This window comes from Vipera berus (assembly GCF_964194415.1).
Source record: "Vipera berus genome assembly, chromosome: 3".
NCBI lineage: Eukaryota > Metazoa > Chordata > Lepidosauria > Squamata > Viperidae > Vipera > Vipera berus.
Window position 1 is genome coordinate 191919645 of NC_138204.1, and position 72089 is coordinate 191991733.

Consider the following 72089-nt stretch of genomic DNA (forward strand, 5'->3'; position numbering starts at 1 on the left):
CACCCCCAGACCCAGAATTCCAACCTTATATTGTAAGGCAAAAGGAATTATCCACCCATCAGGGGTGTCTATTATGGGGCAGCAGGGTAATCATACCCGACAAACACAGACTCAAGGTATTAGAGAGCCTCCACGAAGGTCACCCAGGGACCGTCAAAATGAAGGCTCTGGCCAGAAGCTATGTCTGGTGGCCAGGGTTAGACAAGCAAATTGAAACACATGTAGCCGGCTGCTACTCCTGCCAACTCGTTAGAGCCGCCCAGCCACAGGCTCCCATACACAGATGGGAAATTACAAAAACACCCTGGTCTTGAATCCACATAGATTATGCAGGTCCATTCCAGGGACAATCATTCTTAATAGTTGTGGATAGCTATTCGAAATGGTTAGAGGTGACACCAGTGACTAGCACAACTTCAACAGCCACAATACAAGTTTTAAGGGGGTTGTTCGCAACACACGGGCTTCCAGATGTTATAGTTTCCGATAACGGCCCCCAATTTACTTCCTACGAATTCCAGAGTTTCACAACGGCGAACTCTATTAGGCACACCACCATGGCTCCGTTTCACCCATCCTCGAACGGCTTGGCAGAGGTGATGGTAAAATCAACCAAAGAGGCACTGCGGAAAATCATCTCCGGAAACTGGCACCGCAGACTGGCCCAATTCCTGTTATCTCAACACACCACCCCATGCACAACTACGGGGAAGTCTCCAGCAGAGCTCCGCTGGGGCAAAAGATTAACTACCAGACTAGACCGTCTACATCCTGACAGATCCCTTCCAGAACCAGAACTACCCCTGCAACATAGAACTCTCAACACAGGGCAAGCTGTCTGGGCAAGGAACTACGGGGGGGGCAATAAATGGACACAAGGGGTGGTCATTGAACAAACAGGCCCCCTATCATACATCATAGACATTGGACATAATACCCATATCCGCAGACACATCGACCAACTTCGGCGTCGCAGTCCTCAAAACATAGGGGAAAGGGGGAACGACGAAATGCTGACTGAAGCACCGCCGCAAAGACTTGCCCGCCAAAATCCCCCCGATCTGAACGTACCATTTCGACACTCCGCTCCAAACGACGCGGAAACCTCAGAGCCATGCCCCCTGCCCCCCGAGCCAGACCTAGAATCACCTGGGGAAAGGGAACAACCAACCGAGACAACCCCCCGGCGCTCCGGAAGAATAAAAAGACCTCCCACCTACTTAAAAGATTTTGAATGGGGAAACCCAAAAAAGAAACAGTTGGGGAAACATCAACTCAATCAGAGGGAGGGGTAAGGGGTGTTGTGTATTTACTTATTACTATATGTTCACACATTGTGTTTAATAGAATAAACAGGGCTGAGGTAAAAAGCCGCGGCAGCTTTGACAGCTGTCAAAGCTGCCGGGCAGACTACGCAGGCGCCAACCGACTGACAGCTCAACACGCGCTACCAATGACAGCTCCGAGCTGTCAAAAACCTGCCGGCTCCGATTGGCGGAAACAAGCGGCGCGGGAACGAACTCACCCCTGATTGGTTAAACTATTGACAGCTGCCAGTATAAATAGATGTCGTGTTCTTATGTTGTTTGCCTGGTTCGGAATAAAGAGTTAAACTGTTAGCTCGCTGTCTCGCCTGCTTCTTAGCTAAAGCAAGTCTGACTGCTGTATATCTTTAGAAAGTGGCTTCTCATTGTCCCTGAACCTGAAGAAACTTGGAAATTTTGATTCTATAAGGCCACATCAAATCAGACATTCATTTGAAAGACAACTGCAGTTCAGTAAAGAGTCCAGACTGGGACAAGAGCTAGTTACCAACAGAGTTTTTCCTCCTAATTCTGAAGTTTTAGTGGATAATATTATACACATAACAAAATGTAAACATGTGGTAAAGTGCACTTTTAACTCAGTTTCCAAACACTCCAAGCACTGTGTTGTTTAATGGTGGGTCAACTCAGAATAATGTCCCGGAGGGGGGAAAATGCAGGGTCTACCATGACAGCTGTAATCATTCTATAGCAAGTAATTGTTTATAGATGACTTATTTGTCATGATTAATTGCTAAATGACATGGCAATCAGATGGCCTTCTGCACCAAATTTGTTTTCGGAGCAGGACATGCCACAGAACAAAGAGTTTAATGGAAAATTGTTGGGTTTTTAGTAAGCTCATTCTCTCCCTCTCCCTTTCCCTTCTTTTCTCCATTTCTCTCTCCTTCTCTTTTTCTCCAGTGTAACAACTGGTTTGGGACCCCTTAACTATTTCTATATTTAATAGAGAAATGTCCAGTGCTGTATATTGTCTTCAATTCTTCAAGTGGCCCTCAAACTGCTTTGATAAGACATGTGGACAGAACGTGACCTGACAAGAACTCTGACTTTCTTCCAACTCAAGAATCTGGATTGCCCATTACTGCCATTACAGTATCAATTGGTTCCAACTTTTACCATCCGGGGTCCAATTTGCTGTGAACTGAAATCACACTGACAATTCCCCTTTTATGGTAAAGATGTTCCAATGCTTGTAACATCTCTAAAGCAATCCATCCTGTACAAAAGACAAATTTTCTGGAAGCTGTTGGCCAATAATTTACCTAAAATGATAGTGACATCACTGGACCTTATTTTTTTCAGGGGTTCAAGAAATGCTTGTAATATGCTGTATTCATAAAGGACATAACATGGTTTATAACAAATATGACACACAACTTTCTTCTTTGCCAGCTACACTCTTGGATGATGTGAAGATTAGTTGTGCCTTGTAGACCTTTGTCTAACTTTTTGTAAGATTGGAGCCATTGGATGAAGAACGTATCTAGACTGATTGCTTAGTTGATTTGATATGTGCCATTAAGTCACTTTGACTTCTAAAAATTATGTAGATTTTCTCCATGACAGTCTATCCCTAACCTGTCCTTTCAGGTCTTCCAACTGTGCATTCAAGAATAGAATAGAATAGAATAGAATAGAATAGAATAGAATAGAATAGAATAGAATAGAATAGAATAGAATAGAATAGAATAGAATAGAATAGAATAGAGTAGAGTAGAGTAGAGTAGAGTAGAGTAGAGTAGAGTAGAGTAGAGTAGAGTAGAGTTGAAAGGGACCTTGGAGGCCTTTTAGTCCAGCCCCCTGCTCAAGCAGGAGAACCTATACCATCTCAGACAAGTCGCTGTTTAGCCTCTTCTTAAAAACCTCCAGTGATGGAGCGGCCACGATTTCTGGAGGCAAGCTGTTCCACTGGTTAATTGTCCTCACTGTCAGGAAGTTTCTCCTTAATTCCAGGTTGCTTCTCTCTTTGATCAGTTTCCAAATATTGTTTCTTGTCCTACCCTCTGGTGCTTTGGTGAATAAAGTGACCCCCCTCTTCTTTGTGGCAGCCCCTCAGATACTGGAATACTGCTATCACGTCTCCCCTAATTTTTATTTTCTTTAGACCAGCCAAACCCAAGTCCTGCAGCGTCCTTTGTATGTTTTAGTCTTCAGGCCTTTGATCATTTTAGTTGCTGTTCTGATTTTTTTCCAAACCCTCAACATTTCTTTTTTAATATGGTGACCAAAATTGGCTGGAGTATTCCAGATGTGGTCTTACTAGGGTTTTATAAAGCGGTACCAGCGGTGGGATTCAGCCAGTTCACACCACTTCGGCAGAACCAGTAGCTAGGTTTTTGTTGCCCAGGCCCAGAATGGACTTCCAGAAGTGGCATCCACACAGAGAACCAGTTGTTCACATATTTGAATCCCACCACTGAGTGATACTAATACCTTGTGTGATCTTGATTCTATTGCTCTGTTTATACAACCCAGGACTGTATTAGCTTTTTTTGCTGCTGATGCACACTGCTGGTTCATAGTTAAGTGATCGTCCACTAGGACTCTAAGGTCCCTCTGACAGTTACTATTTTTAAGCCAGGTCTCACTTGTACCTTTGATTTTTCCTGTCTAAATGTAAAACTTTACTTTTCTCCACATTGAAACTCATTTTGTTGGATATTGCCCATTGTTCAAGTTTGTCAAGATGTTTTTCGATCCTGAGTTTGTCTTCTGGGGTGTTGGCTACTCCTGCCAGTTTGGTGTCATCTGCAAATTTGATGAGTTTCCCTTCAATTCCCTCATCTAAGTCATTGATGAAGATTTGAAGAGTACTGGGCCTGAGATTCCTTTCCTTTCCTTTCCTTTCCTTTCCTTTCCTTTCCTTTCCTTTCCTTTCCTTTCCTTTCCTTTCCTTTCCTTTCCTTTCCTTTCCTTTCCTTTCCTTTCCTTTCCTTTCCTTTCCTTTCCCTTCCCTTCCCTTCCCTTCCCTTCCCTTCCCTTCCCTTCCCTTATCCAGACTCTGCATTTTAATGGAATGATGGTAAGAAACTCCTGAAATATACAAGCCACCACAAATAGAGCAAGATGAATAAATGTCAGCTCAAGACTGGGTACTCTAAGTGACAGTGATATGTCAGAGTTAATATCCTTGCAAAGAGCTTTTCAAAGATAAGTTTGAAATTCAACTCTGAACAGAGTGTCACAGGTATAGAACTAAAATGCATTTAATGCTCTTGGTGTGGCTGACTGACCAAATAAAGACCAAAAACAGCAGGGAGGTATCCAGTCCCTCCCTTCAGTCCATCCTTTGGAAAGGAATTAAAGATTACTTTTCAGAGACTGGTAGTGCAGTAAGTGAATTCTGATGCTATTATGTCACTGCCAGGGGATACACATCTCTTCGAAATTCAAGCACTCACCATTTTAGCATCCCTGCACCCCCATGTACAACTTATGTGAAATCCAGTATGTGATGATCCTGCCTGTCAACTGCTTCTGCAGCTGGTATTAGTCTCCTTTTGATGCTTCTTTCACAGGTCTTCTGATGTAACGAGCATCAGATTTAGGAGAATTGCTAGCTTTCACTGATAAAGGCAGTGAACCCCAAGCAGAAAGCTCTCTCCCAATCTTGGTTGTATTTAATTTTGAGGAGGATAAAGGGAGCTATACATAAGTGGAAGGTGGAAGTGAAGCTTAAGGAGATGAAGTCATTTGATGATTGGTTAGATAAACCTTCCAAATTCCATTCAGGGCTGCTACTTGCAGGATATGGAAATGAGAAAGCATAATCAGGTGTACAGATAGTTAGCAAAGATAAATTTTCTGGCAAGAAATGACTAAATGAAAATGCCAATAAGTGAACTGAAGTACAACCAGGAGCAGGGAAATTTATTCCATTAAGGTGTGTCCAGCTTTCCCTTCCACTACCTGGGATTCCTAATATTTGGCTCAATACTTCATTATTTCAGATAAATTTCTGGTCAAAGATCATGGACTAATCTTCCTATTGATCCCAGAACTGTTTGGAGTAGAGGCTAAAATATTTGAAAACAGTTGCAGGAATTAAGTATGTCTAAGTTTAATGAAAAGAAGGAGTAGAGGTGAAATGATAGCAATATTCCAATATCTAAGGGATTGTCACAAAGAAGAGGTGCTTCTTCAAAGCACCTGAAGGTAGGACAAGGAGCAATGGCTGGAAACTAATCAAGGAGAGGACCAACCTAGAAATAAAGAGAAATTCCCTGACAATTAGTACAACTAATCAGTGGAATGACATGCCTTCAAAAGTTGTGGGTGCCCCAACAGTGGAGGTTTTTAAGAAGAGATTGGACAACCATTTGTCTGAAATGGTATATGCTTGAGCAGGGGGTTGGACTAGAAGACCTCCAAAGTTCTTCTGTTATGGAAGAAGAGGGAGTTCAAAAGAGCTATGATCTTTTTATTGTTCCTGGGTTCTTTTATTTTGTGCTAAGATGTCTTTAGCTTCAAAGAGAGGGGTATATGAGTTCATGTTTGACTATACATACATATGTTTGTACAAGAATTGGCTGACTTTCTTTGCACCACCACTACAATGATTTTATTATCCAGCTGGAAGACAATTTGAAACAAAGGATTATAAGAACACTTTTATGTACCACTAAATTAGGGCCATCTTCTCTTTATATGAACAGCTGTCTACCAGAAGGTTTTAATTCACCTCCCTTTTTAGAGGTCCAGATTTCCAGGGTATGTGGAGTGCTCAAGGTAAGTTGTGTTACAAAGTATATTTGCCTAAGGCAGAAAATGCAAAGGTCATCCTTTCATTGCCACCATTCATAATGGTAAATCTCTGCCTGCCTGGCCAACCATCTATCACCTATCTATCATCTATCAATCTATCTAGATTTTAATTATTCCATTATGTTTCATTAGGTTTACATTTACTGTAAATGATAACAGAGAGAGCCAGTTTGGTGTACTGTTAAGGCACTAGACTAGAACCCAGGAGATTTGGAGTTTTAGTTCTGCCTTGGGCCTGAAGCCAGCTCAGTGACTTTCAGCCAGTCGCACCCTATTGGCCCTAGGAAGGAGGCAATGGCAAACCACTTCTGAACTTGCTGAAAAGGGGACTCAAAGGCACAATTTTATCATAATAATTGTAAACTTAATGGATACAGACTTCCTTAGATTCCACCATAAAAAAACAATTCAACTTTGAATAGGGAAGATCCTCAGATCACAAGACAATTCTTATCTTACCAGAATGCATGATAAAACAGGTAGTACAGTCACTACAAAATAAACTTCACAGAATAGAGAAGACAGACTTATCTGCAGGGTATGGTAATAATAATTAAGATGCTGGGTGGTCATAATGGTGCAACACACATAAAAATTGGTGGAGTTTCCATAACACCATCATGGCTATCAATTTGTCTTTTTAACCACATCCTGTAGACACCTCTGCTGGATAGAAATATTAGGCCCAATCCTTATTAGTATTTCAAGACTATTTTAAGACTCAACTATTGATAGGAAAGAACTTGCCTATGCCCCCCAGACACTTCCTAGAATGTTGATTAGACCTCTTTAGTTCTCATAGGTAAGGAATTATGACAAGTTTCACATTATTAGTCATTTAAAACAGGCAAGGCTAGTCATGAGTTGCGGTTTAAAAATATTTATTGCAAACAATGGGGAACACTTAAGAACCATTATTCTCAATCTAGATGACATTGTGTTTAGCATCCATTTCCGCCAACTACGAAAACATGCAGCTTGTGGAATCTGTCAGCTTTCTCAGCAACCCACATGGATTTGAAGTGACACCTCCCAGTAAGTAACTCAAAACACAAGGGGCTGGGAGTGTATGTGTGTGTGTGCGTGCGTGCGTGCGCGTGTGATCCTAGAAACACAGTACAGTATCCTGATGACCTGTTTTTCATTACAAGGATTTTCTGCAGAAATCTGACATCAGAATGACAGTGTGGCTGTGTGGAAAGAATATTAAGTTACACAGCACTAACTCCAGGCCTTGTTTATAAGCCTTGTCAAAACTATGCATTGTTTTGTTCCAAAGATTTGGAAGGGGGGATGGATACAGAATGAATCAAAGTGCTGCTGCTGCCACCAGTCTAACAAGAGAGAATTATAAGGAAAAAACCATTTTAACATCCTTGGTATGAGCTAGGGATCTAGGTGTATTTCTTTAATGCTGGAAAACTGTTGAAGGGATGCTTTTGATTTCATGTGGATACATGATTGGGACAGATTTCTAAGTCAGTGTTTCTCAATCTTGTGCAGACTTCAACTCCTAGAATTCCCTAAGTTAGTAGCATTGGATGGATCTGTCTTTGACTTTCACTGATGGACTGCATGGACGAAGTGCTTCCATACAGTTATTCAAGAAATCCTCTTTGCTGATGACTTTACATTCATGGTTCACAAAGACAGTGATTAATAGCTGATGCTGAACAAATTCTCAGACACTATGTTCTTCAGCCTATCAGCCTGAACAAGATTGAAGTACTTTACCAGATCACACCAAATTTCAAGTCCGTAGAACTAAAAATCATTGTTGATGTTATCTAACTGACAAATGTAAACAGCTTCAAATACTTGGGAAGCATCATCTCAAGGGATGGATCTTTGGACAAGGAAATTGAGTCCATAATCAGCAACATTATCCAGGCTCTGGGATAGCTATGAACTAGCGTGTTCAATCAATACAACATATATATCTCCACAAAAAGCTGGAAGTCTACAGAGCCGTGGTTATCTCCTATATGGCTGTGAGTCCTGGACTCTACTGATGGCACATCACACAACTGGAGAAATTTCTCATGCATGCTATCTGTTAAGTAGCAGGTTCTTTGGCGCAGGAATGAAGATGAGGTAACTGAGTACAGGGAAACTCATAGTTTATTTCGTGTAGAATCTGTACTGGCAAATGGATGCAACTAGCTGCAATATATAGTCTAGCCCCTAGGCGGCAGCCAATAGGTTTGAAGTAACCGTTGCCACCTAGGGATAGCCAATTATAGCGCAGGAGACTTGTAGTCTGGGTTGCTGGAGAGCTGTTAGCTGCTCCAGCAACCCACGTGGTATTACTAATGAGCCCAGTACATAACACCCCTCCCCTCTTAGATCAGACAATATTAACACAAATTAGTCTCAATGCAATTATCAAGACTCATTATCAAAACACACTAAAATAAAAGTAATAGAAAAAAACCCAACCCATATAGGTTACAACGTTATTAAACAACGTCTGAATGAATAGGCTTCAAGGATAGCACATTTAGACAGTTATAACATAGCACTAGTTTCTGTAGTATAGTGGCAAACAGCAATACAACAATATTATAGCTCTTTATTTTACAATGTAATGAGCGAGATATGAAGGAGGCTTGTGTGCCCTAGTGGAACGTCTCGGAGTTCCAATCACTTTGTGGTCTACCAGCTTACCCAGTGGGGTGGGTAGATTTGTGTCCCTTTGTGCTCCTGAGTCAAGGGGATTAGATGCTCTCTGGCTGGCCTCTCCAGGTTGGCCCACCCCAGAGTCAGACTGATCAGCAGAGTAGGCGTAGCGGTTGCTGAAGTTCAGATGGCTTGCTCCTTCAAGGGATCCATGTTGCATTCCAGGACTCCCCAGTTCTCCCTCTGGTTCCACCTCAGTTATGACGGAAAAGTCCAGAGAGTCCATGTGAGGGCTGGCTTGGCCGCAAGTTTGAGGACCTTGGGAGGGACTTATGATGCAGTCCTCACTTAGTGGCTGTTCTGGAAACTGTTTTCTGAGCTGATCAATGTGTCGTCTGACAACTCGCCTTCCCTCCAACCCCACTTCATAAGATAGGGGTCCGGATGCCTTGGTAATTTGATCAGGAACCCACAGATTCCCATGACCATAGTTCCTGGCCCAAACCCAATCACCCATGTGCAGCCCCCTAGGGGTTTTGGTCGAGAGGCTTCTGCTGCCACTCTATCTGGATGCAACCTATCCAGTTTAGTGATCAATCACCTCCCCCAACGTAGTTCTGCAGGACTTTTGCCTGTAGCAGTGCAGGGCATAGAATGCTGGTAGAGTAGAAAATCTGCCAATCTGTGATGCCAGTCACCTGTGACAATGCGCTTGAGTGATTCCTTCGTTGTCCTCACCATGCGTTCAGCTTGACCATTAGAAGACAGATGAAAGGGCGCAGACATTGGATGTCTGATGAGATTAGCTCTAAGGAAGGCCTGAAATTCAGCAGCAGTGAATTGAGCCCCATTATCTGAAACTAAGACATCTGTCAACCCATGCGTGGCAAAGAGTTTTCTCAGCACCTGGATGGTCCTAGCAGTAGTCATGTTAGGAACTGGAATTACTTCTAGCCATTTGGAGTGGCTATCCACTACTATAAGGAAGAGCTGTCCCTGAAAGGGCCCAGCGTAGTCTATGTGAACCCTAGACCAGGGAGTGTGCGTTTCCTCCCACCTGTGAATTGGAGCCTGTGGCATTTCAGGCCTAGATTTCTGGCATGTATAACAACCATGAACTTGTGCCTCAATGTCCTTATCAAGGCCAGGCCACCAAAGGTAGCTTCTAGCTAAAGCTTTCATTCTGACAATGCCTGGATGGCCTTCATGTAATGACTGTAAAACCCTGTCTCTTAGGGAAGTGGGGATTATGACTCTGTTCCCCCATAAAATGCACCCCTTGTGGGCAGATAACTCATGCTTTCTGACAAAATAGTTTTCAAATTCAGAACCTGGGCTTTTATCCAACCACCCCGTATATACCCATGACAATACTCTACTAAGTATTTTATCTGTGAAAGTTTCAGCAGCAATGTCCCCTGCATGGAGGGGAAATTCAGGTATGTCCTGTATGGACAGTATTCTAGCAGCTGGAGCCAGATCTGGTTCCATTAGAGGCAGTGGTAGTCTGCTGAGGCCATCAGCATGGCCCATTTCTTTGCCCGGTTTGTGAATCAATTTAAAAGTGTATGCAGATAGAAAAATAGACCATCTCAGCATTCTTGGAGAAAGTATGTGGGGGGGTTGTTTGTCTGTTGTGAAAAGTCCCAACAGAGGTTTGTGGTCTGTAAAGACCGTGAAGTCCCTGCCATATATAAATAGTCATGGAATTTTTAAATTCCAGCAATGATGGCTAGGGCCTCTTTGTCGATCTGAGCATAGTTGCGCTCAGCAGAGGACAATGTCCTTGAGTAAAATGCTATAGGAACCTGTGTTCCATTTTTTCCTATGTGGCTTAAAACTGCCCCCACCCCATATGGAGATGCATCACATGCAAGACATACTGGTTTAGACTCTTTGTAGTGAGTTACAGTGGACTTTTCTGACAATAGTGCTTTTAAGTCCTGGAAACTTTTTTCATGTAAGTTAGTCCATTTCCATGGAGCTTTCTTATCTAGAAGCCTGTGGAGGGGCTCTGCTAGTGCCTTATGAGGTAGAAATGTGTGGTAGAAGTTTAGGAGGGCCAAGAATGCTTGTAGCTCTCCTTTGGATTTGGGCCTAGGAGCCATTTTAATGGCCTTTACTTTAGCAGGGTGAATGCCGTTAGCATCAATTTGGAAACCAGGAATTCTGTTGAAGGAACCCCAATACTACACTTGCTTTTTTTAAATTTGAGGCCTGCTTCGTGAAGCCTCTGCAAAACAGCCCTGAGCCTACTGGCTAACACTTCTGGGGATTCCCCTGCAATGAGAACATCATCAAAATAAGGGCAGACGCCCTGAATACCCTTAAGTGTACGCTCCATGATTTCCTGGAAAATGCCCGGTGCAACACTGACTCCAAACTGTAAGCGTTTAACTTGGAAAGCTCCCCTGGGAGTCACGATCGTCTGAGCCGCAGCTGTGGCCTCATCAACCTGAAATTGCGGATAGGCCTGTGCTAAATCAAGTTTAGCAAAAATTGTATCCCCTTGCAAGGAGGCTAAAATGTGGTAGACCGCTGGGACCGGGTAAGCGTGTTGCTTGAGGGCTTTATTTAGTGTGCATTTATAGTCAGTGCAAATGTGAATTTCCGCATTGGCATTAAGTGGAGTGACTATAGGAGTTTCCCACTTACCACCATCAACGGGCTGTAACACGCCCTGTTCTACAAGCTTATCGATTTCTGAATCAATTTTATGTTTTAAGGCAAAGGGGACCCTGTGAGGCTTAACCCTGATTGGAACTACATTGGGATCTAGCTTAAATGAGATAGGTGGGCCTGTGTATGTTCCTAGGGCTGAATCAAAAACATCTGCATAGTCCTCACATACTGACGAGAGGTTTGCAGTTTGTGTCTGGTTTATGCCAGTAATCTGAATACCTAAGGCATCAATGAGTCCAATGAGACTCATTCTCTGGCCCCCAACTACCATGACATCCAGGTGCCAAAAAAAACCCTTAAATTTTACCATCAAAGTGGCTTCTCCCTTAACTTTAACTTGAGTATTTTGAAAGTCAGTTAGGATTATATTTGAGGGCCTTAGTTTGGCCCAAATGTTACTGCACCTACACACGAAGTTAAAAGTGTCTTGAGAAATAATTGAGACTGCAGAGCCAGAGTCCAATTCCATCTTACATGGAACTCCTTGTAGCTCTACCAAGAGCCTGAGTTTAGGTTTTAGGGGGCATTGAGCCCCGGTGTGGTAATTACTATATTTGTATGCTGCAAAGATTGGAAGCTGATTCTTTAAATATTTTTCTTTTTCTTGCTTTCTTGTTATTCTTCACTGTTTCTTTTACTCTTTTATAATTTATTCCTCTGTTTCTGTAGCTTTCTAAAAGCTTTCTAGAATCTTATTTTAATAAGAATTATTTTTAAAAAGAATAAATTGACAGTAGTTTGACAGCAGAAGAACTGATATTAAAAAGCTTAAAACATTTTTATAACATTCTATCGCATCAGAACATTTTATTACTGGCATATGGATGGTCATCCTTGAGCAAAGAAATAACAAAGACTAATTTCCTCCTGAAACAGCTGAGCCAGAATTCATTACAAAATTTAATACTAGAGCTGTGCAATGCTTTGGATGTGATTCCAAAAATTTGCTTTGAAGTGCATGGGAAAGTGGATGCAGCACTTGTTGGAGCCAATTAAAGCAGTTGAGTATTTCTAGGCATGATTCTAACAATCACATTATCCTGAAACAGAAATGGCTGCTTTAATGAGTTGCTAACAGATCCTGCATATACCTATGCAACTTTTCAGAACTGAATGCCAGGCATGGCATAACCCTTTTAAATACCTTGTGTTTTAAAATTACACAGCTGTGGTCCATAAGTCTCTGCTCATTAATCTCTAAATCCAGATGTCTTTCTTTCCAAAGTTGGCACATTCACTTTTGAAATCCACATTTTGATGGTTCTGATTGGTATTATAATAACATATTATAATATACTGCAGCTTAACTCACTGTTCACTCCAGGAGTTCAATTCTCACTGGCTAAAGGTTGATTCAGCCTGCCACCCTTCCAAGGTTGGTAAAATGAGGACCCAGATTGTTGGGGGCACTCCGCTGACATTTGTAAACTTGAAAGCCCTGTGAGGCAATATATAAGCACAAATGGTTTTGCTATTGCTATATTATAACTAAACTATAACTTTAGATAACTATAAGATATCTAAAGAACTGTACTGTAAATACACATCACACCTGAAAAATTGTTCATAAGACTTGAAGATAGAAATTGAATAATTGTGGCAAAAGAAAGCAAAGGTAAACTGTATGTATGTATATATGTATAGGCTGCTGTCCCACCAATTTTCTGTCCACAGATCTGAAAACCGTGAATATTTGTCACCTGAAAGTGCATACTGCTTGTAACATTACAAAGAATTGTGAGGCGAAAAGTACCCTTTAAAAATGTTTACATATTTTATGCATATACCCTTCCTGTGATTTGCTCAGTTAGTTCTACTATCCTTTCTACTATACTATTATATTGGATATTTACTATCTATTTCCATCCAAAAGTCTTCTGCTTATTAAACAGAAGATCCATCTTCTCCTGTTTTCCTTCAAGTTTCTAGTATATTTCCCAACAAACTCCCTAGTTGCCTTTTCTGAGAAATTCATGATGAAGGTCCTTGGTGCTGTCTGAGCTTGATTGTTTTCTTGGAGATGTTTCATTACCCAAACTACATAAACTAATGACCTAGTTTGCAAGAAAACAACCAAACTCAAAGAGTACCAAGGACTCCTCATTTCAACTCTGAGCTACAAATATTCTCCTCTATAAATACATGGGTCATCTCCCTCATGTTGAAGAGTGGACAGTCCTTTGGATGGTGCTGAATTATAACTCAATATATCTCCTTTGATTGGTAATGCCAGTTGATTACTAGGAGTTACCCAGAGTTCAGCAATGGGTGGAAGGCAACAGTCTTTATATTTATTTTCACTTTATTGTATCTTAGGGTTATATGTATAATTGAAATAATCACAAATTCTTTTCCTACTTCTTCTATCTTTGGGATATATAGATTTTTTTATGAAAAACAGTTTAATTCAAAAATCAGTTGTGTCATGATAAAAGATCTAATCCATCAAAAGGTTCTAGTTTATTTGAGCCAGTAATGAATGAGCTGCTTTTAATGATATGTAAATCTAACTATTCTTATACAGGTAATCTTCAATTTATGACTTATCATTTAATGACTGTATGAAGTTATGATGGACTTTTAAAAAGCTACTTATGATTTGCCCTCAAAGTTATGACTGCCACCACCATCACCCTATGGACATATAATCAATTATCTGCTTCTCAGCAAAATTCAAACCTGGGCATGGGATTAAAATGGCATTGGTCACTACTATGGATGATCTTCATCATCACTTAGATGCATGTAGCGTATGTCCCTTCTGGACTAGTAGCCTTCCATACCACTCAACATGATGTTCTTCTGATACTCCTAAAGTGGTTGGCACTGGGAGCTTCCAGTTAGTAAACATTTCCAAACAGTTGGGGAGAGGAGTAGAGATTGGCTTGGTGGCTATTTCCTTGTAAATGTGCTCCATGGTTCAATCCTTCCATCTTAAGTTATGGCATAGATCCAGTTGTATTCTTCCCACCACATAAAATTCATTCAAGTTTTAAAAACTTAGGTAGAAGAAACAATTATGTTTTAATTCCCCCATGTCAAATCTAGCTCGATCCTCCATTTCTTACCTCCTGTATCAACTTCAAGTACTAATTTTATCCTTGCACATGAAATGTCTGGGGCATGCTGATGCTTTAACATCTTAAATATGTTTATGTAGAAAAAGATGTGTTTTTTAAAAAAAATCAGTTGAATTATTTTTGTAGCAAATGAACTAAGCACCGGTATATTTATTTAAGCTTTTAGGGCTAGAATACTTCCAATGAGATATGCTGCCCTTCTATAACCATGTTCATCCAGTGAGCTAGATTGATCTGATTCTTTCACAGGAATATCCTTGAGAAACCAGATTCTTGCAGATTTATATAGCCCACTCATGTCCACTTTGACAGCTATCTGGGATTTCACATAATTATGCAGTAGAGTTTCCCCCATTGTTTACTACCTGATTCTTTTTACTGGAAATGGAAGGATTGAACCTGGCTTCTTCTGATTGCATGGCATAAATTCCATTGCTAATAACTGATAGCCCAGTGATGAATACTGTATCTTAGAGAATACTATACTGGTACATAGGACAGGAAAGCCTGGAGGAACGTTGTCCATAGGGTCGCGATGGGTCGGACACGACTTCGCAACTAACAACAACAACAACAACAATACTGGTACATCTCAACTTATGACCATAATTGAAAGTGGAATCACGGTTGTACATTGTAGCAGTTATAAAATAAGGCATCACACGGCCAGACCCAAATTTTCTACATTTTTTTGTGGCTGTTACTAAGGAAACACTGCAATCATTAAGCAAATAAGTTTTCTCCAATGGGCATTTCTGGCAGAAGTAAATGCCAGAAACAAGCAAAAAACATTGCAAATTGCAGTCACATGACCATGGGATGCTTTATGGCTGATGCTGTAAAGGAGAGCCAATTGTGCCAAGTACCCAAAATGCAATTATGTGACTGCAGGGGAAGAGGTACAGCTGTTGTAACTTTGAAAGCAGGTTCTAAGTAGCTTTGGGGAATCCATTATAATTTTGAATGGTTGCTAAGTGACCATTTGTAAGTTGAGAACTACTTGTAGCCAGTGATGGGATTCAGCCAGTTCGCACCAGTTCGGCAGAACCGGTAGCTAATTTTTTGTTGCCCAGGCCTAGAATGGACTTCCGGAAGCACCATCCACACAGAGAACTGGTTGTTCACATATTTGAATCCCACCACTACTTGTAGCTCTTCTGTAATCTTCCATTATCTTTATACCAGGAAAAAAAAGGAGAGTTAATTCCTATATTTCTTCCAAAAATTCTGAAGTAAAGTGATGTTTGTGAATGGCTTAGGCAGGCCATATGTTTCTTATTTTACAACAGGCAGCCCTATATTTGAAATATTCTGCAATGCAGGTCCAATTCAAAAACAAAGCACCATGAGGATGCCTATCAACAGTTAATGTAACGGTTAAAGGATTGGAATAGGAAGACCCACCTTGAAGTCTTCTGGTGACTTTCAGCCAGTCACTTCTAATCCAATCTACTTCACAGGCTTGTTATAATAAAAGAAAAAGAAGGATTGTTATGTAACCTTGTCATCTCCTGGATGAAAATTGGGATATGAAACGTATCAGTAACAATAGTACTATGGTCACATGTCAGTTAGAAAGTTCTGCACTCTTCATTTTAAAAAGGGTATTGATGAACTGAAACAAGTCCAGAGGACTATTGGATTAGTGAAAGAACTGGAAACCAAATGCTATGGTTAAAAAAATTATGTAACTTGCAGAAGAGAAACTGTCTTCAGATATCTGAAGGGCAGTCACATTGTAGAATGTTTGAACTTACTTGCTTCAGAAGGTAAGGCTGAAAGTTCAAAAGTGTAGATACAGATTAGACATTAGGAATTATTTATGAACAGTAAGCACTCTCAAATGCAATCGGTTACTGCATGGAATAGTTTCTGCCACTTCACTAGACGTTTTCATACAGAATCTGGATAGTCATCTGCTGGGGTTGTTGTCGGGATGGTAGCTGTGACTGTGATTAAAATTCCCAGCAATTGTCACGTGATACACATAAAATTGCAGACAGTGAAACTCCCTGACAGTTAGAACAATTAACCAGTGGAACAACCTGCCTACAGAAGCAGTGAATGCTTCAACACTTGAAGTTTTTAAGAAGAGACTGGACTGGACATTTGTCTGAAAAGGTATAGGGTTCCTGCCTGAGCATGGGGTTGGACTAGATGACCTCCAAGGTCCCTTCCAACTTTATTATTATTATATATAAGAACAGACTTTTTTCTCACATTATGGTCACTGTCATCCATTTTTTACCATACATTGTGAACAGGCCTGGTCACCAAACCAGAGGGCAAGAGCTTTCTTTCAGATCACTTCCTGGCAACCCATATAAAGCATTAGTAAGGAGGAATTACATCATGGAAATAAGAGAGATAAACTGGTTATCGAATAAATCCAGTACGTCTGTCTTGGTGGGACTCGGTATGTGTGTGTTTGCTTATCCATATTATGGATGTGCTTCACCTGGAACAGAACAATATGACACCATAAAAAATCAAGAAGAGAAAACCTTTGGCGGGATTAAATCATCTGAGCCCACAATTTTGCATACAGAATCCAAATCCTTATAGATGAGTTTCAGAACTCAAAGCTGCTGGTGAATTGTTATTTTGATTTACAGAAGGGGAAATGACTATTTTAAAGCCATGTAAAATTAAAATTAAATCAAATGATGTTTTGTCTGAACCAGTGGTATCTGCAAGGCAGATACCATCAAGATGGCAGCCATGTTGGCGTGATCAAATCTCTGTCTGTTTTTTAAAGTGTGTAGTGTGCATATCTTGGTCCATGCTCTGGCATGTAGCTTCTAGCATACTGTCAAAAAATAAGCGAAATGTGCAGTGTGGAAAAGGATGTGCACATCCTTTGTTTAAATCCAACAACATCTGAACACCCCTGAAGATCACACCCCATTTTTAACATTGCTGTAAAAAATAAAGGATTAATTTGATTGCAATGATATCTATAATCAGACCTTTTAAAAATGGCTTGCATTCCTGAATGAAATGTTCTATGCTAATAACTGATCTTGCTGTTCGGCAATTTCCTTTGAAGTACCCAATGCAGATACATGATCCCATTTGAGGACAGCCTTTAAATTACAGGCTGATTCAGTCCATGCAAATGCTTGTCATCCGTTCCATATTTCTGCCCCATTCCACTGTAAAACAAAGCCGCACCCAGTCCTGTCAGCAAAGACACAGTCCGGTCCAGCCATTTCTTCTAGGATCTGATAATAATGGCTAACGAGAGAGAGAGAGAGAGAGAGAGAGAGAGAGAGAGAGAGAGAGAGAGAGAGAGAGAGAGAGAGAGAGAGAGAGAACACTAACCTGTAGGGAAATATGTCACACAGGGCACAGCTTGACTAAGAACAGATCCATGCCACTGGTCATAAAGGATAAACACTTAAGACATTTAACCCAGCTGAGGGGTACTAAATGGAAGGCAATGGTCATCTGGCTTTTGAATCTCCTAATTGACATGCCAGAAAATAAGCACTTTATTGACAGGACATGATTGCAGAGAAAAGACATTTTTCATTTAGCGAACCAGATACCCCCCACCCTTCTTGCAGAGCTCAAAGCGATTAGCAAAAGCTTTATGGTAGGACTGAAAAGTGCTGTGTGCTCTGTGTGGACAAGTTCCTTGCCTAGTTACTTCTTCTTGTTTCCACTATTAAATTTCCAGCCAAGCTGCTATGAATCAAAAGATGCATCCAGCTGCCGACTTCTGATTTGCCTCTGCTGTAGGTGAAGAATTACAAATCTTTCTCTGCTAGCTGACGTGTGCTGTTGTTCCTACCAGGCTGCAGCTGATGACCCTTGTGTTATAGTGATGCTTATATTGCCTTCCTTTTATGTAGGCGTACATCTCATATGTCTGGTATGAGAGGAGTAAATTTGTTTAGAAATACTTTGGAGCCAAGTGTCAAGAGTCAAAGAATAACTTTCCAGGAAGCCAGTAGTTAAATTGCAAAAATAGAGATGAAACTGGTAGACCCTCCTGGAATTGCATGGGCAGATTCCAGTAAGGTTGTCTAGGGAGGAAAGAATGTACTTTGTACATGGTCAGAAGCACCCTCCTTTGTGTATATGTGGTGATTTACTTCATACATAATATCTAGATTACCACTAATGTTCTTACTCTTCTCTGAAGTTCTTGGGTGGCCTTCCATGCGAGGAATGGACTCAGTCCTTGCTGTTTTAGTTTCAGCAGGGCTTCAGTATTAGATATTCTGTTTCCCCGTCTCTTTTATGGATTTAAGGTAAGGTCAACAGTATTTTCAAACAGAGATGACAAAGCCTAAAGTCTCTTGAAATTGATATCAGAACACAGAGAGGTTGGGAGCCAGTAGACATTATCAAACATCACTGCATTATCAAACATCACTGCATTATCAAACATCACTGCAGATAGCATAGTGCATCTGGCTTAAGCAATCAGATTTGTTCTTACCAGTCCTAGTCTAAACTGAGTTGATGTGGTTTAATAAATAAAAATAAACATAAAAACAACTTAAACATAAGAACGACTTGTCTCCAGAAGTTGTGGGTGCTCCAGCATTGTAGGTCTTTAAGAAGAGATTGGACAACCATTTGTATGATATGGTATAGAGTTTCCTGCTTGAGCAGGGGGCTGGACTAGAAGACCCCCAAGTCCCTCCGAACTCTGTTATTCTGTTATGAATACAGCATATGAAGCTGGAATAATTTGAATTATATATTTTTTCAGTTAAATGAAAAGAGAAGGGGAAGTTCATATAATTGTCATAGAAGTCATTAATATAAAAATGACAATTTTTCATATTGGCAACTAGAATAAATCATACAAAGGCATAATTGAAGGAGAGTGGGGAAAAACACAAAGGTATGGATTTTCTCCTTGTAATGGATTGCCTAAGCTAAATCATTTTAACTGACTTGCAAGATAGTTTCTGCATTCAAGATACTAGGTTACATACAATGGCATGTTTGGGTTAACAATGGACTGGTTGCAAACATTGGCCAAAGTGTGTTTAACTGATTAGTATTATTATTAACATAGTGATGCTCCATGTGGCTTAAGGACAACTAAGGCTGAAACCTAAACATAATTTTGTCTATGTTACTTAGAAGTATTATGTGAAAACTTCAGAGTCACAACCAAAGGCATCTATGGATCAATCTGGGAATGAAAATGGTATAAATAAAACTGAGACTTAAAATATAATAAAATTAAAGGATAAAAAACAAGAATTAGCAAGGGAAAGGATATGTCAATATAGATGCACTGTGTGCCTATGAAATTAGGAGAAAGTGCATGATATGTATATAGAGAAAAATATAGTTTAAAAATAAAGTCAGAGTGCAAAGAAGAGTTAAGATGCAGCTGCTTTGATGGAAATAAAATGTGTTTTTTTATAGGAAAGCTAGGAGAATAATTTAGAGATTTGTATGGGATTGACAGTGACATGTGAAAGGGTAGAACTCAAACTAATGCTATAAATGTTAGTGGCTTTGGAAGGATTTAAGAGTTTGGCAAAATTTGGAGGGAAATGGAACTTTCTGGGGTCTGATACTCTGTCTCTCCACTAATAAATCCTCCTGTATTTTTCCCCTACCTGTTCCTTCTATTTCCCAGGACCATTTCTAATCTGTGAATCAGAGCCATAGGAAATTAGATCCAAATATGCAGGTTCCCACTAAGACAGATTGGGCAGCCATCTGCAGGTAATATTTGATTTGAATTTGTTCATGAAACAAAGGAATGGACTGGACCTAAGCTATTTGGTGGACAGCAGTTACCTTGCAAAGGTCCAGGCTGGGCATGCCTCATCAATAAGATGGTGAAGATCAGCTGGCATGGCACACTGTAGGGAAACAAGGGTGGCTGGGCTGGGGTAGCTAGGGCTTCCTGGGATGGCTGAGGCTGCTTTGTATTGTGTTGAGGTTTCCTGGATATGTGGCATTTCCCGAGGCACAGCACATTTTCTCCATGCTATTGAGGTTTCTTGGACATCAGGCACTTCCGGGGGAATGGAAGCATTGTGCTGTGCTGCTGGACCATGCAGGAGAGGCTGAGGCTTCCAGGATTCCCAGTCCCCAGGAGGAAAAGGTTACATGTCTACATTTACTTTAATGGAACAGGCAGTTATTCTAAGGAGAGCCACCAATTAATTCACAAAGATGTCTTTTCTTCCTGAGCAAGTCCTTATAAAGAGTGGAAGTGGTAATAGAAGGGAAACAGTCAATCCACTTATATATAATGTAAAGATTGATGTGGTCAACTTTCAGTTTATATAGTGGATTAGTGCAATTGCCTTGCTTGTTTGTTTCCACTAAACAAATATGCCTAAGCTACAAAACATTGCTGGTGTTTTCCCCAAAGACACTGATTTTAAAGAGTGTTCTCCATCTCTGAGAATGCTGGATTCCATTTAGTAAAGTCAGAATGTGTGGGGTTTTATTTTTTGATTTGTTCCAAATGTACACAAAAGATTAAATATGTATGAAATCAATAAAAGCTCCCATTTACAGGGGGAAAATATGGACATGTTTTCTCAATTTGTATCTGATTAGTGGGACATTCTTGTGCCAATCGGTGAATTAAAAATTAACTATTTTCTGAAGCAGCCACAGACAAAAGGTATTTGCTGCCAAAGCATTGGCCTCCAACTGTGTTTAAAGTAAAAGTTTGAGAATAAGTATGGAGTAGAGCCTAAAATATTGGAAATTCACAGAAATCTTGATTCTCACAGTGTATGCATTGTGCCTATCCCTTTATGATATAATAATAATAAAGTTGGAAGGGACCTTGGAGGTAATCTAGTCCAACCCCCTGCTCAGGTAGGAAACCCTATACCATTTCAGAAAATGGCTGTCCAGTCTCTTCTTTAAAACTTCCAGTGTTGGAGCATTCACCACCTCTGGAGGCAGGTTGTTCCACTGATTAATTGTTCTAACTGTCAGGAAGTTTCTCCTTAGTTCTAGGTTGCTTCTCTCGATTAGTTTCTATCTGTTGCTTCTTGTCTTGCCTTCAGGTGCTTTGGAGAATAGCTTGACTCCCTCTTCTTTGTGGCAACCCCTGAGATGTTGTGTGTTGCAGAAAAGCAGTTTATACATTTTCAGTTGCAGAAAAGATTGACAGTTAGTGCCAGAGACTTATATAGTAAATGAGTATAACACATTGGCTGAAGTTGAAACCAGCGTTAAAAATAGAAAAATGTGCTTCAATAACAATCCAGCTTTGCAGCTACTGCTCAGTACTACTATTCCCTTTCTACAACCTTGTAATCCCTTAATTTGGGATAGAGTCAGAGTGACTGGATGGAGCTGAGCGTTTACTAGTCAGATGCCCTTCCTGATATCATGTGGAATTTGCAGCAGTTATTTTTTTCTTTGCGCCTAGGAGAGAAATATCTGCTGCTATCTAGGACTGAACCTTCCAACTAGGAGGCGAGCCTCTTAACCATTAGGCCACCACATCACTCTTACTCACTACTACTATGATATGGAATACCAATTGATTTTTATACATACAGAATTAGCATGTGTGTGTTTTATTTTCTCTTCAATGATACATTTTTTTTCTTTTTTGGAAACATTATTGGGGATTTGTTAAACAGAAAACTTTCCAGAAAAATCTGCTCATGCGGACACCAAATTTGAAATTTAGGAGCTCAGAAGACCTCTGCTGACTTCAGACTTTCTACCAAATCACCGAGACAGAAAAGAAACAATGTTACCACCAATAATTTCAGAAATATATACAGACTGAAACCAAAGCATTTGTGGAAATACTTTCCTAACTCAGAAGAGGAATTATTCAATTCACAAAGTTCTGCAATGAGAACTAGCTTATTATCATGGATTCCAAGTATGAAAAATTATTATGCTATGTATAGGAAGTCATTTATAGAAAGAAAAACCAGGGCTTGTGGTCTTGCAACATTGTTTCACCCATAATAATAAGGAAAATAAAATCAGACTCAATTTCCTCTTTTGGGGAAAGGAAATGCTACAAAGACTGAATCAACCATGCTATCCCACTATTAAAATCAATAATTGAAAGGATATGCATGGGTATAGACAAAGTTCATGTAGATTGTCACACAGGAATTTTCTTTCTGCTTCCGTTCCACAGGTCAGTGTACAATAATCTGTGTGCTATAATCAGAAAGAAAAGGTTATCCCAAAGGTCATAGTTTTAGAAGGGTGGCACTTCAAAGACATTTATCTTTGTTACAACCCCATTAAGCCTCTGGTAATGGTCTATTGTCTTTCATCATCTTAACCTCTTCACCTGCTTATTTACTTTTGCCCTAACTTCAAAATACAAAGGAGAGTGTAAGCAGGTGCTTACTTGCATGGGTCTTGAACAGCCAAGCTGCTTGCAACATTTGTTTCATGGAAACTGTTCAGTTATTGAATGGGAAAACTGGTTTAGGAGAGAAAGTCTTAACAGCTTCACTGACAGAAAGATGTATAGAAATCTACTATGATCAATGACCATCAAGACCTTCTTCGGGTATTCTAAAAGATGGGGAAACGTGCACCTTGGCCATGCATCCCAACTTCCCCACATTAAGTGTAAGTCTGAAGGAAAGTTGCAAATATGCATATGGTAAAGTCTCATTTGAATTGAAACTCCTGCTGACTTCATGGACATATGTCATTTATTTTCTTGGCAACACTACAGAAGCGGATTGAAATGTATGGAAAGTCTTCCTCCAGAATGCTTTTCTCAACATACGATTTATTGTGTGTATAAGTGCATGCCTTTACTCAATCTTGACTCCTGGCAACTACCTGGATTAGTCCCTGCACTTTTTAAACACTTTCAAAAATAGCTTCCTATTGCCTACTTCCCATAGCCAAGACAGTAAGGCTGGCTTAAAGTCATCTAGCTGGCTTCTGTGCCTAAAGCAAGACTACAATTAGTGCCTTTATCCATTACACCACGGGTGTCAAAGTCGCGACGTCACGTGATGTATCACAATGTATCGTGACTTTTTTCCCATTGCCAGCAATGGGGTGGGCACGGTTTTAGCATGACACATCCGGCCCATGGGCCGGCAGTTTAACACCCCTGCATTACATCAAGCTAATCCAGCATCGCCCTGGAATTTTCTGGTGGTCTCCCATTCAAATACTAATGGAATCTAATCCTACTTAGCTTGTTAAGATCATCCAAAGGTGGTTAGTTATTGACACCTAGCTGGGCCAATGTTATCCAAGCAGTTTTCTCTACAAGTGTATAGGAAGTGGGCTTGCCCTTGTCTTCTTCTGAGATATCATGACAGTCACCCTGGAATTTCACAGTGATCCCTAATCAGGGCTGGTCCTGCGTAGCTTCTGAGAAATGAGGTCACTAGGCAAGATCTTATGTTCTTTACAGTCATGTACTCTATTTGGGAACATCTGATAGAGAGGCATTCCTATTCAATCACTATGATTGTCCTCAAAAGTCCTGCTGGGTATGTCCCATCCTATGGTATTTGTGAAATAATTTCCCCTAAGAGAAGGCATGAACCAGAGATACATGTAAATATATTATAATTTTAGCTCACCTGGAACTACCTTTAGCCCTCCAATTTCTGAGCAGGTAAGCCACTGAAACTAAAAAAAATCTAGTGGTCTGCAGACATTCATCACTTTTATTTTCTGTGAACATGTACTGGTTCTGTTTGGGGATGCAAAAGATTTTTGAGGGTTAAAAAGAATGATGGCAGAAATAAATTTTGGGCTTTTTAACATTAAGCTTCATGAGTTTTAAATTGATGTTTTGTTTTTCAAAGTAAAAAAAACCAAGAAAGGCAGGTGCCAAGAGAGGAATCTGTGGGTTTACCAGATCCCCTGGGCGCAGTGTAGGAAACCCCGGCATTATCTTAATCAGCCCAACAAAGTAACTGCAGAATAAATATATGAATGGACTTAACTGTATGGGTGGTATTAACCAGCTCTGTAAATCATAAACAAATTACCAGCTTTAGGAAAAGCTGAAGTAGATTATTTTGACTCTCTGTTCCCTGGTGCATTTTTAATTGTTTTCCAGTGACACATTGCAGTAGATTTTCCATGTAACTATCTAAAGTAATTAAGACAAATCATGTTTCTAAACTTATTCTTTCCTCCATTCAATTTTGTTGAAATGTTGCTTTGCTGGTAGATATGCTAAAGCCCCAAAAGGCATGGTTTGCAGACACAGACTGTCACCTGAAAATTGGGAGGCTGCAGAAACGACAGAGCAAAATGTATTTGAGTTTAATCTCGGCTCTAAGATGCAGCTGTGAGTTCTGTTGCAGGATATTCCTTTTCTATCAAACTGACAATGGCTGAAAAAGTACAGAAGGGAAAAAAGAAATGATGTGCAGATAATTCAGAAGGGTCTGAAACCCTCCAGGAGCAATTGATAGAAAATACTTTAGGAGGAAAACTTTGTTTTTAGTAACTCTGAATGCAATCTAGTAAGTGTAAGAACATCTACTGCAGTAGATGAACATAGAGAGGAGTGAAATTGTATGTCCCCGGAGACAAAAATATTATAATATGAGTGCTAGGAAAATGTGATGCTCTGCAACAGATGTGCTAATGGAGTCTGTTTGTGTGCTTAGATGCTTTCCAACAAATGATTAACAACTTTGCTACTCTGTTGTATCCAATTTCAATGTCATTTCAGCACTAGGCACATACTTTTTAACAAAACTCGCTGGAACTTTTAAATCTGTAAATGAGCTACAATTAATGCAGTTTATTTATTCTGCTAAATGTGTTACAGTTTGCTGCAAATCACCTTCCACTGTTTTGCTCATTTATACTGTATTTCAATTATATCTGTTATTACTATTAGTTATGTTACCATGTTTTCTGCATGTGGATGTGAAGAGATATGTCAAGAACCAGGGGAATGAGGAGATCCAGGTAGTTCAAATGTATATAAAGGTTGGTTGTAAGCTCAAGCTCTCTACAAGAATCTGAACTATTAACGATCAATGGAAATTAGCAGGAGTTAGGAATAGAAAGGAATTCAAGGTGGGCTGGACTTAGATCTTTTGTGGATGTGCATGGATTCACGACTGACACATTTGACCCTTCATGTGGGCTCAGCCTAGTCATCTCCTTCAGCATTGATTCTCAACCTATGGTGCCAGAACCCCTGTGGGGCTGTAATGTTGTCACAGGAGGGCTGTGAAAACTTGAAGACATACTATGATTTAAATCTTAAGTCTTGGGGCTTCTTGCCCACAAAAGGTATTTAAAGGGGGTCTTTGGTGAAGAAAAGGTTGAGAACATACAGTCCTACAGGATATGAAGCAGAAGACCTTTTGGAGCTGCCAAAATTGCCAAATTTGCACAGATATATCTTTATTTCTGAAACTTATTGGAAACCAATCTATTTGAATAAAACCATATTAAAGCAATTATATTTTAAGAGTTAGAATGTTGACATAAACATTGTGAGCACTCAGCTGCTTTGAGGCAAAAGCAAAGATGTGTTTGTATGTCTGGTATGATAAGAAGAGAGGTTTCAAAATTGGCCAAGGTGTTTTGTGATTGGAAGAGGAGGATAAGCTAAGAAGAATATGCTTTTATGGAAGAGTGTCATAATCAAATCAGATTCTCCTAAGCAGTTGAATTGGTCAGATTCTTTCCTGACTCAGCTTCCTGTTGCTAGTTGCTCAACAGACCACACAAGGCTAAAACAAAAACTGAGAAGCACTCATTCATAAATTGTGCAAATGATGCCAAATAACCCTTGACCCTTGCCTATTAGCTTAGCCACTCAGGCTTTCACTTTTACACCTGATATTGACTTCCCCAAACAGTCCATCCTCTGCTCATTTGGGTTCCAATTCTTTTTATCTTCTGCTGTTGGCTGTGGATGATGGAATAGAGGGTACTAGGTTGGAGAAAGATGGATCAAACTCTATCCACAGTTTAGTTATTATGTGTCAAAATTCCTTTTTAAGTCTTTGCCCCACAAATATTTGCCCCACAAATCTGCACTATTTAGAAGACTTGGGAAAGGACAGCTGTCCAAATGATGCCATTCTTGTGTTCCCACTCACTCCCACAGCTGCTACTTTAATGGGATTAGTTTAATTGATTGAAGGAGAGAATAGACACTGTGAGGCCAAGGGCTTAGTTTGGCAATAAGCTATATCAGAGTTTAGTGTTGCCTCAAGAAGTTACTAGTGAGATATGTTGGATGGGCCACAGAGATGGCCATGAATGCTATCAGGCTCATGGCAAGATCTCAGCAGAATTTCTGGGATACTTGATCAAGTACAGCTTGACTAAACTCTAGGCTTGTACTAGCTTAAAGTTCTGCAATGCTTGTTGTGGCAGAGATAAATAAGAATATTGATTACATACAATGAAGAAGCCACTGTTTTTGCCCTCTGTCAATGTGCAAATCCCCCCCTCATATTCATCACTCTTTAACTCTTTCCACCAGTCTCTAATAGTTTAATTAACATTTTGCCTTGCACAAGGAACCATGCTGGCGCAGTGGTTAGAATGCAGTATTGCAGGCTGACTTTGCCCACAGCCAAAAGTTTGATCACTGACCAGCTCAAGGTTGATTCAGCCTTCCATCTTTCTGAGGTTGGTTAAATGAAAACCAGATTGTTGGGGGCAATATACTAACTCTGTAAACTGCTTAGAGAGTGCTGTAAAGCAGTATGAAGTGGTATATAAGTCTAAGTGCTAGTGCTACTTCCTGACTTGAAGTTGGACCACTGTTGGTGGTTCACATCTCCTCACTGAGAAAGTCTAGCTCTCAATTGTATTCTCAGAAACACTCTGCAAAAATAGAAGGATTCTACCAGAGTGAGGAAGGCTATGACTAGGTTTTCTCATGCCTGCTCATTTTACAATGTGGGATACAATTGCTGATGGATATAATCAAATCTCCTGTTGCTCTCTTTTCTTACAGTTTTTTCTTAAACATCTTCAAACTGACCGCCTTAAAGATGCTTCTGGCTCCAACTGTAGTGCTTGGTCAATAGTTAGCAATAATGAAGATTGAGTGATGCCAGAAGCTGGTCTATCTCTGAAAATTTCAAATCAGGTGCTATCCTGTAATAATTCTTCAAAGAGGACACAGAGCTTCCCTAGGCAACAAATATGAAGTATGTGCCTAATATTGAACTAGGAAAGCATGCTGGCTGTGCTAGAGGCAAGCAACATTGATACAGATGTACTTGAACAAAAATATAAGAACAAGTAACAAACCTAAGAGAGATGTGTTATTATTCTTCAAAAGTGTGAAGAAATGCTCATATCAGATCTTCATTTCCGCACAGTACAAGATACAAAAGAAAGAATCTTAAGGAAGGCAGTTTCTGACCATTACAACATAGTTGCTAGTAATGATTATGCTGGTCTGGTTTTCTCTGGATGGATGTGTTCAAGTAGACAGCCATCTGCCAGGATTTGGATTCCTGTATTGGCCTGATTGACCTCTTACAACTGTATCATCTAGTATTTATTGTACCAAGGAATAAATAATAGCAATAGCACCTAGACTTATATACCAGTTCACAGTGCTTTACAGCCCTCTCTAAGTGGTTTACAGAGTCAGCATGTTGCCCCCAACAATCTGGGTCCTCAGAAGGATGGAAGACTGGATCAACCTTGAACCACTCAAAATCGAACTCCTGGAGTGAGCAGTCAATTAGCCTGTAATACTGCATTCTAACCACTGTGCCACCATGGCTCCTCTTTAATAAGAGGAGCTAACAGGTAAGAAGAGGTTTTACACTACAAATTATATATCTGTACTGGCATGTGATTTAGCAGTCCTTCTTAAGGCTATGAAGTATGCTAACAGTATTTAAGTTTGTAGTGCAGCCCAGAGGGCACTCAACATTGTGAAATATTGCAAGGTATTGTGAGGTATTATGTTATGGGGTGTTATATGATATTATTTTATCATCCTATAGTCCATTTATCTTGAAAAATAGTAGTAAGAAAAATCAGAACAGTCAAACTTTTTTAATTATTAGTGTTCCATACTCATTTTAGTATTTATAATTTATATTGGTTGATTTCTTCTCTCTCCAGATACATATTACATGTTCTATTCACATGCTTAATAATTGATTTATCCTATTTTTTTTTTAAAAAAAGGGAGAAGTGCATTATTTCAGTACCCACATGAGGCACATTCACGAAGTGTCTACTTTTTAAGGTGATGATCAAAGGGGCATATTCCAAGCCCAAATAGTGGAAGATAACAGGGAGCAAGAAGCATGGTCCAATTTCAACCAAATAGTCAGCAAAATCAGAATAGCTTGGCCAGATGAATCAAGCTTAGGGAGGAAGCTTCTCCTAGGAGTTGTTGCACAAGCCCTGAGCACTTGAGACTGTTTCACTATAGGAGGGCATGGTAATATTATTCAGTAAGTATCTTTTTTTTGTCCAGTTTTTGTTTCAGAGTATGGATGGAACTTGCCATACCTTTCACAAATGGCAAAATGGAGGAGAGGTTTTGGACTGCTGAATGAACATTGCTTCGCCAGGTATGAGCTTTAGCAACGGATCATAATTGCTGCTGTTTCTAAGGTCCAAAGCAAATGAGGGCAGATTCAGAATCTGGCTACAGTTCTGAACTATAGAGAACTACTGAAGTGCTCTTGAGAACAGAATACCATCTGCAAATAGTTCTGGCTTTCCTTCAGAGGGTTAACTTCTTAGGATTGTTTTTGCTAAGCACCACTGCAACATTCTTCTCTGAGGAAAATAATTCTCCACATTCAAAGTCTAAGCAGCAGAGATAGAGATACATAGGCCTAAGACTACCAGAAATAATCAATTTCAAAAATATTGACATTTTTGTACTGTGGGATACATTTTCCAGGGAATTTGGTAGGGTTAAGCAGTTAAGCAGCCAGTTCGGTCAATAGTGGTATTATAAAGATTTCTATCTTTGACTATGTTTTGGGAACATGAATTTTATACAGCATTCTTTGGCCTTTTTGTTTCAAAAGACCATGGAGTAAACACTCCACTAGCTTCCAGTTTTCATACCAATAAAGGCCTGACCCCTGAATTCCAAGTGGCAAGTGAAACATACTAATTTAAGAGTTCCACTGCAATGGATATAGCTTTCCACATGCTACTCATAGGTCATAAGTACAAACATGTAATCTTTCAAAATCTACATTCCCTAAATAAAGTCATAAATTAAGCAAGTTAAATGAATAAATCAAAGGCAACATCATATTTGCTGTACTGGAGATGTGAAAGAATATTTTAATTTATATTTTTGAAAATGAAGCCCAGCAATTCATGCAATGAAGTCCTAGGTCTTTAAACATTTTGTGAATACAGAGCAGGAAAGAGATTTGGTACTGTGTATTCAATGAGACTTTTTGCAGATATCAACAGAAAATTGTACTTTATTAAAACTATTTCATCAGAGATCCCCTTATTACATTGTAGAAAATAGTTTTTAAGATGATAAAACAATGTTTTCTATATTCTGCATTGGTCAAATCCCACCTTGAAAAGTGTACAATTCTGAGTAGCATTCTTTAAGAAGGATTTTTTAAAAATGGAAAAAGGTTCAGGACACAAGGATGATCAAGGGATTAGAAACTAAGCCTGTTGAGGAGATTTTAGTATATATCTCAAAAAAAAGAAAGAAAAGAAAAGAAGATAGGATATCACTCTTCAGTTACTTGAAAATATGTCACATAGAAATAGGCCACAATGTGTTCTTCATCTTTCCAGAGTGAAAGACATGAAATAATGAATTTAAGATTCAGGAAGTAGCTTCTAATTGAACATTAGGGGGGAAAACAATAACAGTAAGAGAAGTGGAACAGTGGAAACAATCACCCAGTGGGATAGCAGGCTTCCCTTCGTTGGATATGTTCATGCAGAGGGTAGACAACCATTTGTTCGGCTTGCTTTAATTTGGATTCCTACAGTGACTTGATGGCCTCCTCCAACTCATAATTCTAGGAACTTAATCATTTAAATATACTACAATCAAACCAAGCATTTGAAGAATCTTATCCTTCAGTTCTTCTGTAGCTCTCCCTCAGACTGAAAGACAATGTGACTAGCCTGAAACCAGGTCCAACAGCAAATTAAAGGCAAGGCCTCACCCATTGGTCCATCAATTGGAATTATTATCTCATTCTGCCTATGGCCTAGTTTCCTAAACAGCTTGTCCTCCTGGCTGGCCATGAGGTTAGATCTGTATTCAGCCACAGAATGTGAGCAGTTGCAACATTAATCTGCACAGCTATCTTCCAAAACATTGTTCCGAGATTTCCCTCACAAATGCTTACATTGGCACCAAGGAAAGAGCACACAAAAGGGAGTCCATGAAGAAAGCATGGAGGGACCAGAAAAACCATCTTCCCATCTTACATTGTGAATTTACCTCCTATATCAGACTGGGCTGTTGTTAAGTGAGACATTTGTTAAGTGGGTTTTGCCCCATTTTATGACCTTTCTTGCCACAATTGTTAAGTGAATCACTGCAGTTGATAAGCTAGTAACTCTGTTGTTAAGTGAATCTGGCTTTCCTATTGACTTTGCTTGTCAAAAGGTTGCAAAAGGGGATCACATGAGCTTGGGATACAGCAATGGTCATAAGTGTGAACCAGTTGCCAAGCATCTGGATTTTGATCACATGAGTATGGGAATGCTACAAAGGTTGTAACTGTGAAAAACAGTCATAAGTCACTTTTTTCAGTGCCACTGTAACTTTGAACAGTCACTAAATGAAATGCTGTAAATCGAGGACTACCTGTACATAGTTAAAAATATGAATCTCTCTTGCTCCCATCCCATCATTGATGGCCTTATTTTAAGAATTGCTGCAGCTGTGCAAGCTCTTCCCTTGGCACAGAGGAGCCACAAGTCTAACAAGGGTGATATAATAAACAAAATCTTTCTGGGCACTGGTTAAATAAAATGTGATATATGAGGGTGTGCCATCTTCATGGGATTTTTGTACAGGCATTGGGTGTGAACACTGCATACTGTTCCTGAAAAGAGAACTCAAAATGAACAGCTGCCGACTTGCCACCCCGGGCGAGGTTCTTTTCACTGCTTACACAAACAAAAACAGTCCTCAAATACGGCCATCTAAAATGCTTGTATTTTATAAAGGGATTTGGAAACACAGTTGGATGACCTTGCATAGATAGCTATTTGGATTCATCAGTATTAATAGTGTAGTCATTTCTTTAATTCTGAATTGTGGATTGAGAGAATATAAGGGGGAAGGGGTGCTATGTATTGGAGTTACAGCAGATTGACAGAGACCACCAGGTGGCACTGTAACACGACTGCCGCAGGCTGGGCTTAGTTTCGGCGGGAAAGTCCAGTTTGAATTGATTGGCTGGCAGCACACCTGGCCAGGTATAAAAAGGGCACAGGTAACCCTATTCCCCCTGTTGAATCTACCTCCTAATAAAGAGCTGAACTATCTGCCTAGCGTCGATTATTTCCTGAACCCACAACATTGCACTGGCGTGAGTTTGGCGTTATTTTGAGTATAAGAATTTCTGGGAACAGAGAGGGAGAGGGAGGGAGAGAGAGAGAGAGAGGTTTTGAATAAGAAGAAGTTCCAGAATCTGAACTCCAGCTCAGTGCAGTGCAAAATAGAATGGGGATTGCCATATGCTTATTCAAGAACATGGATGGACCTTTAGAAAGAAATGCAACAATTTGAGATTGTAGGTAACACAAAGTGGCAAAGTTGCTAGACAGCAGATAACAAGTTAAAAGTCATGTTCAAGGCCCTATCTATCCTTTCTTGTTGAACTTTATATTTACATATGAATTTGCCAATCCATTCAATAAAAGATTATCTCAAATAAAATATAGTCATGGCTGGGAAAGATGAACTTGTTCAAATCATGCTTGCATACAAACCTATCAAATGCTGTGTTTTCAAAACATATACAAACTGCAAATCAGTCTCCAAAACTTATTTAAGTGCATTGCATTTTGCCTGTTTTTTTTTTGTTTTTTTTTTAAATCAGGCCTAATAGGGAAATTTCTTTACCGAAACATATATTTCTGCAAATTATTTGCAAGCATGTATTGTGTTTTGGAGGATATTATTCTAAATCTGTGTACCTTAGGCAAGATTGTCACCCAAAATGGGTATACTTGAAGAAATGTTCACAATATGCATAAAATTATATGTAAACTTTTTTAAAAATAAAATAAAATAAACTAATGTAACATTAAACAATTTTAAGAGGGGGGGAAAGATGAGTATAAAGAAAGACTAAACTGATAGATTCGCTCATCATTATCTCATATGATACAAATGGAAATTGGTTTATAAACTTTCTAATGTTTACAAAAGATGCACAAGTAAGCCATATGAGATGTATGTGCACTATCTTAAACTTTGCTTCAGGAAATCAGCAAAATTCCCAAAGCAGGTATAACCGTCATCTTTCCTAGAATTCTCAAAAAAGAAATATTTTCCTTGTGATTTTAAGGAGAAAATCAAACATTTCAGATTTCCCAGTTTTAATTTATGGAAGATTTCCTAAACTGTGGCACCTTAGAGCTTTTGGGACAGCAAGTCCTATATTTCCCAGACAGCATATCCAGTGGACTGAAAGAGAAATCCAAATGCTTTCAGACAGCACCAACTAGTAGTTGGTTGATCAGCAGTTCTTGTATTTCTATCATAGTGCATCTCCTTTTCAGAATATTTTTTTCAAGAGTTTCAAATACTTCTTTAATATAAAACATTTTTAGAAAAATATTAAAAAAATAAATCTTTGAGCCAGTTACTATCTTTCTCTCTACCTAACTCATCTCACAGGATTGTTGTTGTGAAGAAAGCAAGAAGAAGGAGTATTAGGTATGTTTGCTGCCTTGAGTTATGTATAAAAAGATAGAATATAAACAAAATAAATAATAAATGGATCTATGCAAACTATTTGAAAAAAAAATAAGAAATCAATGAAGGGAATAAAAAATTGTGGAAATAATGTCGTAAAGTGTCATTATATAATAAGACAAGGAAAGGTCAGAAAGAGGTCAGAAAGAGTCATTGAAGAAGATCAAAGGAATGGAGTAATTGTTTCACAAAAGAAATGGGAACATTTTTGGTTTTTTGGTTGAAGAGAAATATGCAAGTCAAAGGAAACTAGACAATATTTTACTAAATCAGGCATGGTTTAGAGAAACAAGATAGGGAGTCACACTTTTCTACTTTGCTCTTATGGTCAGGATTGTTTGATAAATTAGAACAGGGGTGTCAAACTTGCAACATCACATGCCAATTAGATGGTACCGCCCCAGACGCTTAATGGATCCTGATAGATTCCAAGCGGCGCTGGGGTCCCCACCTGCCTCCACTGCTCACAGCTCGGCTGATGCCTTAGTGGAAGCCTGGGGAAGGGCAGCCACTGAGGCACTTGACCGGGTTGTACCCTTGCGGCCCCTGACCCGGCGCAGATCCCAGCGAGCTCCATGGTTTTCCGCGGAGCTCCGGGAGATGAAGCGCCGGAAACGGGGCCTAGAGAGCTGCTGGAGGTCTAGCCGATCCGAACCCGACCGGTTGCGGTTAAGAACCTATATTAGGTCTTATCTCGCAGCGATGAGGGTGGCGAGGTGTAATTACTTCTCCACCCTCATCGCGTCCGCAGATAATCGCCCGGCCGCCTTGTTTAGGGTGACTCGCTCACTTCTCAATCAGGAGGTGAGGGAGGATCCCTTGCAAGGTCGTGCCGAGGAATTTAGTCATCATCTGTCGGATAAAATCGCTCGGATTCGGACCGGTTTGGACTCCAGCTGGGCAGAGTCAGGCGATCAGGACACGGGCGGTCTTGTCAATGTTATCTGGGAAGAGTTTGATTCTGTGACCCCTGATGAAGTGGACAGGATTATGGGGAGGCTGAGCTCCTCCACATGTTTGTTGGACCCGTGCCCTTCCTGGCTGGTTTATGCAGCTAGGGAGAGGACACGAGGCTGGCTCCAGGCGGTTATATCTGCTTCTCTGAGTGAGGGTTATTTCCCCACCGTCTTGAAGGAGGCGGTGGTGAGACCTCTCCTCAAGAAGCCTGCCCTGGACCCAGCCGTTTTGAACAACTTTCGTCCAGTCTCCAACCTTCGCTTTCTTGCGAAGGTTGTTGAGAGTGTGGTGGCGCATCAGCTCCCTCTGGTCCTGGATGAAGCGGATTATCTGGACCCCTACCAATCGGGTTTCAGGCCCGGGTACAGCACGGAGACGGCATTGGTCGCTCTGGTGAATGATCTCTGGAGGGCGCGGGATAGGGGACATTCCTCTGTCCTAGTCCTATTAGACCTCTCAGCGGCTTTCGATACCATCGACCATGGTATCTTGCTGCGGCGTCTCAGGGGATTGGGAGTGGGAGGCACAGTTCTTCAGTGGTTCTCCTCCTATCTCCTGGGACGCTCGGAGTCGGTGTTGGCAGGGGGGCAGAGATCGGCCCCTAGGTCTCTCGTTTGTGGAGTTCCTCAGGGGTCGGTTCTCTCGCCTCTCCTGTTCAACATCTATATGAAACCGCTGGGTGAGATCATTCGTGGTTTTGGAGTTGGGTATCATCAGTATGCCGATGATACCCAACTTTTCTTTTCGACCCCAAACCACCCCAGTGATGCCCTCGCCGTGATGTCCCGTTGCCTGGAGGCGGTTCGGGTCTGGATGGGGAGGAACAGACTTCAGCTCAACCCTGACAAGACTGAGTGGCTGTGCATTCCGGCATCCCGGGACATTCCAAATGTTCCATCTCTTTCTATGGGGGGTGAGCTCTTACCCCCCGTGGATAGGGCTCGCAACTTGGGAGTCCTTCTAGATTCACGGCTTACTTTGGAAGAGCATATAGTGGCCGTGACTAGGGGGGCTTTCGCCCAGGTTCGCCTGGTGCGCCAGTTGCGGCCCTATCTGAACCGGGATGCCCTGTGTACAGTCACTCATGCGCTCGTGACCTCTCGCCTTGACTACTGTAATGCTCTCTACATGGGGCTTCCCTTGAAGACCACTCGGAGGCTCCAACTGGTACAGAATGCGGCCGCGAGAGTTGTCTTGGGAGTTTCCCGGTACTCCCATGTTACACCTTTGCTCCGCGAGCTGCATTGGTTACCAGTTGTCTTTCGGGTGAGGTTCAAGGTGTTGGTCACGATCTTTAAGGCCCTACATGGCATGGGTCCGGGTTACCTCAGGGACCACCTGCTGCCGGCATCGACTCCCCTCCGCCCTGTGCGTTCCCACAGAGAGGGCCTCCTCAGGGTGCCGCCAGTCAGGGAATGTCGACTGGTGGCCCCCAGGGGGAGGGCCTTCTCTGTGGGGGCTCCGGCTTTATGGAATCAATTGCCGGTGGAGCTCCGGATGGCACCAGACCTTCGAACTTTCCGTCGGGGCCTGAAGACCCATCTGTTCGAATTAGCTGGTCTGGCCTGATGGGGGATTATGGGCTTTTAATTGTTTTTAATCTGTACTTCTGTTTTAATTGGGCATGGATTTAATTCTTTTTAATTTTTGTATAGTGTTTCTTATGTATGCCCTGTGAACCGCCCTGAGTCCCACCAAGGAGAAGGGCGGTATATAAATCAAATAAACTATAACTATAACTAAACATGTAGCCTTGGTGGAGCAGTGGGCTAATGCCTCCTTAAGTAACACCAGCTGCCTGCAATTAGTGCAGGTTCGCATCCCACCAGGCTCAAGGTTGACTCAGCCTTCCATCCTTCCGAGGTAGGTAAAATGAGGACCCAGATTGTTGGGGGCAATTAAGCTGACTTTGTAATAATGCCGCTTGGGAGGTGTATGAAAGCCCTAATAAGCAGGCATATACATAGAATGAAGGCTACTGCTAAGCTTGTAAGCCGCCCTGAGTCTTCGGAGAAGGGCGGGATATAAATGGAATTAAAATAAAATAAATAAATAAATAAATGTGTCGTGACGTGTCGTGACGTATCGCAGCTTTTTTTCCATTGCCAGCAATGGTGTGGGCGTGGTTTCGCCATGATGCATCCGGCCCATGGGTCGGCAGTTTGACACCCCTGAATTAGAAGAACAGGAGATATAAAACAAGCAAGGGGAAATAGCTGTCACCTAGAAGAAACAAAGGGTTTCCCTTCAGGTTAGAACCAATCACAGCTATGGGAATTTTCTGAAATCAGATGAGATTGAAAGTACTCAAGATGGCATAGTTATAGACATTGCAGTGGAGATACTTGTCACATTTAATATTTAGGTTGAAGGACCAACTGAAATTTAGGACCACTTGCTGCTTTGTGCGAATATGAAGCTCTGATTTTAATCTGGCCTTATTATTGCTGTATTTTTATTAGCACATTTTATGCCAATTTGTAAGCCACCTTAAAATTCATTTTACCAATTCATGGGCTGTGAATCAGTAAAACAAAATAAGTTTGAATTCTGCCCTCCACTCACAAAATGACGCTTGCTTTCCTTCTATTTCTATATACCGTGCCAGATTTCTAACAGGCTTAATACGAACATCTTCCATTTGTAATTGGTAAAAATGTGGTTTCCAAATTTTACTTGTGTCTACCTTGTTGAAGTTTATTTTCTATTGTTTGGAAAACGCACCACACAGGAAGTGTTTAGATCCCTTGTCATCCCATTAGAAAGCTCCAAATGACCTTATGCACTCCAGATCCAGTCCTCCAAACCACAGAAAAAAGAGAGACAATAGAGTACTGTACAGTGTAATAGAAAACAACAGCTAACCTTTCACAGAATCAAGCTATTTTGGGATCTGATGCTGATAATCAATTTGAGGTGCAGTCTGGCGAGTATCCGATGCAAATGTATCCAGCATTTTTTTCATCAACTGGGAGCAGTCAAGAAATGCAGATAAGTTAAAGTGCGCTATCAATGAACCATTCATGAACTCAGATAGTACCCTGCTTGTGTACAAAGTAGTCACAGGCAAACCTTTCTGCTTGTCATTCTGGATTCTTTTTTTAATTAGCAGTTGTGAATCACCCTTATGCAGTGTGTCAGATAGCGGGAAGAGAGCACTGTGCCTTTTGCAAATCAACATCAGGTCTACTTAAGAGGAAGGGGGGAAACCCTGTAATACAGGAAGGACTCTGGATATCATTCCATCTGCAAATAACTGAATTCCATCCAAATGATAATGTGAGCCCTTCTCATAATTCAATCCATTAAAAATGGAGACATTGAAAGTCAAGCTCCTATTGGGTTGCTATTTGAAACAGCTGCTAAGCAATGTCTGCCTCCATGTTTTTAAAATTACACTAAGCCTTGTGACTTACTGGAATTTGATGGACTGGATCCTATCCAGCGTTATGTTACAGCTGAAAAAAAAGACTCTTTTAGAAGTAGCAGCACAAATATCTACTCAGAAATATAGCCCACCAAGATCATTGGGCTTACTTCCAGGTACATCTAGAGAGCCTTAATTGTTCAAAGACAGTGTCTTTGGCTTTTGAACCACAGCTGGATTCTTGAACATCACTTTTTGTCCCTTTCTCTTTTGTATTCTGCATGCTCGAAGAAATAAATATATTCATAAGGACCCAAGACAAAAAAGAAGTACGGTTGTATATTTAATAATAGTAGATATAGTAGAATAGTAGAATTCATTTATGCCAGATCCATGTGCAATACAGCAGATAAATGGGAACAACTAAATGTTACTGAGCTATAAATTCCTGCAGTCTCAGTAGCATGATAAATGGCAGCGAATGCTAACACTTATAGCTTATAATCACTACTATATTAAGAAAGGTTCAGAAAACATAAGCATCTATGAAGGGAGCTCTGCTCTGCTTGCTCTCCACTTTGGTAATGAAGGAAGTTCTAACACACATGTAACTCATAATCTCCATAGGGGATGACCAAATAATTTACTGATTGCTCTTGCAGATGTTGCAGATATTATTTTGCTGTTGCAAAGTGAGCTCAGAATGAGATCAGACACAATGCTCTGCCTTGAAGGTAGGATGAATTACAACATTCAGTAAGTGTCCATGACCAAGATTAAGAACCCTGGTGGCACAGAAGTTAGAATGCACTATTGCAGGCTAACTCTCCCTACGGTCTGGAGTTCGTTCCTTCCAAAGTTGGTGAAATGGGGACCCAGATTGTTGGGGCCAATACACTGACATTGTAAACTACTTAGAGAGTGCTGTTTATGGAGCTGTATGTAAATGCCATTGCTATTAATAGCCATGCAGTCTGTGAGATGATGGGAACTGCAGTCCAATATATCTGCAAGATTATTTCAACCTTCATAGTTATAATAATACGGTATATTACAAACATCTTCACTGACGTCTCCTGAACAGGTAATCCTCACTTAACCACACATTCAGCAACCCTTCAAATTTACAACGGCTCTGATTGAGTGGTCCTTATAACTAGTTCTTGACATACCAGCCATTTCAGCATCTCCATGATCATGTTCTTGTGAACTGGCTTGTAATTATGACCCCACAACATCCTACAGCAGGGGTGTCAAACTGCCGGCCTGCGGGCTGGATGCATCATGCGGAAGTCGTGCCCACCCCATTGCCAGTAATGGCAAAACCATCCCAATACGTTATGCGACGTCACATGACATGTGACAGTTTGACATGTCTCTCCTACTGTCACACAATCACCATTTGCAACCTTTCCTACCTGCTTCCAACAAGCAAAGGTAATGGAGAAACCAACAGGTGGTCACAAATGATGATTTTGTGACATTGCCCTTGACAACATTGTAAGATTCTCTTAACAATGGCAACCTGATATGCCAGAACTGCTATCACTAAGTGGTGCAGTCATGTGGCATTTACATAGACAGAGATGGAAATTCCAGTTCCATTAAATGAGGACTATCTGTACAGTTCCAAGATCTTTTTCCTAGTTTGTAACCGACAGCTAAAATCCCATCAATATGTATATAAAACTAGGGTTCTTAAACCTATATGCATCAGAATATAGAAGAAATGCTGCAATAAGAATAGATTTTTTGGAGGGGGGGGCGTTCTTCCAAAGGTATGTGTAGGGTATTACAAAAGAATTAGCAAATTTAAGATGCCTATTAAAATAACAATTGCTGCATTCAGGAATTAAAACCCATTATTTAAAAATAGAGAATAGCATCTCTTTTAGTGGCATGACTCAAAAATATGTCAACCTTGTTTTTTAACTGAGTGACATAATTCAATGCAACCACAGAATGATTAATTGTCTATGTAATACAATTCTGTAAGCAAAAACAAGCTTTTGAAATATGTCTATAATTACTGTCACATTAGCACTTTGTGAATTAACCCCATTAACACCTACTGAATTTTATACTCGTTTGAGCAGGAAAATGTGGTTATATCATTAGCAAAAATAAAGTATTATTTCTTGCTCCCTGATCCAGGAAAGATGCAGGGAAATCAATGAATGAGTATTTCTGGTCCCTTAAATTTATAATATCAGTAAAATTCTATTGTTTTGTAGAAATAGATCTAGCACTTCCCCTGCTGTAATTAGAGCATGCCATAATACTTAGGTATGGAACCTAGATTTGCTCTTTAGTTAGTATATCATAATGGGAGGTAGCCCTTCAGTACAACTGAGGAAATTACGTCCTGCTCAGCGCAACCATTTATAATATGGATCATTTGAGCTCCATTTGTTCCATGCTGCAATGAACTTTCTTAAAATGATGGATCCCAAAAGATCTGCTAACCACTAGATCACTCAAGAGTCACTACTCAAGACGTTTGGAGTACCTTGAAACAGCAATTACTTACCAGAGCAGCTTCTCCTCTTGCCCAGTGGAAGCTCTCACCACCCTTGGTGCAGCTGGCTCTGGGCTGATGGAGCAAAAGACTGCCTTGTTTCATAGACAAGTATTGTCCAGTGACACTGAAGTCTGCAGAGTAAAAATGACATGGACCATGATTGAATTTGGCAGCACCTGGGGGAATATGTCAGCCAAGAACTTTTGGAGATCCCAATGGAAACAAGAAGGAATTCAGTATCAGGAAATGTAAGTCAGCTGTGTCAAAACCAACAGAAATTTATCAACTGATTTTGGACTGTCGCTCTAGAAGTGAAAAGCGGAAGAACCATAGGCTCTCTTTTAAATGCAAGACATGCAAGGCTTTATACAGTATGTTCAATGGCACACTCAGGAGAACATGATATCAAGCGTGTAATCACGTAAAGTATTATTCAAGCACTTTTACAGAAGGCCTCATTGTTAAAAAGAGACTCCTGTACAGCATCACAATAGCCTTACAACAATTATTCCCATATTTCAAGTAGATTGAACTTTGCCTAAGGCTAACTAGCAAATGTTGACTGTTCACGCTTTTAAACATAAGGCTATTTTTCGCTTCTATACCCAAATGCCTGGAAATCTGGGGGGAAAAAATAGTAACAGGTAGGTTCAGCTGAATTATCAATTGCCTGTGTTCTCTCTTCATACCTACAAATCAAAACAACAAGGATAATAGAATTGCTTGGAATTCTGGAGGCATCTCTATCCACTACAATGAGGCTGTAGAGATTTTTGTGGCTTCATCCCCTTCAAAAGTTACTTTAGAGAATTGGGAACAGTGATGTGACTGAAAATGACCTATCCTTATTTCCAACATTTGCTTTCTGCAAACCAAACGGAACTGTTCTAGAACTAGAACTGTTCTAGAACCCCAGAACATGGGGGAAATGAGCCCCTCTCAGTCAGATAACCCTGAAAAGAGGTTATGCAACATCCCTGTGCCACAGGCATTCCATTCAAAGAGAGAGAGAGGGGGGGGAAAGGCTGTTTCAACTGCCTTGTGTGTAAACGACAGGTTGTCTTCTTCTAGGCTCATTTAGTTCCCAGTACCATGCTAGCAAGATAAGATAAAGGGATCCAAATGCAGAATTGCCATTATGTTTGGAAACAAACAGAGGTCTGCTACATTTGGGGTGTCTGTGCATGCGTGTCTGTACAGAAATGTAGGAAATGCTACCAATATAGTTACTTTCCTTCCTGGAGGGAAGAGGGGAAATTGTGTTTAGGTACTAGGCAGGAAATTGAAAAGACAGACTAAATTATCAGTGAACGTATGAGCAATGCTTGGCTTACTACAAGGACATCTGCAGTGTGTGTGTGTGTGTTTAAGATGATAGCCATAATTGCACGGTTGCAACCATGATCTGGGCTCCACCCATCCTCCACATTGGATACCCCTGGCTAACTGTTCTCTTTACCCAGCTACTGGACAGAAAGGACAACTGTTAACTGGCTACTGGTTCTCTGCAAGTTCTCTCTTGCAGATGTGTGAACATGCCTGTGCACAAAATATGATGATGTCTGAATGAAAATAGTCAAGTTCTGGGAGATGACAGTAAAAGACTACTTGTCTGGAAGAGTCCATGGAAATAATGCTCTGGAGCCATCTGATTCTGTCTGCAAATATATGTTGGGGAAAATGCATATTTATTTATTTATTTATTTATTTTATTAATGGGACTTATATCCCGCCCTATCTCCCGAGGGACTCAGGGCGGCTAACAACAACAAAACTTAAAGGTCTCTGTACAGTAAATTAAAATTAAAAATTGAAATAAATTAAAATAAATTAAAGAATAGAGTTAAAATTGTAAACATAATTAAAATCCCTGTCAGTCCAGGTCAGCCAGGTGGAAAAGGAATGTTTTGAGGCCGCGGCGAAAGGACTGGAGATCTTGCAGTGTATTCCACAGTTCTTATGGAAATGCTCATTTCATTTCAACATAGGCAACATTATAGAAGAAAAGAAGAAAAATGTATTTTGTAATCTTGATTCTTCTTGGTTCTTGGTTCTTCATTTAAATAAGTTAAAATAAAGTAACACATCATTGGCAAAGCCGAACCATCACCAGCGGAACAAGGAGAAATGGATTCTATCACTTAGACCCACATCAAAGGTCTTTTGATCACTGCTCAGAGGAAGGGGTATTCTAGAACACAAGATGAATCACATTTGAAAATCCACAGAAGTCAGAGATAGCTTTTAGCAAATCCAGAGGACAGAAGATGCAACATGGACAGCTTCTCTTTATAAGCCACCACAGAGACTGCAGTACTGACAATTCCAGTGAAGAACTGCCCCAGCTAGAGTCCTTCATGATGATTGATTAATGAGAGATGATCAATGTCTCCCCAGAGAATTCAGTACATAGATTATCTTAACCGTTAAAATATCTGGCTGAGAAGAAAATACATTTTTGTTTTGTTTTGTTTTTTAAATGACTAGAACAGAGAGTGAAGGATTAAGCAAAATTTAAAGCTATACATAGATCCAAAGAACTGGAACTATGTAGAGCTTTAATATGATTGACATTCATGCATGTCTTTATTTCATTATCTGTGACATCTCACAATTCTTTCTCAAAGTTTGGGTGTATGTCTGAGAGACAGGGGAAGTTTAAGGAATTGCTATAACCAGAAGCAATAAATGAAGCAGTCAACCAAAGAGTAGACTAGAGAGATCTGCAAAGGAACCAGCAGTTTTTCTATGTGATCTCTCTGTGAAAGAAAATGGAAAATAAATGTGAAACTTTAAATCTAAGCTGCACCACGGAAGCACTGGAGAACTTAGATAGATAGATGATAAATAGGTGAAGTGTTTTGGCCTCTATTTACTCTATAATTCAGGCTTATTCATTATGCTAGGTACTTTCTATAAGTCAACAAATGTACAATAAACATTCTTTTTCACAGAAGTACAATTCTCAATGACTTGCAGAAGACCCAAAGGTGCTTTTTCAAAAGGCAACTGGACTTTATTTTTTCTTTGAAGATGCTTCTTGGATGAGCTCCAGAAGCTTCTTGAACGAAAAGCAAAATGTTAAAAAAAAACTAAGTCCAGGTGCCTTTTGAAAAAGCACTTTTGGGACAAGCATGATCTGGATGACTGAAAATCTCCATAGATTTTCAGAAGAGCAAAAATATAGCCTAGTGTAAAGTTGTAATATAATTTCTAAATTTGCCTCATCCTCACCTCTCATGTCCTTTTGGTCAGAATTTTGCCAAACATCTTTCTTGGTACAATTAATGTATTTGTGTCATACACTAATTTTTATATTTGATCTTGTTATGTCTGTGCATGGATAGGCAGTTTTACCCACAAATTAAATAAATCATAAATCTATTGCATAAGCAAGCAACACCCATATTTTAATATTTCTCCAGTTCTAGCATCAATTTAATCTGCAGCCTTATTATTTTGCAACATTGTCAAAGCACTTTTTATCATTTTTTTCTTGGACATGAACATTTCAAACATGAATTTGAATTCTTCTCTTTGATGTATCACTATCATTTCCATGCAAATCTTTAAAATAGTCCTCTCAGTATAATGTTCTTTTATTCTATCAGCGTCCATCTCTTTTTATTTTAACTGCTCCTTACTGTTCTTGACTCCATTTTTTTGTTTGTTTTAGTATACATTATATACTATCTTTCTTCCATCCTAAATTTTTGCAACAATAATTTTATTCTATGTCTTTTTATTATCCACGGCCTTTTTCACTTCATTGTTCCACCGTGCATCCTTTTCCATACTTCTTGTAACATAACTCAACACACATCTGTGACATTCTGTAGCTCAGGTTTTTTCACTCCCTTCAAAGCAGTTTCTACAACCTCTTTTCCAGTGGCATCTTCAGGGGAGATCAAACTGGCCAATCTTATGAAAGCAATGTCAGTCCTGCCATTTTTGCACATGCATCATCCCATGTGTGTCCAAAAGAAGTAAAATTTATAGCATAATGTCACAACAGTGCCTTCTCCATTACAACAAAAGGAGCTAGAGATACAGACACACATGCTCATTTTGCCAATTTTTCATTCCATTTTAGCTTTCCATAAACGGCTCATATCTGCTTCTCTGGTGCTGTTATGGTTCTAATTTCATTGAAAGTGATCACACTTATCTTCCTTTTCTTTCCATTTGTACTTTGTTCCCAAGATCTGCTCTTAACAGAATCAAATCTGTCCCATCTTTGAAACTTTTACTAATTCTCTGTCACCCTGAACCATCAAAACCATTCCATTACCTTATGTATGTATGATGTGTAAATTCCCTGTAGTTTTTCCTTTTGTGAAAATTCAGATCAGGAAGTCTTCAAAGCAGAAAATTGGTGGTGGTGTTAGCTTATTTCTACTTTCCTACATTTGATAAATACTGATACTGCTACTGCTAAGCTTGTAAGCCGCCCTGAGTCTTCGGAGAAGGGCGGGATATAAATGGAATTAAAATAAATAAAATAAAATAAAATAAATAAATGAGTAGGATGCAGTGGCAGTCACCACTGCTTCCTTAACAGATTTTTACTTCAGGTTGGAAGAATATGCCTGGTACTGCAGATCTATGTGAAGGGAGGAAAGTTTAGTGTCTGGAAGAGGGGGAAAAAAGTAATAACTCTAAGTATGGTAAAAATCCAGGATATTTTGAGTGTAGAAAGTATTCTTTCTGCTATTTGCTTTTTCTTATTTTCTATGTGTAGCTCTGCAAATGAAATACATGTTACAAATTAGTATAAAACTTTACAGTGTTACCTATTCCTAGGAGCACTCTACCAGGTAAGCCAAGTTAGGAAACAAACTCTACAAGAAATAGAGTTTCACTTTACTAGGATAGTACAGAACCTAGAACACCTGTCAGTCTCTTCCTTCCTTCTTATACCAAAGAGAATAAGGAGGAGTCGGTTTAAGTTTCTTACTAATGGTGTCTTCCTTTTTTGGGCCTAGAATATTTTGCCAACAATTATATTCCTTCTCTGAGGTGATATCTGTGATTATCTACACCACCAGATATGTATTGTTTTCATTTAGCTCCATTGCCTTTGGAGCTATAAATATCCCTCTTGATCTCAATGTTGTGTCCACAGACCAGCATCAATTTATTTATTTAGTGTATGGCATAACATACATGGACTTACAAATGTAACATACATTTCACTTAAATTGAAAACATGAATGTTAAAATGATCTATATTCAGATGCCAATGTATCTGTTAAAAAAAACATGGCAATGAAGATCGGCACCAATATGATGAACATATCCAAAATTTCTGTTTCATTGCCACTCTCAAAAAATCTATTTGCGTTTTTCCTCTTATTTCAAATGAATGAAGTTCAGATCCCAACAAGCTCATCCTGTGTTTGTATTGCCATGCAGACTGTCTGCCATACCACCCACAAAGGTCATCCAGCTCTTAGTGCTTCATTTAGCCCAGTTAATGAGAAAGCCTTGAGGAGTTTTCACAGATCATCAGAATTTCACTGTCACAGGATTTATTCTACAATGCTCATCTGATAACATGTTGAACAGAAGAGTTTTGGATTTCTAGTGCAGTTTGTAAAAACATTTTAAAGATCAGTCTTCTCTCCATAGTAGTCTATCAGGTGGGATGTTTATGTAGACCACTAAACAAAGACTTATTCCTACACGTAACAAATGCATAAATGTACTAGAAACAAATGGCCTTCTCTATTTACAAATTCACAAAGCATTGAAAGTTCTTATAGGGTTGGCCCATTTGAAATGGAATGACTGATACTCTCTAAAATCAGCTATCAGCTGACTTGGATTAAGCCAGACATGTCAAACACAAGGCCCGGGGGCTGGATACGGCCCATGAAGTGGTTTCATGTGGCCCACAAACCCATCCTGGAAACAGTGAGGGAACGACCGCCGCTGCCTTGGCCCTGGCCCAGGCCAGCTAGGAGCCAACGTACAATTTTGTGGTGGCCATCTATGCTGAAACACATTCAGTCTTAGCACCACAAGGCCATCTGGAAACAGCAAGGGACCAGCCCCTGCCGTGTTGGCCCCGCCCACTGGGCGCGTGCTGAGGAGGTATCACCCTTTGTGAGGAATGAAGAAATGCACCATTGCCTGGAAGTGGCCAACACATGGCCCTGCCTACTTCGGGCAGGCTAGGGGCTGGGCAGCATTGCGCTTCTCTTAAGATTCATGCCACCCGGCTCAGCCTCTCAGTACTGTGAGGAGAGCACCCCGCTGCCTGCCAAAACCGGGGAGGCTGGGAGCTGGGCAGCATTGCGCAGGTAACATTGACTCTCATGCTGCTCATCGCATCCCCTCCCCCAGAGCCCACCAAGCCGGATATGTGAAGTAGGTGAGGGCCATGTGCTGGCCACTTCCAGGCAATGGTGCATTTTCTTCATTCCTCATGAAGGATGACACTTCACCAGCTGCGTTTCTTGCCTGTTTTTCTCCCTCCCTCATCTCAACTATTTTCCCACCACTCTTAGGAAGGAAGGAAGGAAGGAAGGAAGGAAGGAAGGAAGGAAGGAAGGAAGGAAGGAAGGAAGGAAGGAAGGAAGGAAGGAAGGAAGGGAGGGAGGGAGGGAAGGGTCTGAGGGAAGTCCTGCCTTAGTTCTTCCCTGCTGCCCTTTCACCATCCCCTTGCCCCCTCCTCCTAGCCTATCCTGGGGTGTCTCCCATCCTATTGCTAAGGAACCTTTGGATACAAAGCCAGGTCTTCTCACATGGAGAGGGAGTGGGCCTCCCTCTTGACTTTGCTCTCATACCCATCATGAGCAACCTGGCTAAGGAGAGCAAGCACAGCAGCAGCAACCTTGAGGAATAAGTGCAGCTGGACACCCCCTTGAGGAAGTGGGGCTGGGCTTAGTGCTGTGGGTGTTTGAGAACTGGGCTGGGCATTTGACCTCTGTGCCACTGTCCAGCCCCCCCACCACATGACCTGAGAGGAACAGTGAGGCTCCTCCAGTGGACCATGCCTTGGCACTTACCCTGGTCCCATCTCCTTCTGCCAGAGACCCTCAGATCTGCCCCACTTCTGCCCAGGCCCCCTGTGTTATATATGTAAACAATCCTTTAATTGATGTGTATATATGTTAACGATACAAATAATACTGCATCATCAAAGTGTATAAACATAAAGCCATCTGACAGGAAAACACGCGGGAACTTTGACAGCTGTCAAAGTTCCCCGCACAGCGCAGGCGCCACCACTGACAGCTCGCGGCTGTCAAACTCCGGACCATGAGGAAGCCTGAGCTGTCAAAGCGTCCACCGCACAGCGCAGGCGCAACCTCTGACAGCTCGCGGCTGTCAAAACACCAAACCACGCGGAAGCCGGAGCTGTCAACAGAAGACAACGCGGATTGGTCCCTGCCTGACACGGCGCCAAAAGAAACACTTCTGATTGGTCCTCGCTACCAGCTGCCGGCTATAAAAGCCGGACAAGTTATTCTATGTTTGCCTTGCTTTTAATAAACCTGTTGTTACTAGCCTGTCGTCCCGAGTGGTCCTTCGGCTACTTCACTGGCGACGAAGGTGGGATCGCTCCGGAGCTGAAGTCACGGCCGTGGAAGAGAGTTCCCGGCAAGAGCTGTCACGGAAGTTTTAACTTCCAGCGGAGCAACCCAGGACCGGACGACATGGCAAACTTCGGCCGTGTGAGGGAGTTTGATACCCGCCATCCCGAAAGATGGCAATCACACCTCGGCCAAGTCGAGGGATTCCTCCTCGTCAGTAAAATCACTGACGACCGAGCAAAGGCCGCAGCGCTGCTGTACATCAGCGGACCCCCGGTGTATGATGCAGCCGTCGGCTTGTTCAGCCCGGTGCCCATCACTGAAGTCTCCTACGCGGACCTAGTGGACCAGCTGAACAAGTACTACATGCCGGCTCGTTCAGAACTGTACTGGCGGGTGCAATTCGCACAAAAGAAACAACGGCAGGACGAGCCCGCCAACGAGTTCATCGCTGGGGTCAGACACGCCGCACGGAACTGCTGTTTCCCCGACCTGGAAGACCGCATCCGAGACCAGGTGGTGATCGGTCTGAGGGACGAGAGGCTACAGAAGAAACTGACGTCCAAACCCGACATGAACCTGGCAGAGCTGACCAGAGAGATCATGGCATACGAACACAGCCACAAGAAGAAGCCGACGAACACGACCCCAGAGACCCCTGCGACCGTCTACCAAGAAAGCGCGACCTTCAGCGACAGCGGAGAGTCGGTGGACTTCACCGATGGAGAAGCCCTACAGCGCAGAATGGAGCACCGGCAGCCAAGGAGAGGCAACACGTCGGACCGCCGTGGGTCCAGGAACCCCCCACCGCCACCACCGCGCTACGAGCAACGAGCCGCCTGTGCCAGCTGCGGGGGCAACCATGCCCGAGGAAGCTGCCGTTTTAGGAACGCGAAATGCCACAACTGCGGGAAGACTGGTCACATCAAGCCGGTGTGCCGCAGCAAGGGCCGGGACAACATCAATGAGGTGGAGGCAAATTCCCCAGGTAGGCCGGCTGCCCAGGCCAGCAGGGAAACCCCACCAGGGCCCCTGGTAGAGACAATAGACAGGGTAAACAGCATAAGCTCCAAGGTTAAGGTTTGGGTCAAGATTCAGGGGGTGCCGTGCCACATGGAAGTAGATTCAGGGTCAGCAGTCTCCTTAATTTCACTGACAACCTATCAGGAGATCTGTCAGAAAGGCCGAGGACAAATTCCTCTGAAACAAACTCAGGTACACCTAGCGGACTTCCAGAAAACCCCCATTCCATTGGAAGGGAAAGCCAAGGTCGTGGTGCAGTACAAGGGGTTCAAGGGTTCCCTGGAGGTTTTAGTCACGCCAGGGAACCGTACCAACTTGATAGGGCTAAACTGGTTCAGTTCACTAGGCATCGCCCTAACGGGGGTTAACACCATTCAAGCACCCAGCCTAGAAGCCGTTTGCGATAAATACGCCGACGTTTTCGATGGCACTTTAGGAAAATATACGGGTCCCCCCATTTCCTTGCAGTTAAACCCAGCAATCCAACCAATTAAAATAAGAGCCAGGAGGGTACCCTTTGCCCTTAAAGAAAAAATTGAAAACGAACTTGATCGCCTCGTAGGACTAGGGGTGCTTGAGCCAACAGAAGGGGGAACCTGGGAGACCCCTATTGTCACCCCAATCAAACCTAATGGTGAAGTGAGAGTGTGCGCTGATTATAAGGCGACAGTCAACCTAGCCCTCAGCCCCCATGCTTACCCAGTGCCAGCGGTAAGGGACGTATTTGCTTCCATCCGCTCTGGCGCCCTTTTCGCCAAGCTTGATCTCACGCAGGCGTATTTGCAACTGCCTGTCACTGATGACACCGCGGAGGCCCAGACAATTGTCACCCACCGCGGTGCCTTTAAGGTAAAGAGGCTCCAATTTGGCATATCGGCGGCCCCGGGTATATTTCAGGGTATCATGGAGAAGACCCTGAAAGGAATACCCGGGGTCTGCCCCTATTTCGACGATGTTCTCATCGCCGGAGAAAACGAAGCGAACTTAGCTGACAGGCTGTCAGCTGTGCTGAGCCGGCTCAGAGAAGCCGGCCTCAAACTTAAGCGGGAAAAGTGCTCTATTGGAGTCACATCCACTGAATTCCTAGGGTACAAAATAGACAGCCAGGGCATCCACCCCACCTCTGAAAAACCTCAGGCTATCCAGACCGCACCCAGCCCTAGGAATAAGCAAGAGCTTCAATCCTTTCTAGGACTGTTAAACTTTTACCACGCCTTCATTCCCCATAAAGCCACTATTGCGGAGCCTCTGCACAGGCTCCTAGACAAGGGTACAACTTGGTCCTGGACCAAAGAACATGAGAATAGCTTCCAATCGTTAAAAAAGATTATCTGCCACAGTTCAACTATCACCCTTTTCAGAGAGGACACCCCAATATGCATCGCTTGCGATGCCTCGCCCTATGGAATCGGGGCTGTCTTAAGTCACCTATTCAAGGACGGTACACAAAGACCCATAGCCTTCTATTCACGCACTCTGACCAAAGCTGAAAGAAACTATGCACAAATTGACAGGGAAGCCCTAGCGATAGTAGCAGGGGTCAAAAAATTTCACGATTACCTGTATGGAAGACCATTTACTATATTTACGGATCACAAACCCCTGCTAGGCATATTCACTTGGAATAAAACTACTCCACAAATTCTCTCACCGAGAATTTTAAGATGGTCAACATTCTTAGCAGCCTATTCCTATCAGCTAATACATAAACCAGGTAAGGAATTGGGACATGCTGACTGCCTCAGCAGACTGCCCATACAAAACAGGGACTCAGACCCAGCCCCAGCCAGCCAGATTTTAGCAATCTCCCAACTTCCAGAATGCCCCCTGACTGCAAACATTATAGCTAATAATTCAGCCAAAGATAAGATACTCGCCAGAGTCCTCAAGTGGGCCACAACAGGGTGGCCAGCTCAAAACCCACAACCCCAATTCCAACCTTATTATAACAGAAAAAATGAGATATCAACACATAGAGGATGCCTGCTGTGGGGAAATAGGGTCATCATACCAGAGAAAAACATAGACCAAACATTACACATTTTACATGAAGGACACCCTGGAATTGTAAAAATGAAGGCAATGGCTAGAAGTTATGTGTGGTGGCCAGGCATAGATAAACAAATAGAAAAGTATGTGGGTGGGTGTTATACCTGTCAAGAGACCAGAAATGAACCACCCCAAGCACCAATCCATAAATGGGAAACTACAAGGAACCCTTGGTCACGTATACATATAGATTTTGCAGGACCTATCCAGGGCCAAAGTTTCTTAATTGTAGTGGACAGCTATTCAAAATGGCTGTAAGTCACACCCCTTAGAAAAACAACATCCGAAGCCACTATTCAAGCCTTACGAAAAATATTCGCTACACACGGCCTACCTGACACCATAGTTTCCGACAACGGACCTCAATTCACCTCTCGTGAATTTCAGATCTTCACTATGAAGAATTGTATTAGGCTGGTCACGTCGGCGCCGTTCCACCCATCGTCGAACGGAATGGCTGAAATTATGGTACGATCCACAAAAGAAGCGTTGAAAAAATTCGTTAAAGGAAATTGGCAGAGGCGACTCAGCCAGTTCCTCTTATCACAACACACAACTCCATGCGCTACAACCGGCAAATCTCCGGCGGAATTAAGATGGGGGAGGAGGCTAATAACACGTCTCGACAGACTGCACCCTGACACATACCCGGAAGAAAAACAGCACCCCCACCCCGCCCGCACACTTAACCCAGGTCAATTGATTTGGGCACGATCATACACAGATAAAAACAAGTGGGTCCAAGGGACAGTAATAAAACAAACAGGGCCCATCTCATACCTTATAGCTACGCAGGCACAGGGCAACATACGCCGCCATATTGACCAGCTCAGACCCAGACAACCACCATACAATTCTGAGCGACCAACCAGTGCCGACATACAACCCCCACCGGAAATGATACCTATCCCAAACCAGGAAGAGGAACACCAAAATGAAGAACCAGAACCAGACCACCATCCACCCCTTCGCCGCTCAACCAGAAATCGGAAACCACCCACCTACCTAAAAGACTATCAGTGGGCAGGTTCAAACATCCAAGAGGAAAGAAATGCACCAGGGGAGGGGTAAGGGGTGTGTTATATATGTAAACAATCCTTTAATTGATGTGTATATATGTTAACGATACAAATAATACTGCATCATCAAAGTGTATAAACATAAAGCCATCTGACAGGAAAACACGCGGGAACTTTGACAGCTGTCAAAGTTCCCCGCACAGCGCAGGCGCCACCACTGACAGCTCGCGGCTGTCAAACTCCGGACCATGAGGAAGCCTGAGCTGTCAAAGCGTCCACCGCACAGCGCAGGCGCAACCTCTGACAGCTCGCGGCTGTCAAAACACCAAACCACGCGGAAGCCGGAGCTGTCAACAGAAGACAACGCGGATTGGTCCCTGCCTGACACGGCGCCAAAAGAAACACTTCTGATTGGTCCTCGCTACCAGCTGCCGGCTATAAAAGCCGGACAAGTTATTCTATGTTTGCCTTGCTTTTAATAAACCTGTTGTTACTAGCCTGTCGTCCCGAGTGGTCCTTCGGCTACTTCACCCCCAAAGGCACCCTTGACATGAATGATGTATAGCTGGCCATGCCCACCCAGTAGGCCACACACACTCCAGCCACGCCCACCTAGTAGGCCCACCCCGACCACACCCACCCGGCCCCCTGACGGCAACTGCATTGCTGATGCGGCCCTCAATGAAATTGAGTTTGACACCCCTGGATTAAGCAAATGGCTGAAGAAGCTCTCTGCAAGCTCAGATTCACTGCATATAGACAGCATCATGCTGTAAACATTGAAGAGCTGCAGATGGTGAAAACAATGGAGAGAACATGTCTTGATTTTATAACTTGTGGGAAATGAATAACAAATGGAAAGGCTGGTGTGACAGTCTTCAAGGAAATGAAGTCCAAATATAAACTACTCCTCTCCCTAATCTTGCTATACTGTCCAAAGTCCACTGGAATTGGGACGCCAATAAATTTAAACAGTTTCACTATGGCCCTTCCTGGGAAGGCCAAATGAAGAATAGTTCATTCTGGAAGGGTGTGCCAAGAATGTATATACCAACCACGGGCATCTAAGGCATGAAGGTCAGCCCAGCTACATAGCTAAAATAAGCAAGCACTTATATTGGGCGCCAGCAATATGGGAAGATGCTGAAGGCGGCATAATCACCTTAGTGATAAGCCATTATTTCTGTGTGGGGAAAAAGCAGTGGTTTTTTACTTTTTGCCTTCTGCCTTTTTACCAAGAAAAACACATGGATAAACAAGATAAATGATATACTGCCCAATGATGGACTCCTCAGATTGGATGGCATTCAAATGTTACTGAAAAGGACTTAAGAAATCTTTTGTGCTGCTACTAGTATTTAGGACATCACTATATTAAAGTTCAGTTTTAATACATATAGCCTCTCTGACTCTTCTTTCAAACCTGTGGTCCTCTCTGTTCAGAATGTGAACCTTTTGAAGAGTGACCCTTGTCTCTCAGATGTAGATGGACCAAAGAGACTATCCATATTAAATTTGAAAAGCCTTCACTCAAAAGAGGGAGAGGATATGACACTACCTATCTCCTGTAAAAACATAGTCCTCTCAGTAGTCCCAAGAAGGTCCCACACCCATTTGCACTCTGATTCAGGTGACTTTAAGGATACATATAAACAGTGCTTTTTTTTTGTAAAAGAAAAAGGTTCCACAACTCACACATGTCATACAACCCACCTTGCCTACCCTACAATGTTCCATCTAAAAAAGGTGCCGGAACTCCGTTCTGAGCGTTCTATGACAAAAAAAGCCCTGCATATAAACCCCCACGTGGCCACAACAACCCTCAGAGTAATAATGACCAGCTGGCTGCAAAGAATATAAATCCTTCCATTGCCCACTAGTTAGAATTGATGAAGCTACTTGGATGAGAAGCCAAATGTTTTCGAAAGAAAAAAAACCCAAGAAAGTCCAGCTGCCTTTTGAAAATTTTATGAAATTTTACCTAGATGTGCAAGAATTGATGAATTATTGATAGATGTATGGTAAACAACAAAAGAATCAGCAAAGGTTCTAACAAAACTACTACAGGAAATGTGGAAAATGACATAGTAGACAACAGATTGGAAGAGGTCAGCCTACATATCAGTATCAAAGAGTGATGACTTAACAGAGTGTACAAATATGCTAGCAAAATAATGTTTAGAATTATCCAATACAGATTAAGCCCTACATGGAAAGGGAGATGCCAGATGTTCCTGCTTGTTTTAGAAAAGGCTAAAAAACCCAAAAAGCATTGTTGCTCTAAGCTAGACATATTGCTCTAAGCCAGACATGTCACGTGACGTCACGCGACATATCGGAACTTTTTCCCATTGCCGGCAATGGGGTGGGCATGGTTTCCTCATGACGTATCCGGCCTGTGGGCAGGCAGTTTGACACCCCTGCTCTAAGCCAATATGTATTTCACTGAATTTAGAAAGACTTTTGACTGTATAGGCTGTCAAATTATGGAATGTCCTTAAGAAAATTTATTTATTTAGTTTATGGTATCTACAGAGATCATGCAATCACTGATATACAAATTTAGTTTAAATAAAGCATCAGCAAATGTACTCTGTATGTGTGTGTGTGTGTGTGTGTGTGTGTGTGTGTGTGTGTGTGTGTGTGTTGTACAATACAGTAAAGGAGATAAAATATTAAGATAAAACCATAATAAATCACCATAATATAGAGCCACAGAATTACAATGGGATAGAGATTATAATTGCTGAGGATATATTGAGGGAGACGAGATTGCAAGAAAATTATTGTGGTTTTAAGGAAGGAAAGTGGAAGAAACATCAGTAATCTGCCCTATGCTGATAATTGTTACTCTGATAATAGTACAATGAAAAGTATAAAAGATCTGCAAACTCTAGTAATACAAGATACAGGGCATGGTGAAAAGTTTTGGACTTTTAGAAACCAGCCATCAAGAAATACACATCAGTCAAGCACTTGATAGAGTAGCTATAAAAGTCTTGAAAAAGTATATATGGAATGTATCTCAGAAGGAGCAGAATCATGGGATACTCTTTGGATGTGAAAGTTAGCCTTTGAACAAGCAGGATAGAAAGAATATTGATGCTTTTGAACTTCAGTGTTGAGGATGACTCTTGAGAATGTCATGGTAGCCAAGAAAACAAACAAAAAAGTCATAGAACAAATCAATCCAGAGTTCTTATTTGTCAGCCATTTGAGGTAGGCCAGAGCAAGAAACAGAATGGATTCCAGGAGGGTTATTGATATAAGGAATAATAACAATCCTGAAAGCCTTTCCAAGGTTCACCACTAAACAAAATCAAGGAAGGGTTATGTTTAGTTTATTTCTCCTACTTCTTTCATCCTCTGGACTGTGTAATATCTTTTCCAAGTCCCTCCTTTTTATTTTTATCCCACCTTGATTATTTTTATATTTTTTTATAAATAACTTAAGGTGGCATATACCTAAAATTCCGTCCTCCTATTTTCCCCACAGCATGAACCACGGGAGGTAAGCTGGGCTGAGAAAGAGTGACTGGCCCAAAGTCCTCCTTTCCTCTTTCATATATTGTCCAGGGAAGCTCTAAATTCCGTTATATCACTCAAGATAAAAAATGATCAGGTTCAAATTATCCTATTTTGAGTGTATTATGCAAAGACCCATTTCCCTTGAGAAGTCTATACAGAAGGGAAGGGAAGGGCCAGTTCCAGAAGAATAACAAAATTAATTATCTAGCTGAGACAAGAAACGAAAAACAACATCAAATCATAACCAAACAATGGGAAGAACAGATTTTAACAGCCTCCATCTTAATTGCACAGCAGCTCCGGAGATGATGAATTGTTGTAAATTTTTTCACACCCTGCTTCAGAGTTTGACTCAGTGGCCTCTTCTAGTTAGCAAAATTCCTAGGATTGATTCCATGCTGAGTGAGAGAAATGGTTCCAAGCATTTCTTTTCTCTTTACTTACTGGTCATTAATTTCCAGCCTTAGGGAAATATGCACAGTGATCAGCAAGATCCTGGTGTTATTTGTATCCTGCCATAACGGGAAACACATTTGCTCATTTAATGAAGTCCCAAACTGGTTTGTCTTTGACAGAAGCCACAAGAGTGACAGAGTAGTTCAGAAGTCATGTAGAAGAGCATAACAGATGCCAGGGGTTAAAATAAGCAAATGGAAAATGCAGAATTTATGAAGATCACCAACCAATTTCACCTACTCCAGCACAAACCTACAGCAAAATAACTGAATTGCTCTAAATGAAGCAATGCAATCTGTTTGCCCTTCAAAAACTTTGTTTGCGTAGGTTTGTCTAATAAAAGTGCATTTTAAAAAGCATAAGTATATCAGAAAAAAAATCAGTCAGTAAAACCATGCAAGTATTTACAGTGAAACTGTGCATAATGTTCTTTGCATGTTTGTGGCTCTTTTTTTTCATAAGTTGAACTCAATCTCAAACTCTTTTTCATGTAAATCCTCACTGGATATGGTTGATTTAGCACACGAAAATAGAATCCATAATAAATGTTGATAATAAAGCACTCTTTAAAAGTGCAAGACTGACTGTCCCTTTTCTATTAGGTTAGCTGGGAAAGGAAGAAGGGAAGGGCAAGGAAGGAGAGCCAGTGCTTTTTTGCACCCTTTGGGGTGGGCCTGGGAAATTATTTTTCAATACTCAACATTCCTTAGTTTCTAGTGACTTGCTGAGCACACTCAGTCTGCAGTGGGTTGAAACTCTGCAGGGAAAGTGTTTCTATTCATCAATATCCATCCTTCCGAGGTAGGTAAAATGAGGACCCAGATTGTTCGGGGCAATTAAGCTGACTTTGTAATAATGCCGCTGGGGTGTGTGTGAAAGCCCTAATAAGCAGGCATATACATAGAATGAAGGCTACTGCTAAGCTTGTAAGCCGCCCTGAGTCTTCGGAGAAGGGCGGGATATAAATGGAATTAAAATAAAAAAAATAAATATTTTGCACAAGATTACACTACATTTGACTGTTTTTCTGTAGGTGCCCTTACAAACAGTGATATTTATTAGGAGAGGAGGGGGAAGATTATCACATACATCAGTTAGATCTAAGTATCTATGGTGTACTGTCTTCATGACTTCACTTGATCTTCCAAACAGAGATTAAGGGCAGACATTCACTCTTCCAAGCATAATTCTAGGCTGTAGCTACCCTTCATTTTTATTTTCCAATGATGTTGAAGTTTAAAGGCATTCCTGTATAGCGGTGTTTCTTAATCTTGGCAATTTAAGATGTGGGAACTTCAACTTCCAGCAATCCCCAGTCCTGATTTCTGATTTAAGGGACCTCCTAATTCATGGAAGAGTAAGTACCCACTTCAATATTACAGAGTACATGAGAGTGGGCATGATGGGAAATTTTAATGGCCTTTCAGCACTGGTGCGCCCTACTGGATTGTTGGGTTCCAGCATCCTCAGAGGCTGGTTAATAATTGTTCAATACCTCCATTATTGAAAAACCTGGTTGTTCGAATTGTCTGGCCTGGACTGAGGGATTTTAAATTTTAAAGTATTTAATTAAATTATATTAAATTATATTTAATTTTAAAATTTTAATTTTATTGTTATTAGGAATTGTGGGCCTGTACTAATTTAATTCCATTTTATTCTTTTTTGTACTGTTTTAATTGCCCTGTGAACCGCCCTGAGTCCTTCGGGAATAGGGCGGTATATAAATTCAACTAATAAAATAAAATAAATAAATAAATTATTAAAGGGCTGTTTAGGATAAATCTTGTTTAAAAACAGAAAATTATCAGAGGTCCATCAGTGACCAACATCTATATAAGAGCTTGGCAGGCACACATGTCCTTTTTGCCACAGCTTTTTCTACTATGGTGAGGTATGCTGTAGTATATTTGTTTTTCAGAATAATTACTTCTAAAAAAATCTAACTATATACGTGGAGGTATATGAAATCTGTCATTCCAGAAATAGAATGTGTTGTGTATGTAAATAGTTATTAACAAGGTACTTAACAGATTGCAAACAGATTGCAGCATAGCAGGGTTTAGAGCGGGAAATTAAGGTGCATTCATTGGTTGCAATAACCTAGGAGCGGGAAAATAGACTCCATTGATTGGTTACAGTTCACACACTTCTCATATAAAAGGTTGCAACATTTGACAGTTAGTCAGTTGACTTTGTGTATTCAATAAACTCGTTCATTGTTAAACCACTCTGAGTCCTCGTCTATCAGAACCAAACAATTGGCGACGAAGGTGGGATAGACAGAAGACCAGAGAATCGGCGGAATTGTCGCGCAAAGGCGGCAAATTCAGAACGAGTCACAGTCAACCGAGCGGCCGCGGCAGAATAAAAAAAAAAATAATTCTCCGAATGGCGCAAATCGGGTCATTGAAGGAATTCGACCCAAACTTCCCCGAGGATTGGGAAGAATACATCGGACAAGTCGAAGGGTTCCTGTTAGTGAACGGAATCACAGACGACCGTAAAAAAGCGGCAGCTTTACTAACGATTTGTGGCACACCGGTTTACCGAATCGCTGTCGGACTGTGTCAACCGCAACCGGTCTCAAGCGTGCCTTATGCCGACCTCCTAGCCAAACTAAAGGTCCACTTTACACCCAGGAGATCCGAGCTCTTCTGGCGGTGCATCTTTGAGAAGAGGAACCAGAGACCGGGAGAATCCATACAAAAGTTTGTCGCTGCCGTCAGGGAAGCCGCAGTACGATGTAAATACGATAATTTAGAAATTAGAATTCGGGACCGAGTAGTACTGGGCTTGCGTGATGAGCAGCTACAAAACAGAATAATCGCCAAACCCACCGGCGATTTACAGGAAGTGATCGACGAACTTTTAACTTACGAGTCAACCGGGTATCGCGACCCCCCCCCGCAGCAGCATGGCAGCAACGTCCGAGATCAATCAAGAGGGCTATGTGGACTGCGGGGAGGTGGACCAGCAGTGGGAGGAAGATATCGCTGAAGTCTCCAGGCGATTCGGGAAAATGGCGCCAAGACAACCCAGAAGTGAAGGGCCTGAACCTGCCCACCGTCAACAAACCGCAACTCCGCAAAGACAAGCGACGGGGGCACAACGACCATGGAGGGACACCGCAACCAAACCGCGAGACAGCGACAACCAGAACCGGTGCGGCAGCTGTGGCGGCAACCATCCCCGCGCCTCTTGCCGATTCCGAACCGCAAAGTGCAGGGCATGTGGCAAGACCGGCCACATCCAGGCCATCTGTAGGAGCCGCGCTCGCGACAACCGCCTACACGAAGTCGATGTGTGGCCCGAGGGTAAGGTAACCCCTAATTTCAGTGGCAAGGAGACCCCTAAACCCCGGGTTAAAGTCCCAAATCTAGGGGAGGTGGCGCGAGTCAACCGGAGGGGACAGGGGAAAAGTCACAATTTTCCAATTGGAAAATTAAAAATTACAGTCCAGCTGCAAGGGGTCCCTTGCAGAATGGAAATTGACTCAGGGGCTTCAGTGTCAATAATTTCCACTGAAACCCTTGAGAGGATTGAACAAATAAGTGGAAGAAGAATTCCACTTAGTTCAACAAATATTCAATTAACTGACTTCCAAAAAAGCCCCATAAAAATAAAAGGGAAGACCAGCCTTAACGTTAAATTTAAGGGATTTAAGGGGGTCTTAGAATTAATTGTTACGGAGGGACATAGGACTAGTTTAATTGGACTTAACTGGTTCCCTGCCCTGGGCATTTGGATTGGGGGGATAAATTCAGTGATTAAGAAGAAGACCCTCGAATCAGTCTGCAATGAATTTGCAGACGTATTCGATGGATCTTTGGGGAAGTACAAAGGGCCCCCAATTAAATTTAACCTAGACCCCTCAGTAAAACCAATCAGGCTTAAGGCCCGAAGGGTACCTTTCGCCTTAAAGGGAAAAATCGAGGCCGAGCTCGACCGGCTTGTAGGCCAAGGGGTATTAGAACCTGTTGAGGGTGGTTTGTGGGAAACGCCGATTGTCACACCCCTAAAACCCAATGGGGATGTGAGAATCTGCGCTGACTACAAAGCCACCCTGAACATTGGAATGAAAAAGCATGCTTACCCGGTCCCGACGGTGAAGCAGGTCCTCGCGACGATCCAGGACGGTGCCATGTTTGCCAAGTTAGACTTGGCGCATGCGTACTTACAGTTGACTGTTTCTGAAGAGGCTGCAGAAGCACAGATGATAGTTACCCACAAGGGGGCGTTCCGAGTCCACAGACTGCAATTTGGTATTGCAGCTGCTCCAGGCATCTTCCAAGAAGTGATGGAGAGGACCTTAAAGGGCATACCTGGTGTATGCCCTTACTTTGATGATGTCCTGATAGCTGGAAAAGATGAAGAAATGTTAGTAGAGCGGCTGGAACAGGTACTGGGCAGATTTAGGAGGGCTGGATTGAAACTAAAAAAGGAAAAATGTAGTATAGGGGTTAAATCCACTGATTTTTTGGGGTTCAGGATTGACAAAAGTGGAATCCACCCTACCCCTGACAAAATTAAAGCAATAAAATGGGCCCCTGAACCAAGGAACAAGGCGGAACTTCAGGCCTTCCTTGGCTTGGTAAATTTTTACCACACGTTTGTGCCACACAAGGCTGCCATTGCAGAACCCCTCCACAGACTCTTAGATAAGAAGACTCCCTGGCAATGGCTGAACAAACACAAAGTGAGTTTCCAAACATTAAAAGACATTCTTTCCAGTAAATCAACTGTAACCCACTTTATAGAAAACAAACCAATTTTTCTGGCGTGCGATGCTTCGCCTTATGGTGTAGGGGCTGTGATCAGCCACTTAGACAACCAAGGAATACAGAGACCCATTGCATATTATTCCCGGACACTAACCAAGGCAGAGCGGAATTATGCTCAGATAGACAGGGAGGCATTAGCAATAGTGGCAGGAGTAAAAAAGTTCCACGACTACCTTTATGGTAGGAACTTTACCATACTGACTGACCACAAACCCCTGTTGGGACTGTTTACCACGGATAAACAGACTCCCCAATTTATGTCGCCCAGGATGCTGAGGTGGTCCATTTTCCTCTCAGCATACTCATTTTCCCTCCAATACAGACCGGGCAAGGACATGGGACACGCTGACGCCCTTAGCAGATTGCCCCTAAGCATAACAGAGGAGGACCCTGCACCTGTGGGACAAATAATGTCCCTACAGGATATTCCTGATTTACCCCTAACTGCTAAAGACATAGCTGAGGCAACAAATAAGGACCACACCTTAAAGAGAGTATTGGCCTGGGTCATGAGCGGGTGGCCAAATGCCAACCCGGACGAAAAATACAGGCCCTATTTTAGAAGGAAGGATGAATTATCAGTTCATTTGGGATGCTTACTCTGGGGAAATCGTGTGGTTATTCCAGGAATTCACAAATCAGCTATTTTACTAGAATTACATGAAGGACACCCTGGAATAGTAAGGATGAAGGCGTTGGCTAGGAGTCACTTGTGGTGGCCAGGACTGGACAACGACATTGAGGAATGTGTTGCCAATTGCCATCTGTGCCAACGTTCTAGGCCTGAACAACAGCACATCCGTACGCATAAGTGGGAGTTAGCTAGGAATCCTTGGTCCAGGATTCATATTGATTTTGCTGGACCTTTCCAAGGGTTAACATTTCTAGTAGTGGTTGACAGCTTCTCTAGATGGCTAGAGGTAGTACCAGTCAGTTCAGTAACTTCAGGAAGAACAATACAGGCATTAAGGGGCCTCTTTGCCACTCATGGGTTGCCGGATTTAATTGTGTCTGATAATGGGCCACAATTCACATCTATTGAATTTCAGGATTTCCTCAAGGCCAACTCAATTAAGCATAAGACATCAGCACCCTTCCACCCTTCCACCAACGGCTTGGCTGAACGGAACGTGCGGACCACGAAGGACGCTTTAAAAAGAATCATTCGGGGCGACTGGCATCAGAGACTGGCCGAGTTCTTGTTGGCCCAACACACGACCCCATGTTCTGCTACAGGGAAAAGTCCAGCTGAAATGAGGTGGGGCAGGAAACTGACTACCAAATTGGACAGATTACACCCTGACAGACTTCAATCAAACACTGAATTGGACATTCCTAACAGAACATTTAAAGTGGGGGATTTGATCTCGGCCAGGAACTACGGCCAAGGGGATAAATGGATTCCCGGGGTGGTGACTGAAATCTTAGGTCCCCTATCGTACACTATTGAGGGGGAAGGGAATAGGATCTGTAAAAGACACATAGATCAGCTGAGGAAGAGATCCAGTGGATGCTTGCCAGTAGAGGGGGACCAAAGTATATTGGGGGGAAACAGTACATCCAGATTCAGGGATAACAACATGCTAGGAAGTGCGGTAGAGGAACGGCAAAACATCTCATCCCCTGGTTCCCAACAACAACAACATCAATTTAGTCAAATTGACTGGGAGGTACCCCTGCGAAGTAGGCCAGTGACCACTGATTTTCAAACACAAACTAATACACAAAACAGCAGCAGACAAACATCAGAGCCTAGCAACCCAGAGCCCAGGTCCAATAGTGACATGCAGCCAAGCAATCAATCAGGAAGAGAGGTCCCTAGCAGCCAGAATAACAGATACCCTTCTAGAATACATAGGCCACCAAAATATTTAAAGGATTTTGTAAAGAAATAACATCAACTGGGGGGTAAGGGGTGTTGTGTATGTAAATAGTTATTAACAAGGTACTTAACAGATTGCAAACAGATTGCAGCATAGCAGGGTTTAGAGCGGGAAATTAAGGTGCATTCATTGGTTGCAATAACCTAGGAGCGGGAAAATAGACTCCATTGATTGGTTACAGTTCACACACTTCTCATATAAAAGGTTGCAACATTTGACAGTTAGTCAGTTGACTTTGTGTATTCAATAAACTCGTTCATTGTTAAACCACTCTGAGTCCTCGTCTATCAGAACCAAACAGAATGTTAAAAAAAAATAAATCTGGAGGGTTCTAATTTGCTTCTGGACCAAAACATGGTAGCCATTCCAAGTGTGATCCAGTAAGTTTCTGGAAGTAAATTTTCCAGCACATGAAGTAGTTCATAATGTTTTAGATGCAAAATCATAAATGTTGCACATCTCTACTGAACATTATGGAAATCAAGTGTAGTGTAAGTAATAAAGATGGATATCAGTTTTAATTCCTATCTCACCATGTCAAAATTTGGTCATCCCCTGACATTACATGAGGAACATTCAGAATCAATAAAATATATATTTTTACATACAAAGTACATACACACTGTTTTTACATACAAAGTATGGAATTGATTGCAATCAGTAAAAATAATTCCATAATTTTGGATAGTTTTAAAAAGGTAGAAATGATTTGTGGATAATTGGGTTATCAATAGTTATTTGTCTTGATGAAGCATTTATTACTTCTAAAATAATACCAGACAGCAGATAGGAATTCCTCACTTAGCAACTACTTCATACAGCGATCATTCACAGTTACAATAGTGATGAAAAAGTAACTTTATGACTAGTCCTTGCATTTAGGACCTTTGCAGGATTGCAAAGCAAAAAAAAAAGGCTGAAGTAAATCCATAAGTATGATCACGGTTTCACTTGGAGACCATGTTGCGATTCCAATTGTGGTCACTAAATAAAGATTACCAGTTGCAGAGAATAACAGTGGATAATTGGGTTATCAATAGTTATTTGTCTTGATGAGGCATTTATTACTTCTAAAATAATACCAGACAGCAGATAGGAATTCCTCGCTTAGCAGCTACTTCATACAGCGATCATTCGGTTACAATAGTGATGAAAAAGTAACTTTATCCTTGCATTTAGGACCTTTGCAGGACTGCAAAGCAAAAAAAAGCTGAAGTAAATCCATAAGTATGATCACGGTTTCACTTGGAGACCATGTTGTGATCCCAATTGTGGTCACTAAATAAAGACTACCAGTTGCAGAGAATAACAGTAAAATAGAGCTACCATTCTCCTATTCATGCTTTTTAGCTTTCCAAATATACCCAATTGTTCAAAGACTGTTAGACTAGACAGCCCTTTGGTCCCATTGAAAGGCCTCTTATGGTCTTATTAGTTTGTGGATTTTGATGCAAATCGGTGCCTTCTTTATACTTGATACAGTACATGATAAACTACTTCAGTACTATTGCTAAGGGGAGGAAACATGGACATGTCCATGCGATCAGGATTTGAGGGAGACTTTTTATTTATTTTGGATTAAAGCTCTTTGTGGACACCGTGCGAAGACAGCATTGAGGTGTAGATCATTTCAGTTCTTTTCAATAGAATGCAGGGAAAGAGAGTGTATAGGCAGTCTTCGTTTAAACTACCACAGTTGGGACCAGCAAGTTGGTCATTAAGCGAAATAGTTGCTAACTGAAACTGTTACTGTGCTTATGTTCTTCCTTCAGCTTTCCTTTGCTGTGCAACCTTCCAAGGTCATAAATGCAAGCATTGGTAGCGTGGTTGCTGTTTTATCACTGCCGTTAGTGCCAATGATCGCTGTACGGAACAGTTGCTAAATAAGGATGACCTGAATGTTCTCCTGGTTTTTTTTTAGAGAGATTCAAAAAGCAGAACCTTCCGTTTTTTCAATTGTTTTGGAGCAGGGGTGTCAAACTCAATTTCATTGAGGGCCGCATCAGCATTGCGGTTGCCCTCAGGGGGCTGGGTGGGCGTGGCCTACTGGATGGGCGTGGCCTACTGGGTGGGCATGGCCAGAGTGCGTATGGCCTACTGGGTGGGCGTGGCCAGCTCTACATCGTTCGCATCAAGGGTGCCTATGGGGGCCTGGGCAGGAGTGGGACAGATCTGAGGGTCTCTGGCAGAAGGAGGGTCTCTGGGCCAGGGCCAAGGCAGTGGGGGCCGTTCCCTCACTGTTTCCAGGATGGCTTCGCGGGCCGCATGGAACCACTTTGCGGGCCAGATGCGGCCCCCGGGCCTTGTGTTTGACATGTCTGTTTTGGAGGAAGATCCATTCAGAGGTGCTGTCTAATGTCCCAAGAATGGCATCAACCCAGTCCCAAAAGGGATGGTGAAAAAACAAACATAGGAAGAATGATCAGAACTGAAAGGGAGGAAATTTCAAGTGTGCAGTCTCTCTCTCTCTCTCTCTCTCTCTCTCTCTCTCCCTCCCTCTCTCTCTCTCAGTGCAAACACTTTAGCCGTTCTTGGTCTTTTTTTTTTCATTGTTTGGCTATCTGGAGCTCGCTCCAAGACATACAAGAACTAGTATTTCAAAAGGAAAACGGATTGGGCTGTAACTGCAGATTTCTTTTTAAAGTATGTTGTGACACATTTGAAAGTTTGGCCAAAAAGAAAGGGATATTGCTGCTTCCTTTCTAATCATATCCCTTGCCTTCGTTTTTCTAACACATTTTTTCCCCAGCACTTGTTCATTTTGATTTGTAGCAGTTGCTCTGCATACTTAAAAAAAAACAAAACACCCACAAAGCATTATTCTGGAACATTTCACTAAAATGGTATCATCCTGTTTTTAAAATGCTGCAGGGTTAAATAAACTTGACCCAAGGCATGAAAGCATTCATTTTTATTCCCCTTTTGTTCAGTCATATCTCAACAAATGCATAGGTGTGTACAGTATGTGTTCAAAGATGTATATCCCGTTCCTCACTAAAAAAAAACAACCATATGCAAAGGATCTTAAAAATAATTACCGTAGGCCATTTGCCCTTGCCTCTCGCCTCTGAGACTGAACTAGCAAGAAGAACCATTGTAATTGCTTTGAGGAAATGAAAACTGGATGCAGGTTTGAAACCATTGTATCGAAGAATCTAAATTTCAGCTCCAGAAGGTCATGTGCTCCAATTATCTGTGACCAGCACCTATTTTCTGGCCTACAACCCTGAGAAATCACTGTTTTTACTCTTTTACTTTGCTTTTGTCATTTTAAAGTATTTGTTAACCCCTTTTTAGTAGGAAATAATACATTGTGTGTTTGAGTTTATAGAACTGCCTTAAATTATCATTAAGCAGGATTAACGCATAAAAGTGTTGAAATTTATGCCCACAGAGAAGAGCAAAAGCAAAATTTCTAGCTGATGTAAAATTGATACATGCGCATGCAGCTTTATACGAAAACCAAACTAAGGCGGCATTTGCTTGTTAGATATGGGCAACTTTTTAGCCCACAGAGTCGTCTCTGACTTTGATTGCTGAAAACATAATTTCCCCATATTTTAAGACACAAATCCTAAGATTTCAAATCCCAGAATTCTGAGTAATGGCCATGCTGACTGGGGAATTCTGGCAGCTGACATCCATATATACTGTTGTAACTTTGAATGGTCACTAAATCAACTATTGCAAGTTGAGGACTCCTTGTATTAAATGCAGACCTTAGTCAATAAAGACTACTTATCCCAACTCTAATTTTTAGGGGAAACAATGGAGGTCATTCTAAAGCAGCTTCCCCCAAAATAATGGTCTTACCTCCCAGGCCGCTACATGCAAATTTTAGGAATTATAGTTCAGTAGAGCAAGACAGCTTCAAGTTGCAGAGGCTTGCTTTAAACATTGGGGTTATGTCCCAGTGTATCTCAACTGTTCTGACAAATAATCAGGGAAGGAAACCTCCAACTGGCTATACAAATGCAGCAGCTGTGTTGCAAGGAACCTCCCCCCCCCCACACACACACACAAAAATCACCACACACCATCAATCCAACCCCCAAAAAACTATTAGCTGCTGGCAGAAAGCCAGCAATCCATTAATGACAGCCTGGTATCTCTTCAGGAATGCAAAATGTTTAACTGAATAAACATTAAAGCAGGAAGCATTTGACTTCTGTCACCAGGCAGAAACGTCAGTGTGATCCTGCCTCGAAAGAGCTCTGAAGTGGGCACTGCAATTTTGCGAAGCTGATAAAAGAGCTATTTGGTACCAGGAGAAGCTGGTGAGATGTCCTAGCTTTGTCTTACAGAGCGTGATGTATGAGGTATGATACTTTTATTGGATCAAGTCAATGGTGATACATAAAAGGGAGCAGAAAGAAGGATAACGGCAGAGAATTCACCAGAGATAATATTTCAAAATTAAACACAAAATACCTTCTGGAGGAGCACAGGGAGGAAGCAAAAAAAAACAAAACCCTACACAAAACTATTCCTTCTGTATCAAAAACAGTACAAAAAGATTGCACTCAGAGCTGGGTCAAGAATTTTTTGGTTGACTGCATTACATGATCTTTTAATTAGAATCACTTAACCAAATGATTATATCTGAATAAATGTTTCTGAAATCATAGAGTGATTTAAATCTTCCAATTAAAATGTACCACTAATTATGCAGAGCATTTTCTGTCAGGTCAAACTTACACAGAAGTACATCCTCACATATTGAGAAAGTTTTTTTAAGCAGGTATTTGGGGATTAGAAAGTGATAATTAGATATTTAGGATATTTACTATAGGTGACACTATTTTATAGTATGATGTTATGGAAATTAAAATGGCATTTATTACTGTAAGCACATCATGTTATTACATTACATATTCCAATCTTTTGCCACTGAGGATCACTTGAGGTTGCATAAATTTACCTGTAATAAATAAAATAAATACTAAATTTAGAACTTATCTATTGATCAATGGACATGTGAATTAATTGATTAAAGACCAATTAAAGGCTAAAGCTATAATGTTTCTTTGGAAGAAATTGTTCCATAGGCTTTGCTCAAATTTTGCCCTTCCTATATATTATATCCAAGTAGAATTAATCTTGAAAATATTAATAGGAAAATATTATCACAGCAAAGATGTGCGAAGAATTTTTCCTAAACTTTGTTATCAAATATTTATGAATAGAGGACTCTGCTGCCATCCCAAAAAATAAGTCATTTGAGTAGTACAAGCTACTAGAGGCCACTAACTAAATTCACAACTTATATTAAACTACTGTTAGTTGAACAAGTGACAACTGGATGGTTCACTATCTTAAGGTAAATTACAGCATAATAGGTGGATTGAGACAACACGTTAATCCAAATACAAATAAAATCTCAATTGTGACTTAATACAATCTGTCAACAAAAACCAAGGTGTTATCCGTTACAAAGAAATTGAAATACAGTCATTTGGAGTATCTACTTTCAGTTAACTTGTCAGCATCTGTAATAATGGACTAAATCATTCCCTTAGATTTTAAAGCTTAGAGACAGAATCCTGTATAATAATGGTACTGATAGATCACTCAAATCTAAGAGAATTTTACTTAGAAAGGAAAAGGAAAAAAAAAAATTTTATCGCACATACAAATACTGAGTTCAGCAGAAATCAACTAAAGTATCTTTCATGCAGAATTCATGTTTGCATTTTTACAGCTTAATTCTCTTTTAATTTCTTTAGAGTTCAGCAATTCTAAAGCGGTGGGTGGACTTTTAAGTATGTTTTTTTAAAAATCTGTTCTGATATTTTATCTCATTTTTCAAATTTGGGGAGCATATTGAAAAAAGATAGAAATAATTTTCTGAAAATACGTTGAATTATCAATCACCAAGACAAGAGAGAGTGTTTTGTTCTTCCCAGACTGACCTGTACCGTTTTAAAATTTCACACAGCTAAAATGGCAGTGACTTTTCTTTTATCACTGGACACAGGATTAAAAATCAATTTCCCATTTAATGGCACCCTAACTGGGATCAACGTTTCCAAGTCATCTGTCTTTATGTGAGAGTGAAAAGAAAGGAATGGAAAAAGGGTTTCTGTAAAACATACTGGACTTTTCAGTTTCTTACATTCAGGAAGCATAGCTCAGTCTATATTTGCCAAAGTAAGGACTAGAAGCTTGCTTTTAAAAAATCAAATCAAAAAGTCAACACAGCTGTTTAAAATATTATTTCCAATAAGCCTTGCATCAAAGGGGTTTCCTGTGATGCAATTAATATGAATAGTGTTTATGTGAGGATGAAAGCTTCTCAAAAATTCATTCTGTTGCCGTGCTTTCACTGCACTACATGGCATTCTGTCACACCCATAGACATGTCAAAGATCATACAGTGTGGAGCCACCTGTCTCTTCCCTCAGGTTACACACATATTTCTGAAGCCATTGCTTTTGACTGCCCTAAAAGAGAGAATCTCTTTGATTTGGAGAAAAGTGAATGGGTGGACAATTATGTTCTGCATGCTGTGTCAAGCTAGGTCAGATAATAGCCCTTCTGGTATGTTTGAAAACCTCCTAGTCCAATACACTGCTCCATCTCTTCGGCCAACCTCAGGAAATAATACTCTGTTATCCACTTCTTTAAAACCTCAAATGAAACCATCTCAGTTTCCAAGAATTTTGGATAGTATTTCATTTCTGAATATAGCTCAGTAAATCCAGAAGTATTCAATCTGCAGGTGCGAGTTTAGTAAGATAGCAGAGTTGCTTTCCTGGAATAGTTGAGGGTTTTTCTGCAAATTTTCACCAAGGAAGATATGATTTTCATCCTTATGCGGAAAGAAATATTCTTCATTTCTGAAAATAATTCAACAGCACATATTACTGAAACATTGCAATGCATAATAATTCTAGGGTAAATTAAACCTTCTCTTTCTTGGAATCTTGGCACTCAGAATGAATGCATTAATATGACTGGCAAGTAAAGTGGTTTGTCTACATCATTTCCTTGCAGAGCCTGGCCAAACAATTTGGCTGCCTGAGAAGGAACAACCATAGCAGTCTAGCTCCCTCCAGTCCATCCAACTCCTTCCTCCCACCCTGAAGAACATACATAATGTTCAAAGCTGAGCAAATAATTCTGGCATGATGAGACAGAAGATTCCAATTTTTTTTCTCCCTGAAAGTGAACATATGTTAGCAGTAATTGTAATAACAATAAATTAAGTAACTATAGCATGACACCACTCTTACCTAATGGTAGGGCCAGCCTCATAGGTATTGTCAGCCGTTCCATCTTGGTCAGTTAGGAAAGAAAGACTCCTGGCTCATGATTAGGCAAAAGTATACTTAACTAAAGCCAAAGTGGGTACAGACAGGGCAAAGCTGGATCTGAGATTTTCGCACACAAAAGATTAAATAAACTTTCCCTTGTTCTCAGCCAACCCCCTGGTTATCAGTCAACGTCCAATCAGGTGTCAATAAATTGTTTAAGAAACAGTCCCTGTCTTCATATGCTTGCTGGCTCCACATTCTTTTGGTGTGACCTTGAGGCAGCTGGTGTTTCTCATAGGATGGTACTTCTTGGTTTTGATTCCTCTGCATTCCCTCCCTGATCCCTCCCCCTACTGCTGCCTCCCCCCATTACTAATGTCAGGCTGTCAGCTTGTGATGTGTAGCTTAGCAGAACAGCAGCCATGACAGATATGCTTTATGCATACTGAGAGCTGTACTCTTTAGTGAGTTTTATTTTAATAAAATGCACAGGAAGATTTCATCTATGTTCTTTCTATCTGAAGCACTACTGAATGTGCCACACGCTCCCCAATAGAGCTCAGGCATACCTCATAATATATAAGAAAGGAATAGTCCTTAGATTCAGTACAAGAATTATGCCGACATCTTCTTAGAGAAACCCATCTGTAGGATCAGAAGATAGCTAAGAATCCATAATCTCCATCTCATTAGAAATCTGTATAAGAGGCAAAAAGTAACCCTGCTGAGCTTTGAATGGTCTATTCTAGATTGAGATTACAGAAATGTGAAGTTAAATCCTTTTTCCAGCTGGTGACTTAAATCCAAATTATCTACCCAAATGGAGAATTTAGATAAGATAATTTCTGGTTAAACTATACAGTATATTCCATTTCATTTAATCTTGGAAGGCATTTTAAATCCATTTGAAAAAACCTATACTAACTTCTCATCTACCTCTATTGTAAAAACCAAATTATTTGGTTTCAGCCTCCAAGGTGCCAAGTAGAACATTATGAATACCACATGCATTTGTTTATATCTTATGCATGTCAGTGCATACTGACTCATAGGCTCATATCTGAGCGTCCAGAATCAACAGCTGAATGTTTTCTAGGTGTGCCTCTAACATTACATTTGGTTTCAATGGAACATGATCCTTAAATTTTAGAAATAATTCAAACCTCACACCATCTTATTACTTTATCAGAATATTAACAGAGGGAACTGCTTTTCAAATCAAAAGCAGACATCCAACTTAGAGATAGGCAGAAAAATAAAATTGCTTTTGAATCATTCTATAATCCTAGCCTGTTTATCATACCAAAGTCTAACTGCAAGGAGTGTGTCACTGCCTAAACAAAGGTCAATCTTATCTTGAGTGAGATAATTAAGCAGCACCATCTCTCCTCTCCCTTATGTGTCTTTTAGAAGTTTAGAGCTTGGCAACTTTTGCTTCATTATCTAATTGTGCAAGATGTAATCAAGTGTGTGCATGTGTATTCCAGATGAATTGTGAAAAATTAGATCAAATACAGAATAAGACCCTTGTTTCTGTGTCCTTTAAGGCAATTGCCATTGTATCTCTTTTCACTGTGCCAATACATTGAAATGAGGGTAGTTTGCATACATTGAATCTAAAAAAACCCCTTCTAAACAATCATAGGATGAAATTTCTTCCCTTGTCTTTCTTATTACCAAAACTAGGAGTCTCCAAGGATTTTTTTTAGGGAAAAAAACCTATATCCAGGACAAATAAGCAAAGTAAAACTCATTTCAAAATTGCACATGCATGATATATATCATAAAACATTGCCTTTCTTGCTACAAAACATGGTTAACTTAGCACAAAACTTAATTTATTGAATGGATACTTGAAGCCACACATCCTATCTTGATATACCTTCATAAATACCTCAGGGTTTAAGTAGCAAATCTAGCAGAAGTGTAGACAAAGATGAGTTGGTATTAGAAATTGGCCATATCTAAAAGAGGAAGAAAATAAATGACTTTGGCTCCTGGAAAATCTAGATTGGAAATTATTGGTCAAAAGAGATTATCAGGATTCCTTAGGATCAGTAAATTAAGGACAAGAGCAATGTTTTCTTCAAAATGAAATATTTTACAGCAATTCTCTCAAGAATATCCAAACACTTTGTATTATGATTAGCAATACATTTCCTATAGAACACAGGTAAGCAATCTGTAGCTTTCAAGTCCTTCCCACAGCCCTCCGAACATCCTAAAACTGGTTTTCAATGCTCAAGTCTTGCTCCCTCTTCTGGTAGTGAGGAAATATGAATGAATACTGTACAGTATAGTGATTTCATTTTTCAGTTTGAGTATATTCCAGAAGTTGGATGGAAAATCTAAGAGAAAGTGTACTGA